This window comes from Pristis pectinata, chromosome 8 (assembly GCF_009764475.1).
Source record: "Pristis pectinata isolate sPriPec2 chromosome 8, sPriPec2.1.pri, whole genome shotgun sequence".
In the NCBI taxonomy this organism is placed as follows: Eukaryota; Metazoa; Chordata; class Chondrichthyes; order Rhinopristiformes; family Pristidae; genus Pristis; species Pristis pectinata.
The window spans coordinates 35,692,215-35,764,303 of NC_067412.1; the positions used below are offsets into that span (position 1 = coordinate 35,692,215).

General features: G+C 44.0%; 1 protein-coding gene across 3 annotated transcripts; it reads left to right on the forward strand.

The window, feature by feature from the left end:
- The first annotated feature begins 8,843 nt into the window (after positions 1 to 8,843).
- LOC127573583 (interleukin-21 receptor-like) lies at positions 8,844 to 58,691 on the forward strand. 3 transcript variants are annotated; one of them, XM_052021943.1, is made up of 9 exons: positions 8,844 to 9,068; positions 11,069 to 11,150; positions 16,585 to 16,699; positions 25,121 to 25,317; positions 25,924 to 26,075; positions 34,256 to 34,424; positions 35,403 to 35,508; positions 43,628 to 43,712; positions 57,340 to 58,691. In XM_052021943.1, the coding sequence occupies exons 2-9, from the start codon at positions 11,081 to 11,083 to the stop codon at positions 58,303 to 58,305; spliced, it is 1,860 nt and encodes a 619-aa protein (XP_051877903.1). In that variant the 5' UTR covers positions 8,844 to 9,068; positions 11,069 to 11,080; the 3' UTR covers positions 58,306 to 58,691. The 3 variants fall into 3 exon arrangements, with proteins under 3 accessions (XP_051877903.1, XP_051877905.1, XP_051877904.1); XM_052021944.1 differs by lacking the exon at positions 8,844 to 9,068 and adding an exon at positions 9,137 to 9,383 and having other exon boundaries at positions 57,340 to 58,673; XM_052021945.1 differs by lacking the exon at positions 11,069 to 11,150 and having other exon boundaries at positions 57,340 to 58,673.
- Positions 58,692 to 72,089: the final 13,398 nt, after the last annotated feature.

Sequence of the window (72,089 nt, forward strand, 5' to 3'; positions counted from 1 at the left end):
CTGAGTATTCCAGCTGTGGTCTCACAAAGTTCTCGCAACACTTCCTCACTTTTTCACTCTATCCCTCTTGCAATAAACGTCAACATGCCATTTGCCTTCCTATTTACTTACTTGCTGTACCTGATGAAGGGTCTCGACCTGAAACATCGACTGTCCATTCCCCTCCATCGATGCTACATGACCTGTTGAGTTCCTCCAGCATTTTGTGTGTTGCTCCAGATTCCAGTACCTGCAGCCTCTTATGTCTTATATCTTTTGCCAACCCATTTAAGCAAACTATATTCCTTTGTCAACTCTTTGTATCTTCCTGACAAAGTGCATTCTTTCATTTATTTTTGTGTTGTCAGCAAATGTGACTATATTAGTCACAGGGTCACCAAGCAAAGAAATGCTGTTCTCTTGAAAATTCCTACATATTCTTGCTCAGGCACTCATCTAAGTGTGAAAACTATTCCACTACACTTCCTGTTATTGGAGACTATAAATGCGACAAGTGTGGTCACATATCCTTGGAGAGGTTTTGAAAGGTCAGATGCTGAACCACTTGTTGTAGAGCGCCCAGCTTCTGACCGATCCAATAACCAGATCTTGACATGGGTAGACCATTCAGCTTTTGGTCATTTGGGGACCAGATCTTGATAATGCGGCAATTGGCAGCACTGTAATAGTTGAAGGTAACAGCAAGTGATCTTGTACGATGGGCATTGCAAGGCTCTCATGTACTGGACAGATGCATGGTTCATGGTTCTCTTGCACCTGTGTGCTTGAGCAATTGATCTCAGCCAGAGAAATGACAGGAGTGTATGAATTGCCACAGTGTCCAGAAGTACAAGGACATATAATTTTCTAGGGTTTACTGGTTACTTACTTTGGGTGACTGGAAACAAGGAGTGTGTAAACATGAAGGAGAAATGCAGTGGTATCCATTGTGATGCCCTTATGGTTCAGAGATCTATCGAGTGATTGAGGTGCTAGAGGGTGACTAAAGGGGAAATGAACCCATAATATGCCACACCTTTGTGGTGATGAGAAGGAAGAGAGCTATCACCATTATCAGATGGAGTGTCTGCTCCATTTACAGATTAACCATTTTAATTGTTTCTCATTTTGACAATCTTCCCTCATCCTGTAATCTCCTGGCTCTGATTATATCTTTCCATCTGACTTTTCAACCATAATTCTGAGACTTGTGTGGGCTTATTTTTTTATTGCTGTGGTTTTGCACAGCCGAAAGACTTCTCCAGCTATCAATTTTGAACGCCTTACATTCATGAGAAACTTGCAAAACACTGTTTTGTCTGTCTCCATGCAGAATCAGTGTTGCTGCAATTAATAAATCTTCACGATGTGGCCTGGATAACAGCAAACTGACACCTGTCCTCTTCCCTACACTCAAATAGCAGCCATTCTCAGTAACCCAGTAGTAGAACTAATGACACTCTAGTCAACACACTACCTGGTCAGTACCACTGGCCGGGGATCAAGAACAGGGGTCTTGGCTGCTTTCTCATCTACCCCTTGAGGTTTAACTCCAGCGAAGGTTTGCACTCCCTCAATTCCTCTTCCACTGAGATCAGTTGACTCACAAAGTGCTAGGGCTGCCACTCTGCAAAGTGTATCCGCTCTGGAATCTAGATTCAAACTATTTGCAAAGCCCTGTGGTGAGGAGGAAGTCATTCCAAGCCATCCTTAACTGGCTGGGCTCTGGAGTCACAGCAATATATAAGGCTTTTAACTCCTCCCTGCAATGGCTTAACAAGTCAGTTCTATTGAGAATCATTGGGAGCACCTTCACAACGTAAATTGCAGCAGTTTATGAAAGTTACTGAGCACCACCTTCTTCAGGGGCAATGTAAGATGGGACCTGGAGACTGAATAATAAAGAATCTCGAGGCAGTGCTGCAGGGCACAGGGATGTGCTCTGACCTGCCATTGCATCATTTCCAGCTATGTTTCTTTTGTCAATGTCAGCGCAGTTTGCAAAACCTGCACCATTGCTCAGTGCAGAACTCATTTCACACTTGTTTTCATCCTTGTCATAGCTCAGTGAGTAGCTCTCTCTCACCTCTGACGCAGACAGCTGTGGGTTCAGGCCCCACTCCAGAAGACTTGATCACAAAGTATTAAGGTTGAAACTACTGGTGAAGATAGTGAGATAACTGTACATTTTACTGTCAAAAGTTGACATCCTTCAAAAGGTACATGAATTGAGCTCCTCTCTGCTCACCCAGTAGACATAAAAGATATAGTTTCATTACTTTGAAGAAGAGTTGAGAAGTTATTCCTTGTGTTTTGGTCAATATTTATCATTTAGCCAGAACTAATTATTGCATTGTAGTTTATGGGAGCTTGCTCTGCACAAATTGACTACATTTCCTACAACAGTGACTAGGCAGGACAAGGATGTACTGCTGAGGCTTCATAAGCTGTTGGTCAGACTGCATTTGGAATATTGTGAGAAATTTTGAGCCCTGTATCTAAGGAAAGATGTGCTGGCCCTGGAGATGGTCCAGAGGAGGTTCACAAGAATTATCCCAGGAATGAAAAGCTTAATGTATGAGGAGCATTTGATGGCTCTGGGCCTGTACTTGATGGAGTTCAGAAAGATGAGGGGGGATCTCATTGAAACCTTCTGAATATTGAAAGGCCTGGATAGTGTTGATGTGGAGAGATTGTTTCCATTAGTAGAAGAGTCTGGAATCTCAGAATAAAGGCCTCAGAATAAAGGGATGTCCCTTTAAAACTGAGATGCGGAAGAATTTCTTCAGCCAGAGGGTGATGGATCTGTGGAATTTGTTGCCACAGAGGGCTGTGGAGGCCAATTCATTGGGTGATTTTAAGGCAGAGATTGATAGCTTCTTGATTGGTGAGGGGATTAAGGGTTATGGGGAGAAGGTGAGAGAATGGGGTTGGAAAAAAAATCAGCCATGATGAATAGCGGAGCAGACTTGATGGGCTGAATGGCCTAATTCTACTGCTCTACCTTATGGTCTTATGGACAGTGCAGCTCACTTGCTCAGTACCCAACATTCACCCCCTCCACCAACAGCACATCATGGCGGTGGTGTGCACCATATACAAAATAAACTGCAGAAGCTTGACATGGCTTCTTTGAAAGAATCTCCAAACCTCCAACCTCCACTATCCAGAAGGACAAGGGCAGTGGGCACCATGAATGCCACTACCTCCAAGGTCCTCACCAAGACACATACCACCTCAACTTGGAAACATATTGCTCTTCCTTCATTGTCGCTGGGTCAAAATCCTGGAATTGCTATTCCTGAAAACAGTAGAAGTATCCTAACCTAAGGAACTGTAACAGCTTGAGGAAATGCTGGTGTAGTAGATATTTTACTGGATAAGTAATCCAGAGGCCTGAATTAGTGTTCCTGAGACATGAGTTGAAATCCCACCAAAGTAGTTGGGGAATTTAAATTCAGTTAACCTGGAATTTAGAGAAAAGGGTACTTTCAGTATTATGACAGCAAGAGCTTTCCAGGAGGAGACAGAAAGTACTTTGAAGCCATTCACAAAGCCTCCTTGAAAAAATTCCGACTCATGGGAATCCCAGGCCTATGACTGCTTAAAATAGGGAAGGAATATCTGGGAAGACAACAGGCAACTCAGATCTCTGAGACTAGAATATGTTAAGGTCCAGTGGAAAGAGCAGGCAGCAGCAACTTACCCATTCGCCCCATCAAGCAACAGCAATCCCCACTGGTGGTGGAGTCTATGGGACCAAGAACTTATTAGAGCTGACAGAACTGGATTGGAAGCAAGTCATCCTGGACCCAAAGGGAATACCAAAAAAGAGATCATGAAACTGCCAGTTTGTCATAAAATCTACTTCACTGATGTTCTTCAGAGAAGAAAATCTGTCACTGCTAGCTGGTCCAGCCTATATATGCCTCCAGGTCCACGCGCTATGCTTAATTCTTGACTGCCCTGTGAAATGTATCAAACCTGATTTCTTAAATTACAATCCAAATGAAAGCAGACAGACCATCCAATATTAAAATAGATTCAGACGCAGTAGTATTATTCCCAACCCAGTCAATTTTGCAAAGTCCTTCTCACTCTCTTGGGGAGATAGAGTCATATGGCACAGAAACAGGCCCTTTGGCCCACCAAGTATGCAATGACCATCAAACAGCCAATTCCACTAATCCCATTTTATTCTCCCCACATTTCCATCAATTCCCCCCAGATTCTATCACTTACCTGTGCACCAGGGGCAATTTACACTGGCTAGCTAACCTACCAAACTACACACCTTGGGATGTGGGAAGAAACCAGAATACCAGACGGAAACACATAAGGTCACGGGGAGAATGTGCTGACTCCACACAGGCAGCATTGGAGGTCAGGATTGCACTTGGATCACTGAAGCTGTGAGGCAGCAACTCCACTGTCTGTGTCACTGTGCTGTCCACGGTCTCACAATCTAGTCAGTTGACAGCTTGACATGGTTGTACTCACACAATCATACCTTATAGCCAATGCCCCAAACTCCTCCATTTCAATCCCATGGTATGTCCTGTCCCACCGTCAGGATGGATCTAATGTGATGGCATAACAGTATACAGTTGGGGAAGATTGGCTCTAGTGCCTCAGCATTGACTCCAGACCCCATAACATCTCATGGCATTAGGTAAAACATGGGCAAGGAAAGCTTCCAGTGAAAACTCCTAATATCTTCTCTCAGCTGATGAATCAGTGCTCGTCCCTGTTGGACAACACTGAAAGTAGCAAGGACACAGAATCCAATGATTATCACAAGAAGCAGATCAGTAGCACTACGAGTGACTGAACTGATAAGCCCTGAACATCATGGCTGCCAGATGGGGTCTGTAGCAGATGATGCTTGAACCAAAGTTAAGATAAACCTACTTGAACTTGCCCTTACCTATTTATCTGTCACGGGGTTTTAAAGAACTATAGAATGGGAAAATGAGCAGCTTTAATTATCAAGAAATGGGAGGAATTTCCAAAATATGTTCAGGATTTCTTTGTACTGTGCTTGTTTTTCAGACTGGAGGATGACAGACAGTGGGAGTAACTCAGTGGTAGATAATCCAATCAGCAGCAAAAGGTCATAGGCTAGCAGAAAACATGACAAATGGAACTTACTGAAGAGAATTAGAAGTGATACGTTTTTGAAGAAGGGATGGGAGAGATAATATTGACAATGGCACAGTTCTAAGGAGTGTGCAGGACCAGAGAGACTGGGAGTTCATTTGGATGGATCTTTGAAGGTGGCAGTTAACAAACTGCAGTTAACAAACATTGGGAGAGAGCAGTTAAAAAACATTGGGTTCTTGGGTTTCATAAAGAGAAACATTCTGTACAAATGCAGAGAGGATATGCTGAATGTTTTACAAGGCTTAGGTTAGGCTGCAACTGGAGGATTGCATCCAGTTCTGGACATCACATTTTGGAAGGATGTGAAGGTCTTTGAGAGGGTGCAGGGGAGATTTACTAGAATGGTCCCAGGGATGAGGAATTTTAGCTGCAAGGTTATGTCAGAGAAACTGTGGATGGTGTCCATGAGGCGAAGGAGGCTGAGGAAAGATTTGACAGAAATGTCAAAGATTATGACAGATTTAGGTAAGAGATGAAAGAAAGCAGTTCCCATTAGCTGACGGTACAAGAGCTAAGGGACGGAGGTTTAAGGTTTTGAGCAAGAGGTGCAGGAGGATGTGAGGAAAATCATTTTAATGCAGTGTGTGGTAATGACCTGGAACACACTGCCTAGGAGGGTGGTAGGAGTGGAGCTGAACGGTGATCTTAAAAGGAAATTGGATAGAGACTCATAATAAACTTACAGGATTATGGGGTTAGAGTGAGGGAATGGGACTGACAGGAATGCTGTAGAGAGGGCTGGAATGGACTGGATGCCCTCCGATGCCACAGTGACACTATGAGATGGAACTGTCCAGGACAGCATTGGTAGCAGTGTCCACACAGAGTATTTAGTGTATTGCATCCAGTACTCACAATGTGGTCTCCTCTACATTGGAGAAAACAAATGCAGATTGGGTGACTACTTTGAAGAACATGTCCGTTCAGTCCACAGCGGTAACCCTGAGCTACCAGTGTTCTGTCACTTTAATTCTCTATACCATTCCCCACTCCGACCTTTCTGTCTTTCCCCTTTTATATTGCTCAAAGACGCCAGCACCTTATCTTTTGCTTGTGTATGTTACAGCCAGTGGGATTGAATATTAAATTTAACAATTTCAGATAACCAATCTTTTCTTTCTCTACAGATGTGGCTACACTTATCTGTTTCATTTTTCCTTTCTGCCTCTAGCTACCATTTTTTAAAATTATTGTTATCTTGACAACTTTGGCCTGCACCCTATATTAGACATTCATTCTGTACGCTCCTCCCCTCCCCCTTCCTGCAACATTAAACATGTTTGTTTTCTCACTTTTCTAGTTATGATGAAGAGTCCTTAACCCAAAACATTAAATCTGATTCTCTCTCTACCTGCTGAATGACCTGTTGAGTGCTTCCAATGTTTTATGTTGCTCACTGTATAGGAACTAAGGAATCCTCCAGCATGCTAAATGGGATCAATTCAGAACTGATCTGGAAGCTCAGAGCTGGGCATCCATGAAACACTGAGTCCACTGACAGCATTGGGATTACATTTGAAATGATCTGTAATCTCAGGGGCCATTATTGTCAAGCAGGGGGACCAACCATGGTTTAATGAAGAAAGCAGAAGAGTATGTCAAGAATATTACCAGGTATATCTAAAAATAAGTCATAAACTCAGGGATATTGTAAGATATGCTTGATCAACAGCAAAAGCAGCATGCAACAGACCAAGCTAAACAATCATACAACCATCAGTTCAGATGATAGGCCTGCAGTCCTGCCACATCCAGTTGTGAATGGTGGTGGACGATTAAATACATAAAGGGGGAAGTGTCTAGGAATATCTCCATCCTGAATTGCAACCGAGGTTGGGATGATTGACCTCCAACAACCACAACTATCTTCCTTTGTGTGAGGTATAACTCCAGTGAGCAGCCCATGTAAAATTCAACAATGAGAAGCAAGGGGAAATCTCTTCATTGGCTGGGACTATGCCTTGCACAAGGAAAGGTTTTTATGGTTGCCGAGATCAATCATTGCTGCAGAGGTTCCTCAGTGCAGAATCCTAGGTCCAAACAATTGCTTCATCAATGACCTTCCTTCCAACAACTGAGATAAAGTAGCCTGCTTGACTGGAATATCTTAAACATTCACTCCTACTGCTGATGCATCATGTCAAGTGTTTAGCAAGATGCACTGTGATTACTTGCCAAAACCTCTTCAATAGAATCTCTCAAATTGAGGACCTCTACCACTAAAAAGGATAAAGATAGAATTTAACTCAGGCAAATGTGAAGTGATGCATTTTGACATAAAGAGTGAAGGGCATGGCCCTGGGGATGTTGTAGAACAGAGAGACCTAGGGATACAAGAACAAAGTTTTCTGAAATTGGCAACACAGGTAGACAAGATGGCACAGACGGTGTATGGCATGCTTGCCTTCATCGGATGGGGCATTAAGTACAGCAGTTGGAATATTGTGTTCAGCTGTACAAGACATTGATGAAACTACACCTGGAATATTGTGTGAAGTTCTGGTCACCATAATATAGGAGGGATGTGATTAAGCTAGAGAGGGTGCAGAAAAGGTTCACGAGGAAGTTGCTGGGACTGGAGGGCTCGATTATAAGGAGAGACTGGATAGGCTGGGAGTGTTTTCTCTGGAGTGAAGGAGGCTGAGGGGTTGATTTTACAAATGTTTATAAAATCATAATGGTCACAGTCTTTTTCCCAGGGTAGGGGGAAATCTAAAATTAGAGGGCAAAGGTTGAAAGTGAGAGGGGAAAGATTCAAAGGGGAACTGAGGGGCAAGTTTTTCCACACAGAGGGTGGTGGGTATATGGAATGAGCTGCCAGAAGAAGTGGTAGAGGTGAGTACAATTACAATGTTTAAAAGGCATTTGGACAAGTTTATGGATAGGAAAGTTTTGGAGAGATATGGGCCAAACACAGGCAAGTGGGACCAACTCAGGAAGGCACCTTGGTTGGGATAGACGAGTTAGGCCGAAGGGCCTGTTTCCATTCTGTATAACGCAATGACTCTAAAGAGGTACGTGACATCAGGACCCTTGCAGATTCTCCTGTAAGTCACACACCATCCTGCTTGGAAATGTGTCACAGTTCCCTCACGGTCACTGGGTCTGGGTCCTGTAAGTTCCTGCCCATCAGCGGTGTGGAAGTACCTTCACCAGAATGACTGCAGTCCAAGTTGGAGTATGCCACCAACTTCTTTCTCACGAGCATCTGGGGATGGGCAGTAAATGTTGGTTTCGTCACCTAAACAAAAACACATCAGGTCTTTTCGGAATTTGCAAAAGGTGGTAGAAATGCAAATCTTTTTTTCCCGGTGTTGGCACCAATGACTGCACTAAACCAAAGAATTGGATTCATCTTGCACCCAAGACTTCAGAATGGTGAGGGGACCTGACCAGTGAGCATCCCCCACCCCCCATCCGCCCGCTACCCCAGGTGCAGGGAAGTGTTAAACCTGCGTTAATAGCGTCTATACCTCGAACACCGCCTCCGTGGGCATCAAATGAACAAAATTTCGGAATGAAGTGTGCAGCGAGCATCGCTCCCCGCCATCCCACGTTCAGCACCATCGCTTGGAGGACGAAAGTCCCTGCTTCACTCAAGTTTTTTTTAACCCCCGACCACATCCTGGCCGTTCTTAATCGCTGACAGGCTGACGTCAATGATCTGTGGCACATATCTGAAGTGCTGTGTGTGTTTCCTGGGTCCCAGAGAGTAACACCTGAACGAGGGGGGTTCAGCGCGGTCCCTCCTTCCGGCCCCGGGATCGGACCAGCCCGGCCCAACTAAGGAAAGGATGGCCACTCACTCCCAATATGCCTCCGGAGAAACACACAGGGCTCTCTGGCATTCCCGCCCGTCAGTAACCATCCCACTGCAGCTGTGAGGTGCCACCGTCCACTGTGCGAGGAGGGGGTGCAGGAAGCAGGTGAGTGAGTGTGTTGTTAGATTGGGCGGGAAGGGGCCGGTCTAATGCCACAGGGCTGTGGCTTGACTTCAATCCTTTTGTGTTGACCACAACGACCCAGCGCCGCTCTCCAGACCGCCACTCTGACTCAACTGGTGTCAAGCCTTTGATCCCGCTCGGCTTAATCACTTCTGCTGTTCCTCTTTGTGAGAGCCGCTTTGGTCCTGCGGCGGTTTAATGAAGTTAGGCGAAGTGTCTTGTCTCCGGGATCCTGCGAGGAACTCCGGCCGCCTCTAACTGGCGGCGGCGAGGCCGGGGAGAGTGACGGAGGCCCAGGTTTGTTTAGCCCGAACCTTCGTTTTCTTGGGGGGTGATGGTGCGAAGGAGCCGAGGTAGCGAACATTAAGAGGGATCTTCGCCGCTGAGTGATGGAATAAGTGGTTTCGCTGAAATCTTCACTTGTGTTTCTGTCTGGCTTGTGCTCGGGATTCCTCCCCCTCGCAGGATTATTGTTGGGATGTTACTAGAGGTCATGTGAAGTGGTTGCTTCTTTAGCCCAGGTGAGAGGCGAGCTACCGTCATATGTCGTGGAGAGACTGGTTTTTCGGGAAGGTTCTGGAAGATGGCAGGCTGACAGTCTGGGACAGGTCCCTGTGTCAGGATTAAGAACAGAATTAGAGAATTCGTAGACACATTTCCATTCCACCGTGTGCTGGTTCAACCCCAACCTCCCACCACACTCTCCCGTTTCCATTGTTGTCCAGTGACACCAACCTTGTCCTGTCCTCTGGTTCCATTGCATCTACTGTCCTCCAACCCCTCCATTTCTCACTTACAAACTGCCGCTTGAAAACATCATGTTGATTCTCAGTTCTATCTCCTCAATGTCTGTATTGACCCGTCTCCAAATCTCCCTAATATGTAAGATTACTTGTTCATTGCCCAGCAGTGAATGAGCAGAAATTTCCTCCAAGTTAATATTGGGAAGACCATAGTTATCATTTTCTATCCTCATCAAAGACTCCTTGCCCATACACTAACTCCACCATGGCCATATTTTGGAATTAGTCTTGGTTTCATGACTAACCTTGACAGGAGCTATGCACCATCAAACTGCACCAGCTGGACCATCATGGACCACCAGTTTCCATCTCCCCCCGTCAGCTCATCTGCCACTGTAAGGCCATTCCATGCCTTTGCCACCATTTGATGTGACTGCTCCATCACGATCTGACTGGTTATGTTCACCTGAGTCTCTCTAGACTTCAGGTGATCTAAAACTCTTCCAGCAGCATCTTTACACAGAACTATCATGCATCTCAACCTTCATGGGCACCTGAGTTATTCAATAATTCAGCTTTACTCTCTCGCCATTATTTTCTAATTCCTCCTGGGCTGGTCCCTCCTTGTCTGTTCCATCCAAGTGCCCTCCAAGATCTCTGTGTGACCTTCATTTTGAGCATTCCCCAAATGTAGTTGCTGCACCATGGGCATTCATACCTTCAGCTGCCAAGGCCCTAAGCTCTGCAATTCTCCCCTAAATCTTGCTCACTCACTACATCCCGTTTCAAATTGCTCCTTAAAACAAGTTCCTTTGATCAACTTATTGGTCACCTGCCCTAATATACCCACATAGGTCTGTGTCAGTTTTTTGTTTGCTAATGCTCATGCTTTGCATATTTTCAGAATAATAATAAGACTTTACGAATTTAACTTCTTGTTGTCATTGTATCTGTGTGTGAAACATAGTTCAGCAGCCCCTATGAACTCTTCTCCCCCATCCACCTCTGTAATCAGTTCCAAAATGGCTTGCCTTTGCTCCCTCAATACTTCTTGCAAACTCTTCCCTCCAACTATGCCCTCTGTCTTTTTCCAAATTCCACTTCCCCTTTGCTCCTTGTTTAGACATGTTTTCAGTACACGAGTATCATTTCGTATACATGTAAGTTTGGTTCAGTAACTAATTTGCATTTCATCAAACAAATCGCCCTGATATTAAACATAGTTCTTTTCTTCCCCAGTAAATTTCCACAATGAGGTGTCTTTGGAAGTCCCCACTGTGTACAGTTCTTCTGCTTCTACTATGTGGACAAGCACAATGCAGTAAGTTCAACCTCGTGACATGTTACGTTGGTTCAGATTCTGCTATGTAGTGGAGGCGGTGTGAGGAGGCTTTTGTGAGACAGTCATGAGCATTCAATATACCAATGGTACCTCAAAGTTTGTGTGGGGGTGTCCAATGGATAAGCAAGTAAGAAATTGGTTATGCATATCAGGCCTCTGCCATTTCCTAAAGGGCAACAAGCAACATGGTGTTAAGCCAAAACTGAGTCACCCTGATATTTAGGCTCTGACTATCTATTCTCTTTGACAGGTCAAATTATATTTCCCCCATTCTGCTGTTTTCTAATAAAACAACAAGGCTAGTCATCTACTTAAGTTTCTCAAAAAAGCCAAAAGTTACCAAAATAATAAAACTGATGTTTAAACTCCATTGAAAGCTCCTCATTGAATTAGTAAAGACACAGGCAATGTGATTGCTTTTACAGTGTACCCAGAAACTGCTAGATTGTTTTATCTTTCATCTGTTGTTTTATACATGAATGCACAATCCAACATCCTTCAATTAGATTCCAGCTGCAATTGTCTCCCAGATGTCAGTTTTTCTAGTTATTCAATTCTTAGGATGTCTGATCATCTTTCACTTGCAAGATCTGCATTTATTGCCCATCCTTAACTGCCCTTGAGAAGCAGTGCTCAGCCACTTTCTTGAGCTATTGCAATCCTGCTGGTGAAGGTGCTCCCACAGTGCTTTTGGAGAGGGAGTTCCAGGATTTAGACCCAGCAATAATAAAGGACAGGTTTTACATCTTCAAGTCAGGATGGTGTGCATTTTGGAAGGGAACCTGCAGATCATGGTGTTCCATACTCCTTCTTAGTAGTAGGATTTGTGGGTTTCGGGGTACTGTCAGAGTAGCCTGTGTGATTAACTTCAGTATGTTTAGTGGATGGTACACACTGCCACTATTGTGCATTGATGATAGAGGGAATAAATATTTACATGGTTAATGGAGTGTCAATCAGGCAGCTTACTTTGAACTTGATAATATCAAGCTTTTTGAGTGTTGGAGCTACACTCATCAAGATAAGTCACACTCTTGATGTGCCTTGTAGATTGTGGAAAAGATTTGGGGTGTCAAGAGGAGAGTCGCTCACCACAGGACACCCAGCTTCTGACCTGCTCTTGTAGCCACTGCATTTATATGGATGGTCAGTGGTGACTCCCTGGATTTTGATGGTGATTTGGTGATGCTAATACTTTCTTGAATATCAAGGATATGTTGTTAGAATCTCTTTTGTTGGAGATGGTCATTGCCTGGCATTTTTTGTGTTGTGAATATTACTTGCCACTTATTAGCCCGTGCCTGAAAGTTGTCCAGATCTTACTGCATGAAGGATTGATTTATTTGCTGAAGGGTTCGGAAAAAAATTGAACATTGTGCAATCATGTGAACATATCCCAATTCTTTCCTTATGATGAAGCAGTTGAAGACCATTCGGACAAGGAAACTGCCCCGAGGAACCAGTGTAGTGAAGTTCTGTGCCTGGTATGCCCAAACCTTTGTACTTGGTGGGCTATTGCAGAGCAGAAAATTGCAGTCCAAAATTGTTACTGGCACTTCTGGCATGTCAGGTACACAGAGGCTGCTGGGCTTGTGCAGTGACATTAGGTGGCATACCATTCTTAGTTGTGACCATCATTCGCTTCCCACTTTCTGCTGATGTACTCAGTTCTTTCCCAGTCCCCATAATTATCAGCCAGACCCATCCCCCATTATCTGTCTGACCATCCCCACCCTCCCTCAGATTTAATTGACCACCTGCATCCATGCAATGTGAGATTAGGGTCATGCACAGGCCTTGACAGGGTTAAAATGGCAGGTTCCCTCCCCTGAAGGAAATTGGTGAACCACTTGAATTTTTTCTCTGTGGTGTCATCCTTTAAATTAACTTCAATCCAAAGTCAAAAAATTGCAGATGCTGGAAATCTGAAATTAAAACATAAAATGCTGGAAAGACTCAGCAGGTCGGGCAGTATCTGTGAAGAGTGAACCAAAGTTAATGTTTCATAAGAACAAAACCTTAGCTCTATTTCTGTCTCCACAGCTGCTGCCTGTCTTGAACGGTTCTAGCATTTTCAGTTTTCTTTATATCAGCAGATTATTTGAATCGAATTTCACAATTTGTTATAGTGAGATTTGAACTTGTAACATTAGTACTCCAGGAATCTGCTGTCCTTTAAAACCATAGAACCATAGAGCACTACAGCACAGAAAACAGGCCATTTGGCCCTTCTAGTCTGTGTCAAAACTTTATTCCTCTAGTCCCATTTACCTGCACCGAGTCCATAACCCTCCAGACCTCTCCCATCCATGTATCTATCCAATTTATTCTTAAAACTTAAGAGTGAGCCCGCATTTACCACATCAGATGGCAGCTCCTTCCACACTCTCACCATTCTCTGAGTGAAGAAGTTCCCCCTAATGTTCCCCCTAAACCTTTCCCCCTTCACCCTAAAGCCGTGTCCTCTTGTACTTATCTCTCCTAATCCAGGTGGAAAGAGCCTACTCGCATTTACTCTGTCTATACCCCTCATAATTTTGTAAACCTCTATCAAATCTCCTCTCATTCTTCTACGCTCCAAGGAATAAAGTCCTAACCTGTTCAGTCTTTCCCTGTAACTCAACTCCTGAAGACCCAGCAACATTCTAGTAAATCTTCTCTGCACTCTTTCAATCTTACTGATATACTTCCTAGAGTTAGGTGACCAGAACTGCACACAATGCTCCAAATTTGGCCTCACCAATGTCTTATACAACCTCACCATAACATCCCAACTCCTATACTTAATACTTTGATTTATGAATGCCAGGATGCCAAAAGCCTTCTTTACAACCCTGTCTGCGTGTGACGCCACTTTCAGGGAATTATGTATCTGAACTCCTAGATCCCTTTGTGCCTCCACACTCCTCAGTGCCCTACCATTTACTGTGTATGGCCTACCTTGATTTGTCCTTCCAAAATGCAACACCTCACACTTGTCTGCATTAAATTCCATCTGCCAGTTTCTGGCCCATTCTTCCAGTTGGTCCAGATCTCTCTGCAAGCTTTGAAAGCGTTCCTCGCTGTCCACAACACCTCCAATCTTAGTGTCATCAGCAAACTTGCTGATCCAATTTACCACATTATCCTCTAGATCATTGACATGGAGAATTTACCACATTATTTTCTAGATCATTCCATTCATTTTTCCTCTCCTCAAATGGCTGATCTTTGAAAATGGCTATTCTGAATCCTACTGATTTGACTGAGTTTTAACGTTGATTGTTTATCTTTGCATTTGACCACTTCAGGTGGAAACAAAGATCAGGTATCTTATAAAAAGCACAGATTTAATAACATGTCTTCTTTACTACTTTAAGTCAATGGTGATGAAATTTAGTATGGGAAGGCAGTAAATGAAAGAGAGGGGCTTCCCTTGGGAAATGGAGCTGTGGTGAAAAAAAACAAGGTTTGACTGTGGAGGATTTTCTTGTTGGAACCAATGCCTCCCAAAACAGAGGCCATTCGATCCAGAGATGTAAAATGATTGCCGTTACTGGCTGTGTTAATGGTGATGGATCTATTTAAATGTTTACTTGCTCACATTCATACATCTCTCTGCAAAACTGTAATTGAAGTTTCTTCCTTAAATTCACTCTTTAGAAGTATGTGCTTCTGGCGATCAAAACCCACACCTGGAATCAGTCTGTGCTTTTGGCTGCACTTCAGGATGGTCCTGTTTTCCATTGCAAGTGTGCTGAGTTATCTGGACTTAGTAGGTCTGAGATGGGGCAGGGCCATTCAACTCCATTGCCATTGATTAAGGAGGGAGACCTGAAACAGCAGATAAAAACCGGGGCTGATCTTCTGGCTGTCCCTGGACCACACTGGTTCCCCCAGCATGGCTCCTGGTAACTTCTGTTAGGGAATTGCCTGGCAAACTTGTCGCTGTTGTTGAATAATGTGGATGTCTTTGACACTCCAGACATAATAAAAGAAAACGTTGAAATATTTCAACTGTTGTGTTTAAAGAAAAATAAAATAGTTAAAAAAACGAAGGACATACATTTTGTGTACACAGAAATGCACATACACACACTCAGAATCAGAATCAAGTTTATTATCACTGACATATGTCGTGAAGTTTGTTGTTTTGCGGCAGCAGTACGGCGTAAGACATAAAAATTACTACAAGATACAAAAATAAATAAATAGTGCAAAAGAGGAATAATGAGGTAGTGTTCACGGGTTCATGGACTGTTCAGAAGTCAGATGGCGGAGGGGAAGAAGCTGTTCCTGAAACGTTGAGCGTACACATACACATACGCATGTACACACATATACAAATCCATTGTTTTCTGTCCTGAATGTACTCCGTGATTGAATCTCCACTGCCCTCATGGATAGTGACTTCCGAAGGTCCGCTACTATCTGGGTGAAGAAATTTCTTCACATCTCAGTCCAGAGTGGCTGACCCTCTGAGATAGTGAATTCTAGTTCTAGACCCTCTGCTATGGGAAACATCATCCTACACCAACCTTGTCAAGCCCCAGAAGAATTTTATATGTCTTAATGAGGTCACCTCTCATTCTTCTAAACTCAGGTGGGTTTTGGCCCAATCTGTTTATCTCCTCCCAATATGACAAGCCTGACATCCCAGAGATCAATCTGGACATGTTATTAAATCTGTGCTTTTTATAAGATACCTGATCTTTGTTTCCACCTGAAGTGGTCAAATGCAAAGATAAACAATCAACGTTAAAACTCAGTCAAATCAGTAGGATTCAGAATGGCCATTTTCAAAGATCAGCCATTTGAGGAGAGGAAAAATGAATGGAACTGAATATCTCGTTCAGAGAACCAGCACAGATGAGATGGACTGAATGGCTGTAAAATTTGATGATGTTGTTGCTTCTACAAGAATTCACATGCACAGATGGGAATGATGAACCCAACAGGATCATAACCTGGGAATGAACCCTGTGTTCAGAACCAAAGTGTTCAACTACATTAGCAATGATTGTGAATTGTTCTGTACTTAGGGGAGTGATGTTACGTAGTGTTAACACATGAGTCCAGCATCTGGTGGATCAATATAGTTCACATGTCTCTTGAAAGAGAAGTTAATTTTTTCTAAGCAGTTCTAATTGCTGGAAACTTGGGTTTTACTCGCATGATGAGCTTTGGTCATAAAGTGTGCTTTAACCTTTAGCTCTGGCTGTGAGGTGTTGATGGTATCTGCTGTTTGGTGATGTGCAGTTTTTGAGTGCAGTAACTGAAGCAAAACCATCTTATGCACAGTAAAGTCATGGAAACAGCAGTGTGTTACTGGTATTTGTGGTATTGATTGAGGGAGGAAACTGTATGATTCAACTTATTCAGAAGGGAAATGGGAATTAAAATCCACTAACAACTTCTGTTTATGTCTTCCAAGCTACAATATGTGACAGTCTAGTTTGTGTCACCGACTACAAAGATCACATAACATGTACCTGGAGAGTTGATGCGTCACTGAAGCCTGATGTTTCATATCATCTAAATGCAGTATCGTAAGTATTGAATCACTGAAACAATCAATCTCATCTTTGTTGAAATGTCTCAGCGTGGAACAAAACCAAACTCAAGTGGGAAACAACCCATACACATCACATACCTTGCTTTTATACTACTGACTTTTACATAACTGGCTGTTACATTAATTGCTGTTACATCACTCCTGACTCTTGCTGAGATATCAGACTGTTCATTCCTTGCATCACTCGTGACATCACACATTGTAACATCACTTGTCATGACATCACTTACTGTGACATCATTCACTGAGTATTACTCACTGTTCCATCATTCATTTTTACATCACTCAGTGATGCATCATTTTACGATTACATCACTCATATTTACAGTATATCTGTAGCTGTTACAGCTTTCGACATTGTCTTGCTTGCATTTAATTCACTCACGTTTACTTCATCCATGGTTATGTCACTGCTTCACATCATTTATTCTTGTACCTGGCATTGTGAAATCACTCACCACGACTTCACTCACTGCTATATCACTGCTGTTGCATCTCCTGCTATTGAAGTAGGGATCACAGTTTTGAGGTCCTGGGAATAAGATCTTTGATTTGAGTAAGTGAGATGGAGAGGGACACCCAGTTAGAGAGATAGATCGACCAAAGAGACAAATGAAGAGGAGAAAGCTAATGGAGAAGGACTCCGAAGAGGCAATGTCCATGTACATAACAATCTTAAGGGAGCAAGCCAACCCAAGGGGAATTGGGAATTGTGCTAAACTGCATAAGGAGGTATTAGAACAGATAACCAAAGGCTTGGTCAAAGATTGAAAATCAAAACCTCTGCAGATTTTGGAAATCTGAAATAAAAACAGAGAATGCTGGAAGCACTCAGCAGATCAGGCGGCATCTGGAAAGATGAATTAATTTAATGTTTCAGGTTAAAGCCCCATGAAGGATCTGAGTCTTTATAGTTTGGTCAAAGATAAAGGATTTAAAGGCAAACCAAAGAAGAGGTCCTTGGGAGGAGGGAAGGGGTGTGGTTCCAGAGTTTTGGGCCTTGATAGCTCCTGGCATGGTCTCCAGTGGAATGACACTTAGGAGTGCTCAAGAAGCCAGAATTGGAGGAGCATTGATTTAGTGGAATGTTATAGGACTGGAGGAGACTACAGAGAAAGGGAAAGGTGAGGCTTAGAGATGCTTTGTAAAACATTAAAATGTACTTTAAAATATTGTTCTTGCTTAACTGGATGCTAGTGTAGATCAGCAAGCCCAGAGGTTCTTGTGAAACAGGTACCAGTCAGGACACTGGACACAAGTTTTGCATTACCTTATTTATGGTGACTAGGATCTTGAAGACTGTCCGAGCTGTGAAGGGTTTCAGCATTAAATGAAGTGAGCCAGGCTGGAATTGGGTGAAGCAGAAGGTGGAAATAGTAGTTTAAAACAACAATGCAAATATGAGGATGTGAAACTAAACCTGGGGTCAGACGTGACACTGAGGTTGCAAACAGTTTGGTTCAGCTTCAGTCATTTGTCAGCCAGATGATGGAGTCATTGACTGGTGAAAGCAGTTTGTGATAGGGACTGAAGATGATGGCTTCTGCAAGTCCCTGAGTACTTCAGAACAGACAGATGTTAACAAAAGCAGCTAAGGTTGAAGGGGAAGTTGAGTGGTCAGTAGTTTAATGAGAGTGGGGTCATGGGAGCAGTTGGTGGGTCCATTCAACAAGTTGGGTCTACAAGGGGCATGAGGGAAGATTAGATGGAAACTAGAGTAAGAAGTGAGATTGGGTTAGGGGGAATATAGAAAATTGTCCTAGTGAGCTGGGAAAAAGGAGGGAAGGAACAGAGGAAGCAAACCTTACTGACAAAGAATCGATGAGCTCACTGCTTCCATTATTGGAGGTAAGCTGGAGAAAATCACTGGATGGAGTTGATAAGGACGAAGAAAAGTCATGTGCTCGCTCTGCTGTTCAGCATTATCGTACATGAACATGATAGAGGTTCATAGGTGGATGGTAAGGAATGAGCAGGCTGAGAGGGGCTGTCTCAGACAAGTGGAAGGAAGGCTGAATGAACAGAGAAACAGAATCATGGACAGTGGGACAGAAGCACACAGCAATGGAAAAATATGGCTGGTCACAGAATTATACTGAAAGCAAAGACTCACAGAGAGTGTCACCACTGTGTAGTATAGTACAACACACCAGCCCAGCTGCAAATGCAGTTGTAGTCAGGTTGGTTGTTCAGAGTGGTCAATGTGGTTTCTCAGTGATCTCAAACAATGTTTTTAAGTTCATCCTGCACGAAGGTAGTAGCATGTAGTGCAGCGAGATATTACTCGAGCCTTCTCATTGCATCTGATATAAATAGATCAATAAAACCTACTCAGAAGCCACCACTGCAAATATTATAGACCCTTCAATAAGGTGACATGGTACAAATAAAGTGACATCACTAAATATTCCACTCACATTTGAGTGTGAAGTACATAATTACTCACAATCTTTTTAACCTTCTATGGCTCTGGGGAATTCCAGTCTACTGGATAACTGCTTTTAAAAATGCTTAAATTCTCGCTAATTAGATCTAATTAATTAGCAACATTTTTTTGAACATCAGGATTATTTTCACACTGAAATATTAAAACAAATAAAAAAACACCTTACATCCGTATTCCTTATGCTTGATCAGTGTCTTTTATCATTTTAGTATACTCTCATATTTTTTGAAATTTATTCCAACAGAATTCACTGCAGTGTGTTTGTGCACTCAGTAAACTAGGCTTCAGAAGGATGTACGCATCCCTCCTGAGCTAATAAGAGTCAAAGTTCTACTCCATAGTCTTGAACCTAAAAATCTGTCCAGAGCATTTTCTGGCTGCTAAAGTGTTGTTGCATGACTCCCTAACAAGGTTTAAAAAGCTCTTCAAAGATGGTGAAATTCATTAGCGCTGTTAGAAAAGTAGTGTTGTTGGGTTTCCGGGTGTAGCACCACTTTGTTCTGAAACAGCAGGTATTGCTGGTTGAATTTTCCATTGCAGTCTTTGACACAGAGCTGAGGGATCATCAATAATAACACAAGCAGACAAAACTATTTTCACTCTTCCACAGCTTTTGTATCCCCTGCCAAGTTTAGTGTTAGGTCTGGAGTGTGTTGGTTGCAGGAAAGTGTTTGATGAGGCAAGGAAGGGTCAGTGTTGAGTATGAACAATGAACTGAGAGTACGTAGAGTGGTCTAAATATGAATGTAGGTTTATTATGATTGCCCATTTAAATATTGCTCAGATTGATCCTTCAGTATTAGTCAGAGCTAGTTATTTTATGAGTGAACAACTCATGTCATTACCTAGAGATGTGTGGTTGAAAATTTTGCTGGAAACTGATTTAGAGCATTGTTGTTGTGTGGGTGGGTGGACGCTGGAAAAACAGCACAAGAGAACCAAAGATCTTGCACCAAGATGACCACATGATGCTCCCAGAAACAGGAGTAAGATTTTTAAAACCGTTTAAAAACACTGCTGGAAACAGCAATTTACAACGGAGCGCTGGAGACAGTGGCTCATTACTTGAAGAGCCAGGAAATTAAGTTTTATGGGGCGTGTAAAGCAGCAAATAAATTAATCATAATTTAATGGCGGAGGGGGATGAAAGGAAATGATGTGAGACGTTGAGAGGTGATAGGTAGAGGAGGCAAAAGGCTGAAGAAGAAGGAATCCAGTAGGAGAGGACAGCAGACCATGGAATAAAGGGAAGGAGATGGGTGAGAAGCTGAGAGGTGATTCCCCTCTCTCCTGGACATCTACTTTTTCCCTCTCACCTGGACCCTTTCATCCTCCCTCCCCCACCCACCTAGCTTTCCCCTCTCACCTGGACTCACCTATCACCTGCCAGCTTGTGCTCCTCCCCCTCCCCCTACCTTCTTATTCTGGCTTCTGCCCTCTTCCTTTCCAGTCCTCACGACCTGAAACGTCACCTGTTTATTTCCCTCCATAGATGCTGTCTGACCTGTTAGGTTCCTCCAGCATTTTGTGTGTGGTGCTCCAGATTCCAGCATCTGCAGAATCTCTTGTGTCTCTGGAGCTCCAGGAGCACATGGTCACAGGGAGAACATGCAAACACCACACAGACAGCACTGGAGGTCAGGTTTGAACCCAGATCACTGGAGCTATGAGGCAGCAACCCGACCTGCACCACTGTGCCTCCCAGAGCATAGCACTGGATTACAGCAGGATATAAGCAGCTGGTAAAATGGCAGATGAAGTTTACCGTGGAGGAATATGGTGATATATTTTAGTAGGAAGGATGAAGAGAGACAACATAGAATAAAGGTTATTATTCAATAGGGGTTTCAGGAGCAGAGGGACCTTGGGGTATGGGTACACAAACCATTGAAAGTGGCAGGGCAGGTTAGAAGGTGATCGATAGAGCATACACAATTCTGGGCTGTATTAACAGCGGTATAAAATATCAAAGCAGGGAAGTCATGCTGAACCTTTATAAAACACTGAACTGGCCTCAACTAGAGTACCATGTTAAATTCTGGTTTTCATGTTATAGAAAGGATGAGAAGGAGAGGGTCCTGAGGAGATTTATGAGAATGGTTGTTGGGATGAGGGATTGCAATTACAATGAGAGATTAGAGAGGCAGAGTCAGTTTTCTTTGGAGAAGAGAAGGAGAGATTTGACAGAAATATATAAACTGATGAGGGCTCTGGACAGAATGAATAGTGGGAGGTTCCTCCTGTAGGAGGGGGTGGAGGGGGGGGGGTTCGAGGACGAGAAGTCAGAGGAACAGAATAAAGGAGAAGGAAATAAAAGTGAAGTTTGGAAAAAAAATTTGGAATCTGGAATGCACTGACCACAGATGTGGTAGGGGTAGATTTCTCTGTGGCCTTCAAGAAGGAATTGAATAAATACCTGGTGAGGAAAATTTGCAAGGCTATGGAGAAGGAGCCAGGTTGGAAGTAGTGAGTTGCTTAGTAGAGAGCTGACACAGACATGATAGGCTGAATGGCCTCCTCTGTTTAGAAGAATGAGGGGTGACCTTATTAAGATATATAAATTTCTAAGAGGGCTGGACAGGGTAGAAGTTGAAATGTTTCTACTTGTGGGAGAGTCACGAACAAGGGAATATCACTACAAGATAAGTGGCCGGTCATTTAAAACTGAAGTACATAGAAACTTCCTCTTTCAGAGGGTAGTGATTCTTAGGAATTCTCTGCCCCAGAGGGTGGTGAAGGCCAGATCATTAGAAATATTTAAAGTGGAGATTGATAATTATTTGAAAGATTGAGGAATTGAGGGTTCTGAGGAACTGGCAAAGAAGAGGAAATGAGGCCAGCATAGATTAGCCATGATCATATTGAATGGCAGGGCAAAGTTGAGGGGCCTGGTGACCTACCCCTGCTGCTATTTTCTTGTGTTCTTATGCCGTAACCATTGTAAGATACTAGGTGGAAATTCCAGGATGCCTGTGTCCTGGGCAAACACAGGGAGACGATATAGATTGTGAATAGCTGAGGCCCAAGCACCAGTTCCTGTGGTACCCCACACTCCCAGCCTGCCAACCCGAAAACAATCTATTTACTTTCAATCTTCACTTTCTGACTGACACCCAATTCTCAATCCATGTCAATATGATACCTCTGTTCTCTGTGCCTTAACCTTGTTGACCAATCTCCTGTTAGAAGCATTATTGAACACCTTCTGAAGATCCAAATGCACCACATCCACCAGTTCCCTCTTATCTATTCTACTAATCACATTCTCAGAGAACTCCAGCGGATTAACCAAACGTGATTTTCCTTTCACAAATTCTTGCTAACTCTTCTCAATCTTATTATTCTTTTCAAGATGTTCTGTTATTACGTTCATCTTTGTAAGTTCCAGCATCTTCCCTAATACTGACACTGGGCAGCAGGGTGGTAGTTGCTTGTTCTCCCTCTCCCTCCTTTCTTAAATCATGAGGTCATATTCGCTACCTTCCAATCCATAGGAACAATTACAGAATCTATCGAACTTTGGAAGATGATAATATCTCTGAAGCCACCTCTTTCAAAATTCCAGGATGTAATTCATTGGGTTTTATCAGCCTTCATGCTCACCAATTTCTCCAGCACTTTTTTTTTTAATACTTAGTTTGTTCAGTTCCTCATTCTCACTCTTCATTCTTAAATAAGTCCAACAGGTGTTGTGTATCCTTTTCCATGAAGTCAGATGTAATGTAATTGTTTAATTCCTCTGCCATTTCCTTATTCCCCATGACCAAGATGAAGGATCTCGACCCAAAACATGGACTGTCCATTGTCTTCCACAGGTGCTGCCTGACTTGCTGAGTTCTTCCAGCAGTTTGGTTTTTTTCATGACATCAAATAGTTCTCTTTTATCCTCCCTGTGTTACATCCTCAAAGAACTCTACCAGATTGGTCATACATGATTTACCTTTCATAAAACCCATTTTGATCATGCTTGATCACCTTACGAATTTCTAATTGACTTGCTGTAACCTCCTTAATGTGGGCAGTCCCTGGGTTACGTAAGGGTTCCGGTGCTTGGAACTGTCCGTAAGCTGATTTCTGTGTGTCAGAAACGTCCGTCTTCTATAGTAGCGCATATTGTATCACTCTACATAATTCTTTCATTTCGTGAACATTTACCCTAACACTACCCATAATTAAACTAATGGAACATATACTGTATTCAATTATTAATAAATATCACAAAACATTTTATTTTTATTATTGCAATCTTGAAAAATGCTTTAAAAATGCTTGGGAGAATTTGTATAAAGTCTGATTTCCATAAGTCAGGTCATCCCTAACCTGGCAAGCTCCTGTAATAGATTCCAGATGACAGACATCAAACCATCTGGTCTATACTTTTCCCAATTTCTATCATTCTTCTTTCTTGAATGCCAGAACAGTTATTCAAGCCATACCTAGAGTCCTGCCTACAGATCTGGTCTCCACATTATGGGAAGGATGGGATTGCATTGGAGAGTGAGCAGAGAACATTTACGAGGATAACTCCAGAACGAGAAAACTGTAGCTATGAGGAAAGTTTGAACAGGCAGAGGTTTTTTAGAGGAACGAAGAAGGCTGAAAGGATTGAGGTGTACAAAATTATGAAGGACCTACAAATAGTAAATAAGAAGTACCTATTTCCATTAGCAGAGGGGTCAAAAAATGGGGGCGTGGATTTAAAGCAATGATGGAAAGATTAGTGGGGCATGAGGTAATTTTTTTCTTATTTGGAAGGTGGTTAAGGGTCTGGAACTTGCTGGTGCAAAGGGTGGGAGAGGCAGAAATGCTCACCACGATTAAACAGAATCTGGACGTAGACTTGCAGAGCCTTGAACTGCAGAGCTCTGCATGTCTCGTGGGATGAGGCTGGTTAGCTCCGACCCAGGAAAAAGGGACAGAAAGACTTCCAATGTTGTAAAATTTTCAGTGATTCCATGATATTGATTGGTTAGCATGGTGCTACCGGGCTATTCAACTTTATAAATGTCTGTCTTTCCAGTTTTGTGAAAAAGAAATACTAGGTCATGATCTGTATTGAGGGAGTGCTGCACCCTCAGAGGGACAGTACTGAGGGAGAGCTGCACCGTCAGAGTGGCAGTACTGAGGGAGAGCTGCACCGTCAGAGTGGCAGTACTGAGGGAGAGCTGCACCGTCAGAGGGGCAGTACTGAGGGAGTGCTGCACCGTCAGAGGGGCAGTACTGAGGGAGTGCTGCACCGTCAGAGGGGCAGTATTGAGGGAGTGCTGCACCGTCAGAGGGGCAGTACTGAGGGAGTGCTGCACCGTCAGAGGGGCAGTACTGAGACAATGCTGTGGCTGCATCAAAACAGCAAAATACTGTAATCTTGAAAGGGCAGTAATAAGGGACTGCTGTGGCTGCATCTATTGATAAGATGAAGAACCTTTGCATTGTCTGCTCCTCAAACAGGCTTAAAAGGTATAATGGTACTATTTTAAAGAATGCAAAATTGATGTTTTTGATCTCTCATACATCACTAAACTTGATTATTGACTCATTGCTGCTTGTGGGCTCTTATTGTGCCAGAAATGGTTACCATGAAATCTGCATTGCAAAAGTGAACAGATTTTAAAAGTAAATGGTTCTCTGTGAAGCTATTTGAGACAGAGTGAAAGAAGCAATGGAAAACTCCCTTTACCAGCCTTTATTTGTGTGTGTGTATTTTATAGTGAGTGCTGGAGATAAGCACATCCAACAGAAAACATTGGATGGTGAACTGGAGCCAATACCTTGAGGATTCCTTTCCCCCTCCTGGAAGCCAGTTCAGGCATTGTTACTACTTGTTACTTGAGATACCTCTAGAATGGGGAATGTACTTTACAGTACAGAAATGGACTCATTATCAGGTACCCCTGGAGTTTCTCTACCAGACCTTAAACCATGTGATATTTTCCCCATTTTCCATTTTAGGTTTTGGAGTAATTTATCTTGCAGTTTGACTGCAGCAACATGTTCTGATGAGGGCAAAGGTTTCGCTGTGTGCAGCTGTCAACTCTACCAAGATACAGGGATTACAACGGAAAACTACAACATGACCATCATGACAAAGAGCCATGGAGTCGAGACCAGCAGTGCAATGTGCTCTAACTTTTCCACAGCAGAAAACAGTGAGTATGAAAGTGCAATGGCAGAAGAGTCAGACGATGGAAGGGAAGTTGGTAGCCTGCCCCATCTAAGACAGGGATACCATGGGTTAAATATAGACTAAGGTTCCTCTTATATGGTCCCAACAAACAGTTTTCTCTGTCTGTGTTGCTTGCCACTCTCTCCTTTCTTTCTCTTCCCCTTTACCTCTTCGCTCTATTCTCCCCATATATGTTGAACTCTATTCTTATTTCCACACTCATTCTCTCTCTGTCTGCCTGTCTCTTACCCTCTCTTTTTCCATCTCAGTTTCTCTCTTGGAAAGCATGCTATCGAGTTCTGGTTCCATTTCAATTTGCCTTAAGATTCTACCCTACAATGTAATTCCTGAAATTTTGGGGAAAAGGCTCTATGCAATTTCCTTCCTTTTCTTCTTTTCAACTTGACACCCTGGATTTTGCATAACCAACATCAGCCTTGGCAACTTACTTCATTCCACTCAACTTCATCCACATCCATTTTCCCATAGCCACTGCACACCTGTGACTTCAGTAGACCTTGTGAGCTTGAATATTGTTGTCTATGTATTTCATAGTTCAAACTTCTAAATGAAATCTTTTTCTCCCCAGTTAAACTCATTGCACCATTCAATTTCACCGTCTCAACCATAGATCCATGTGAGGCGTACAACTTCACATGGCAAATAGTCTATGGTGAAATGGATTACATTAACGAAATTGAGTATGAGCTAAGATACAAGAGGATGCAAGATAACTGGGAGGTAGGACTGCAGTCTAATTTTTTTCTGATACTTAATGATATGGTTCAGTCTTCCATAGCTGCTGTCCATTATACCAGTGCAACTGCTTTCCCTATTCTACTCAAATGTACTGAATCTCACAGACATGGGTTCCACAAGCAATAGCTTTTAAAAGGGGACTGTTCAATGGACACACTACAAACAATGATTCTTGCTGGAGTATAGTTAGACAGATATAATTCTCCCCAGAATGAGGATTACATGCACACTGACAATCACTGCAGCAGAATTCTACAGCCACTCGCTAGGAAACAAGTTCCATAGACAGTGATTCTAACCAGAGTACGGTTGCACAGATGGTGACTCTCATTGGGATACAGTTCCACAGACAGTGCAGAACAGACCAATAGACATTAATTCCCATAAAATAATGGATTACATACACTGGAGTACTAGAGTACAGTTCCAGAGTGACTTTCACTGGGACATGTTTCCACAGACACTGACTCTCACTGGGTGGGAAAGGACTGGGGAGTGAGGAGAGAATGGGATGAAATTTACTTTGTTCAGTTGCAGTATGTGGTTATTGACCATTCCTATTTGGCTTTGAGAAGCTGGTGGTTAGGCATCTTGATCTGCTGCAGCCTGTGTCCTGAAGGTACTCCTAGGTACCTGGGTGGGAAATTCCAGGAATTAGACCAATGATGAAGGAATGGTGATACATTTCATAAATCAGCATGGTGTGTAGCTTGAAGGGGAACCTGCAGGTGGTGATGTTTCATCTACTTGCAGTCCTTATCTCCCCTGATGATCAAGGTCAAAGGTTTGGGAGGTGCTGTCAGCATCGCCCAGGAGAGTAAGTTATTATTGAACACACTATAGAGCCAAAGGGCAATAATGGTGGAGAGATGCATCTTTAAGATGGTGGATAGTGCCAATCAAGCAGGCTGCATTATCCTGGTTGTTGTTGAGTGTTGTCAGAGCTGCACTTAGTCAAGTGGAGACTATTCCATTGTGCTCCTGAGTTCTACCTCAGTCGGTGAAAAGTCTTTAGGTATCAATATGTGAGTCACTCATGGCTGGATATCCAGCCTTTGACCTGCTCCTGTAACTAGAGTATTAATGCCCAGTTCAGTTTCTAGTTGAGGGTGCCCCTGAGCATATTGATGGTGGGGGACTCAGTGACGGTGGTGCCATTGAATATGGTAGGTGATTAGATGGGGAACCAAACCATATTTTGTTGGCAAAATGCTGGAGTCAATAATCAAAGAGAAATAAACTACTCATATAGGAAAGCGGAATATAATCAAACCTAGTCAACATGGTTTTGCGAAATGTAAATCATGTTTGACAAATTTTCTTGAATTCTTTGAGGATGTCACAGAGAGGGTTGATAGAGGAACCTGAAGATGTGCATTTAGATGTCCAAAAGAAATTTGATAAAGTGCCACATAAGAGGCTGTTGCATAAATTAAGAGGCCAAGGTTTTGGAGGAAGTTGTGTTAGCATGGAGTGAAAACTGGCTGTCATATCGAAAACAGAGTTGGAATAAATGGGTCCTTTTCAGGCTGGAACAAATTAACTAGTGGAGTACCCCAGTGATTGGTTCCTGGCACTGAGTTGGCACTCAGAGGCAATGAAAAGTAAGGGTTCGTAAGTTTGCCGATGAAATGAAAGTAGGTGAAAGGGCGTGTTGTGATAAGAACATTGTGATCCTGCAACAAGCATAGATTGAGTGATTGGGTGAAAACCTGTCAAATGGAGTTTAATGTGGCAAAGTGTGAAGTCATGCACTTTGGCAAGAGGAATCAAAAGGTGGATTATTATCTAAATAGAGAGAGAGACTGCAAATAAGGATTAAACAGTTGGATGTCAGTATATCTGGGAGGGTAAGGAGAATCGACTTACAAAAACAAGATACTGATGATATCAGAAATCTGAAATTAAACAAAGTGGGAGACTCTGAAGGAAATATTTCATAATTCTCAATAGATATATTCAATTAAGAAATAAAAACTCGTAAGAGAAGGATGATGCATCCGTGGCTAACTTAGAATGTTAAGGATGGCATCAAATTAAAAGAAAATGCACGGAATGTTGTGAAGATTGGGAAAACATTAGAAATGAACAAAAGATGGCTAAAAAAGCGAAGAGAGGGGCAATAGGTTGTGAGAGTAAGCCAGATGACAGGTAGAGCTTCTGTGAGCATTTCTGGGGAGTTAATAATGGGAAATAAGGAAATAGCAGAGATTTTGAACAAATACATTGTCGTAGAGTTATAGACCATGGAAACAGGCTCTTCGGCCTAACTTATCCATGTTGACCAAGTTATCTACTTGAGCCAGTCCTGTTTCCCTGCATTTGGCACATATCCCTCTAAACCCTTCCTATCCATGTACCTGTCTGTATATCTTTTCATGGTGGAAGATATTAGACTAATGAGGGAGGGACTTAACACAATCACCATCACCAGAGAAAATTAAAAGAGATGGCTACAGAGATAAGAGGTGCATTAATTAGGATCTTCCAAAGTTCCCCTGATTCTGGAATGTTCCCAATGGACTGTAAAACTGGGCACGTAATGCCCCTTCTGAAGAAAGGAGGGACACAGGAAACTGTAGGGTAGTTAGTGTGACATCTGCCATTGGGAAAATGTTGGAACACATTATCAAGAAAGCAGAATGCAGGCATAGTAAGCAACTAACAAGGCAAATGGAATATTGGCCTTTATTGCAAAGAGGATGGAGCTTAGAAGTAGGCAAGTCCTGCTACAATTGTGCCGGGCATTGGCAAGAACACACCTAGCATATTGTGCATAGTTTTTGTCTCCTTATACAAAAAGGGGTAGAAGGTGGTATTGGAGGCAGAGCAGAGAAGGTCTCAAGGTTGACGCCTAAGATGGAGGTGTTGCTTTTTGAAGAAAGGTTGGGCATGTTGAGCTTATGCACATTCCCATCCAGAAGAATGGGAGGTGATCTTATTAAAACACGTACGATTCTGAGGGGGCTCGACAGGGTAGATGGTGGGGGAAGCTCAGTGAGGGCGGTACCATTGAGTCTTCTCTTGGGGTCATCTACATTCTGGGGAAAATTTTTACAGATAAGAGGTCACCCACTTAAGAGGAGATAAGAATTTTTTCTTTAGAGGGATAGTGAATCTCTGGAACTTTCTACCTAGAGCACTGTGGAGGTGGAGTCATGTAGTATATTCAATATTGAGATATTTGCTTCATAGGGGATTTGAGGTGAACCGGCAAGGAAGTAGACCTGAGGACATAGATCAACCATGGTCTTATTGAATGGTGGAATAGGCTTGAGGGGCCATAAGGCCTTCTGTCACTATTCCTTATCCTCCTGTGTTCTTATGCTGGAAACACTCAGTGGGTCAGGCAGCATCTGTAAAGACAGAGAGTAAACATTTCGGATCAGTGACCTTTCATCAGACTGGATAGCCTATTAACAGGACATGGGGAAAGAGCAGGACATTGGGATGAGTGTGGACCGGCCATGCATGTGCTGGAACATCTGGTGATCCCAGGTGCATGGTGTTGAAGAGCTACAAGTGTGACTGTCAACCTGCAGCTCCCTCCAGTGGTAGCTTCAGGTATTCCACATTTTGCCCTGGGGTTAGAGCCACATGGAGGTGTTACCATTGCTCTCCTTCCCTCTGTAAGATGGCAGCTAAAAGGAAGACCAAAGTGGTATGAATATGGAAATAGGACTTAAGATACTAAGGGGAACTCTGACTGGAACAGAAGATGATAGGGCGACTTGGGTTCAATTCCCGCCTCTATCTGTAAGGAGTTTGTACGTTCTCCCCCTGTCTATGTGGGTTTCCTCTGGGTGCTCCGCTTTCCTCCCACATTCCAAAGACGTACAGGTTAGGAAGTTGTGGGCAAGCTATGTTGGCGCCGGCAGCGTGGCAACACTTGCGGGCTGCCCCCCACAACACTCTACGTAAAAGATGCATTTCACTATGTGTTTCTATGTACATGTGACTAATAAACATATCTATCTATCTACTGGACTGAGTGTTGAAAGATCCCCCTGTGGTTCTAATTTAGGCACTTCCTCCTGGCCAAGGGTCTTGAAGCAAGCAACAGAGGACTAACTAGTTCCTGCTAGGTCTACAGCCTCAGAACTGGGTTCGAAGATGATATGCTGGCCTAAAAGCAAGTTGTGGATGATTTGGAGTTAGATATTAGACATCTCATCTGAAAGACAGCTCCTCAGTATCGCCTTGCTGACAGCACAACGCTAGCTCAGTAATACAAAAACAAAATGCTGCAGATGCTGGATATCTGTAAAACAAAACCTGAAAGTGCTAGAAATACTCAGCAGTCAGGGACCTAAAGCTTCAGGTGGATGAGAACTAGGAGTAGTTAGAGGCCAAACAAGTTTAAGGTTGCAGAGAAAGGTTGGGGGAGAGACAAGAGAACAAAAGGAAAGGTGTGGAGGTCAGGAGAGACTGCATGACACAGGTGGTGATGGTGCTGGCTGAGGGATGGTGGTGAAGGTGTGTAGGGGGGAGGCGGACATAGGAGGAGACAAATAGAATCTGAACCTGCCAGCTGAGGAGATAGACCCCATTATAGAATGGGGCACTGTTCTTCTAGTTTACATTGAGCCTCGTGGAAACAGTGTAACAGGCCAAAGAAGAGAGGTCAGTGTGGGAGTTGGATGGCAAATTAAAGTGACAGGCAGCTGGAAGCTCAGGGTCATCCTTGTGGACTGAACAGAGGTGTTCTGCAAAGTGGGCGACTAATCTGTTCTTGGTTTCCTTGATGTAGCGGAGACCATACTGTGACCATCGATTGCAGTACACTAAATTGGAAGGGAAAAGGCAAAGGAGCAGGTTTTGCATCTCCTATGGCTGTATGGGAAGGTGCTGTGAGAAAGGTGGTGGGTGCTGTGGAGGTGGATGAATTGTCCAGAGTGTCCTGGCCGGATCGGTCCTTCCTGGAGAGATTGGTTACTTCCTGGAGGGATTAGTCCCTTTGGGATGCTGGAAGGGGAACAGGGGGGAAGATGCCCCCTCTAATGGTTGCTTCAGGTACTGCCCCAGTCCTCACATTGAATCTGTGACTATGCTCCCTGTATTTTGTACTATTATGCATCTCAATAGAAGAGAGGCAACAAAATGAAAACCATAACAGAGTGAATTTGGACCAGGGACTGAGGATGCCTCTAACAGCACTACCTCTTTAGTGTGGCACCTCCTACAGTTCCATCCTCATTTGTACTGCCCACTGAGAGTGCACTGCTTCCACATTACTCTGATTCCAACAGCACCACTCTCCCACAGTGCTACCTCTTAACAGTGCAGCACATCCTCAATGCTGTGCCTTGCAGTGCTCCCTTGGTTCTGCCCCTCTGACAGTACGACAATCATTCAGTATGACCCACCTGACTATCCAGCCTGTCCAGGTACACAGTGCTCCTTCGATCCTGCCCTCTCGGTATTGCATTGCTTTCTCAGTACTGCCCCTTAGGCTATGTTATATTTCCTTACAATTGTCCAATGATACAGTGCCACCTCAGTGCTGTCCCTCAAAGAGTGACGCGCTCTACTAATACTGCCTGAATGAAAAAGCAGTGCTCCGTCAGTATTTACTCTCTGACAGTGCAATGCCCTCTCATTACATAACCTCTACAATGCAGTAATCTCTCTATTCTGCCCTTCCAACAGCGCAGCAATCCCTAAGTACTGAGCCCTGACAGTTCTGCATTCTGTCATTGCTACCCACCAAATAGTCCAGCACTCCTTCAGTATTGCTCATCCAACAGTTCAAAACCTTTGACATTCAATGACAATACCATCGCTGAGTCCCCCGGGATCAATATACTTAGGGACAGTATTGATCAGAAACTCAATTGGACCAGCCAGATGGATAGTGTGGTTATAAGACAGGTCAAAGGCTGAACATCCTATGGCAAGTGCTTCATCTAACGCCCAGAGCCTTTCCTTTATCTACAAGGCACATGATGGAACACTCTCCACTTGCCTTGATGAGTGCGACTCCACCCACTTGAAGAAGCTCAACACCATCCAAGACAAAGCAGCCAGCTTGATTGGCACTTCATCAATCAGTCATTCCCACCACCAACAGTGCACAGTGACTGTAGTGTGTACCATTCACAAATTACATGACAATTACTTGCCCAGGCTACTCCAGTGGAATCTCCCAATCCCAATCCCAATCTCAATCCCAATCCCACTATGAATGACAAGGGCAGCAGGTACATGGGGACCACCAGATGCAGCTCCCCCTCTGAGTCACACACTGACCTGAACAGGAAATATATCTCACTGGTCCTTCATCATCATGGGGTCTAAATCCTTCCCATTAACACCATGGAAGTACCTTCACCTGAAGGAGTGCAGTGGTTCAAGAAGAGAGTTCACCTTCTCAAGGGCAATTAGGGATGAGCAATAAATGCTGGCCTTGCCAGTGATGCCCAGATTCTCAAAATTTATTTTAAAAATTCCCTCAGTACTGTCCCTTTTAAAGTACTCTGCCTTCATAGTACTACCCATCTGACAGATCCGCACTGTCCCTCAAGCTACGTAGCACTCCATCACCATTGCCTTTCTGGCAGTGCAGCACTCCCTCAGTACTGCCCCTCTGGCAGTGCAGCACTCCCTGAGTACTGCCCCTCTGACGGTGCAGCACTCCCTCAGTACTGCCCCTCTGACGGTGCAGCACTCCCTCAGTACTGCCCCTCTGACGGTGCAGCACTCCCTGAGTACTGCCCCACTGACGGTGCAGCACTCCCTGAGTACTGCCCCGCTGATGGTGCAGCACTCCCTCAGTACTGCCCCTCTGACGGTGCAGCTGTGATGATATTGAGTGTACCTGTTCTAGAGTGCTAAACTTAAGCCAAGACCTTAATTCTTATAGGTGTCTATCAGCACCCTCACTTTAGGGAGATTATACTATATCAACCGACAAGGCTTAGACTAATTTACTTCACTAGTTTAGCCTCTGTACTGAAGGGATTTAGCTGTCAATAATCACTATTTCGAGCCGTGGGTCCCCCCCCCCCCCCACCACCAACGAAGGAGGAGATGCTTGCAGCTAACATAGCTGATTAAACACAGTTAGTTCCATTTAAAAGAAGCACATATACTTTGAGGAGTAATTTCTAACAGAGATTGTAATTCTACAAAGGATTTCCAAACACAAGTACAGTTCATACAAACTAGAAAAACATACCAAGAGTTGCAGACAAACATGTCGTCTGTTGCAGAAAGAAGGCTCTGGGAAGAGATCCTTCTTGGGTCAAGGCTGAAGTGTGGACTCTATGTCTTCATCTCTGTAACTCCTCCCCGCCCTCACTGCATTTGAATATTTATACCTTTTTTTGCCAGTCATCCAGTGACGACCTCATCTGCATGTGATGTTTTCACAACTGCATCGATCAGGTCAAATGGCTGGAGCCTTAGGTTGACATAGACAATGTTGTTTCTTCTGATTAGGTTGCAGTCTCAATTAAGTCGACAATAGGCTTTCTGAGCCTGGACAGTATTGTTTCTCAAGAAGTAAAGAGTTCTAGTTAAAGATTAACAACAAACATCTTGAACCTTTGACAATTTCTTCAAAGCTGAGTTTAGCAAAAAGCCTCCTGACCCTGGATAGTGAATATCCATCACATGCACTCCCTCAGTACTGCCCCTCTGACAGTGCTGCACTCCCTCAGTACTGCCCCTCTGACAGTGCAGCACTGCCTCAGTACTGCCCGCCTGACAGTGCAGCACTCCCTCAGTACTGCCCCTCTGACAGTGTAGCACTCCCTCAGTACTGCCCCTCTGACAGTGCAGCACTCCCTTAGTACTGCCCCTCTGATGGTGCAGAACTCCCTCAGTACTGACCCTCTGACGGTGTAGCACTCCCTCAGTACTGCCCCTCTGGCAGTGCAGCACTCCCTTAGTACTGCCCCTCTGACGGTGCAGCACTCCCTCAGTACTGACCCTCTGACGGTGTAGCACTCCCTCAGTACTGCCCCTCTGGCAGTGCAGCACTCCCTCAGTTTTACACTGCAGTGTCAGCTTGGAATTTTTGCTCAAATCCCTTTGACTCTGGGCTGATGGGGCTTCCCACATCCAGCATTGACTGTTCAGAAGCTGCCCAATTCTGAATGAGATGAAGTAAACCAGCAAAGTGATGAATAATGAATTGAACTATTCTGTTCAATCTGCAGCTCCAGATATCCAAATATGATCAAAGTAACCGGGGGCTTCTCCAGCTGGTTGCCTCGGAGCTCGCGGAAGACACGGAACACGTGGCACAGATCCGCAGCCGGCCTGCCGTGAACTCCGGGTATAAGGGGATCTGGAGTGACTGGAGTCCCCCGGTGAAGTGGAAAACAGGTCAGAGGCCATGCAAGATCAGGGGAGGGGGCACTTGATGTCTCCATTGTGCATCTGAACTGCCAAAGGCAGACTGCTAGGGACAGAGAGAAGGGTGGGGAGGGAAGAGGAAGCAGTGGGTGTGGGGAGGGGGCTGAAAGAGGATGATGGGGTGGGGTGGAAGGTGAGGGAGTGGGGTTGTGGATGCGGAAGAGGAATAAGGGAGGACGAGGAGTTTGAGAAGACGTGAAGGAACATTGGTATAAAGTAGGGAATGTGAGGTGGTAGACGGCAGGAAGAGGTTAGAGCCGGGGGGGGGGGGGGGGGGGGGGTGGCGGTGGTGTAGGGTGAGAAGGTCTGGTGGGGTCTGCTTTAGTGAATGTGGAATGGGATAGGCAGGGAAACTCCTCACGTTCTTCTCCCTTGATGTGAAGATAACACTGTAGTGATTGTGGGAATTTTACTTTAGCCACATAGCTGATAGGTTTCCTCCCTGACTTCCCAGTTCCCTTCTATTCCTAAGTTTTACCTCCTTGACCCATGACCTACTTGCATTGACTCCTCCACTGACTCCTTTACTGGTCAGTGTTCTCCGATTGCCAACAAGCTCAGAGGTCGCTGAGTTCAGCCATACTCAAGAGCCTCACTCTAACCACAGCTGTTCAGCTGTACCTCCAGTCGGCTCTGAGTCTCACTTGGATTCAGGTCTTCAAAAGTCAATCCCTTATCCAACCAGGCATTCTTCACGTGTGAACCCAAGCAATGAATGTCTGCTGCCTGTTTGACAATAGGCATCACTGCTGAGCCCACTTCTATGTTTGTGCGTCCCTTCCTGCCTTCTGTGTCTGCATTCCCCAGCCAAATACTTTGATTGTCCCAGGACAGTGGTGGTTATCCATTACTGAACAAGTCTGGGTAGCACTTCGGCTTAGAAAACAACATTAAAAATGAAAATAGCAATAACATCACAAGAAACTTGTCTTTTTTTGTACCCTCCAGATTTGTGTAAAACCAATACTGGCCAGGTGTCTTTGATAATGATTGTGTGTGGGGTAGTATCTGTGATCTTCGTTTTCATTGCCGTGATGACCAATAAACCCGAAAGGTAAGAGAACCATACATCTCCTTCACCTTTGACTCTGGCAGACCATTCACCATCATCAGAGGGTAGAAGGTGAAGTGACGCGATATTACTTACTGTTCTATTCATCATAAACTTCGGAATACCTCCCTGTATGTCTATTGCCTGTGACTGCAAAAACACCTACCAAAGCAAACATTCACCAAACCAACTCACATTTGGATCTTCTCTCTTCCACATTCACTCTCTTCGACACCCTCTCCAAGTCTCCTGCATGTTCTTCTGCTCACTCTCCAACATCTCTCTCTCTCCTCAAACCCTCTCTCTCCCCTGAACATTTCCTCACTCTTTTTGATGCCCTCTCCTACCCTCTCTCCCTTATACTGCCAGTCTCCCTCCTATCACTTCTTCTGCAACCTTGCACCCTCTCAAATTCTCTCTTTTCTCCTCTACTTGCATGCTTTCCTATTCTCCCTCTCTCCAAATTCCTGTCTTCCCAACGTTCCCTCTATCCCAGTCTCTATCCTCTCCACTCTATTCCACAGTCTTCCATTTTTCCTTCTTTGCCCACCCCTGATCTCCTGCACACTTTCTCAGTCCCATTTAAACTCCCTCACCCATTTTATCTTCACCCTTTCCAGCTCCCACCCTCCTTCTCTCTCTTCAACACCTTCTCCTCTCTGTTCCTCTGAAGATTCTCTCTAAGTCTGCGTGTCTCGTTGAAGACGCTGTCGGCATGGGATGAGATTGGGTGGAAACTCATCCATTGTCATATCTGCTGCAGTGTTGCAGAAATAACTGGAGGTGATGGTATTCAACAAAGGAGAAGGTGTAATTAGTAATCTTAAATAGAGATTAATTCTGGAGAAGTTTCTTTCAGGAATGTTAGCAATTTGTAGATTCTTAACCTCCATGACCCATTCTATTTTATTAATGTTACTGGTCTGTTGAAATTTTATTGTAAATTTAATTCTTGAATCTGAAATATTTTGCATTCCATCTTTATTCAATTGTCTCTATTACTTCTTTCAATTTATGCATTTAACGACTGTAACATTTTGGTGGTATTGAAAAGCATCAACGTTCTGAGTAAAAGGAGTTGAGCTGTTGACTCCTAGATTGCTTTCCGTACAGCATGTCTTGCCTCATTCCATCTCTGTAATCTCACTCAGGCCTACAAACCCTTCAACACTTTGCATTCATCCACCTCCTTGTCTGTTACCTATTCCCTTGGCTGAACCTCTGGGGTCTAAGCTTTCAGCTGTCCTGTCTGCAAGCTCCATTCTCCTCTTTTCCTTTAAGACACTTGTTCAAGCCTAACTCGTTTAGATGAAGATGTTAGTTTATCCCTCTTAATGGATTCTTCTTTTGGCTCCAGTTTTGTTTCATTACGCTGCTGTGAAGAGCCTTGGCATGCCTTTCCACTTCCAAAGCACAGTGTATTGCAGACTTCCATAGGTGAACACCAGGTACAAATTGGCACTGCTCTGTCTGGGGATGAAAACTTGCAGAGCAGCTATTGCCAGCTTCTTCCTCTGGGATTACGGAGCTTGTGATAATAAGGTTAGAGAATGAAGAGAAAATCAGGCTGGATCTTGTTGTAGGAGATTCTCCTCCCTTCTCCAGAGTAATTCATCTCCAGTCGGCAAGGGAAATTTCGTGGTGTAGTTTGTAGCACTCACTTTATTAGTAACTGGTTTCAGAGAGGAAGACTGGCTGTTCAACTTCCATTTCTGACTTCTGATTTAAGATGTGTTGGCTCAAGATTTTGCCTTAGCTGCTTGCCAGCTAGAGTCACTAGTTAGCTTGCTGCTGAACTTGCTGTCATCAGGAGCAGATCCTGCTGCACAAACCTCTGCTAAGGTTGCAGCTTCAAGCTGATCGGTGAAGCCCAGAGCAGCACAAGTCTCATTGATTATAACTCCCAGCAACAGCTGGTGAAGGCACAAAGCCCGGGTTGATCTGGCTGTCGTTTCCATCAAGATGTTCGGACATTTGTCAATGTCTCGTTGTCACATTGTAAGGACTTGGCTGCTTTAAAACATTGAGAGAAGGAGAAATTTCATAACTTATACAGAGTCTTGCTGGTCACACCTTCACTCTTGTCTGCAGTTTTGGTCTCCTTATTTGAGGAAGGATGACCTTGCTATGGAGGGAGTGCAGCCAAGATTCTCCAGACTGATCCCTGGGATATCAAGAGTGACATATGAAGAGAGATTGGAATGATTGGGCTTATATTCACTGGAGTTTGGAAGAATGAGAGGGGACCTCATTGAACCTTATAAAATCCTAATAGGATGGACTAGATGTAGAAAGGACGTCCAGAACCGGGGATCACCGCCTAAGGAAATGGGATAAGCCACTTAGGACTGAGATGAGGGGAGATTTCTTCACCCAGAAGATGGTGAACCTATGGAATTCTCTACTGCAGAATGCAGCTGAGGCCAAGTAATTAAATATATTCAAGAAGGAGTTAAATTTAGTTCTAAAGGCTAAAAAGATCAAGGAATATGGGGAGGAAGCAGGAATAAGGTACAGAATTTGGATAATCAGCCAATTGTCATATTGAATGGTGGAGCAGGTTTGAAGAGCTGAATGGCCAACCCTTGCTCCTGTTTTCTGTGTTTGTATGTAACTCAATGGGTCATGAATCTTTGGAACGCTGCGCCCCAGAACCTTGTGCATGCTCATTCCTTAAATTTATTCAAGGCAGAGATGGGTAGAATTTTGGAACAGGGAATAGTGTGGGATGGGATCTTACTGAATGGTTGAAGAACTGAATGAGCTATTCATGATCTTCTTTCTTATGTTCTGATATTACGCCTGTGGGCTTTTCTTCCACAAGCTCTTTTTAACATCAGAAGCCAAGCTATATTCTCCTCTCTTAACATTGCAGAGCCATCCAGTTTATGTTAGAAAGTCTGTTGTTCCATCATTTAATGAGGTTTGGCTGTTAATTCCATAATTGCCCTCAGTGTTCACAAGGTTCTTGGTCCTGATCACCTAGCATCTCCCATCCCCCCACTTCCATTGGAAAGTTTGTGCACATCTGTGAGGACCCTGTAACACTGCATGAGCTCATCTGATCTTGGATGAAATAGATCACTTTCCATTCATTGCAGAAAACAAAAACATCTCAAGTATCATTGTGAAGAGCCCTAATAATCCAACCACTCTTCATGTATCGCATTGTACAGAACCCTAATAAACCCCAATAAACTGTCCTTCCCATTCACCTCCACTGCATTGAATCCTTGTAAGCTAACTCCTTGCCAATCACTCCCATTGCACAGAATCCAACAAGATCATAAGATCACAAGACAAAGGAGCAGAAGTAGGCCATTCAGCCCATCGAGTCTGCTCCATGAGCTAAATTAATACTATTCCTATCTAGCCCCAATTTCTGGCCTTATCCCCATATTCCTTGATACCTTGACTAATTAGATACCTATCAATCTCCCCCTTAAACGCCTCCAATCATCAGGCCTCCACCTCTGTACGTGGCAAAGAATTCCATAATTTCACTACCCTCTGGCTAAAGAAATTTCTCCTCATCTCTGTCTTAAACAGGTACCTTCTAATTCTAAGATTGTCCCCTCTAGTCCTGGACTCACCCACCAAGGGAAACAGCTTAGCCACATCTACTCTGTCCAGTCTTTTCAACATTCTAAATGTTTCTATGAGGTCCCCTCTCATTCTTCTGTACTCCAGTGAGTACAGTCCAAGAGCCGACCAATGCTCATCATATGTAAGCCAACCTCCTCTCCATTCACTCCTATTGCACAGAATCCCAATACACCCACCCCCTTCCCATTCATTCCCATTGTACCGAATCCAACTAAACCAACCCCTTCCCTTTCACTCCCATTATACAAAATCCCAAACAAACTCTCCCTCCCATTCACTCCCATTCCTTAGAATCCCATTAAACCAATCCCCTTCCTACTCACTCCAACTACATAATATACTAACAAACAAATTACTTTGCATTCATTCCCATTGCACAGAATCCCAATAACATAATTCCTTCCCATTCACTCCCGATATGGATAATCCCAGGAATTCACTCTTCTTGTATTGAATTCCAATGGATCAAGCTTTCCTTCTCCTCTGTGAATTCAACAGTGCTGTTGATGTGGTATTTTACTATGGGGACCTCACAGCTCAGAACAATACTACTCTCAAATGAGAACCACACATTAATTTCCAAGTGGGAGAAGTGGAGCAGTCCAGATCAGAAGCTGGAAATGATATTCCTTGCTGAACCCAGTGGAACTAAAGCCAATGTTATTGCCCTTGACTCCACTGCATACGTGTGCTGCTACTTGGGGATTTAAGGGATATGTGTGTTGGTGTGTCGCACACCAACCACAGAAGCATTTAGGGGAAGTAAAGTTCTAAACTTGAGCTGTGGCAACAGGATGGATGATGTAGAGCGGAAAAATAGAGCCTGCTATAGCATTTCTATTAAAGAGACCTGCTGGATTCTCCCTCCCCACACCCTTTCGCTTTTGCTCAATCACATTTCCACAGGAAGATTTTCATGACTTAATGTAAAAAAACAGAATTACGAGCAGAGCATATAGATTCTAAAAATAATGTTTTGCAGCTGTGGCACCAACCTCAAAGAAACAGCAAGTCACATCTGCTCAATCCCCCAGGTCCCACAGTAGCTTACTGTAATTCAGTACAGAAATACCAACGGTAAATAAAAGTAAAAAAAAACTGCATTCTGGAAAATTGAAATAAAAACAGAAATGTAGTTCCGATCTACTGAAGGATCTTTACCGAAACATTAATTCCTTTTCTCTATCCACAGATGCTGCCTGTTTTGATTTCAGAGATACCAACAAGATGTTTAGCCCTATCCATTTTGCTGATTTTTTTTCATTCCCCACTGGAGCACTGTGCTAATCCCACCGACTCAACCTGTTTCATTGTTTTTTATATCCACTTCCAATAGCCATCTCTTTAACTTGCTCCCAAGGTCTCAGCCTCAGCCATCTCTGGGTCTGAATTCCACAACCTCACTACCCTCTTGTAAAGGACAGGAAAGTGAAGTTGACGCCAAAGATCAGATCAGCTATGTCCTTACTAAAAGGTGTTGGATGGTCTACTCCTTCCTGTACTCTCAGTTACGCCTGACAAAACTGACCTAATTCTTTTCAGAGTTAACAAAGTTAGTGGACAGGAGTGCCTAGGATCTTTCTTATATGGACTTCTGGAAGGCATTTTGCAACTTTCCATGACAGGCAAAGCTGAAGCTCATGGTAGCGAAGGCCAGTTACTGGCCTGACTGGGGAATTGGCCAAGCAGCAGGACACAGAGTGGTATAAACGGCTGGTTCCCAAGTTATCAGGGTACAAGTGAAGGTGTTTGCAATCATTCACCATATTTATTATTGACATAATAGAGAACCAAATATCCAATGAAGTGAATGATGAAGCTCTTCATTTGTCATTTCCAATCTGTCACAAGTTATTTTGCAGATTTCCTCCAATAAGTACCTTACATGGGGGTGGCGTGGGGGAAGCTGGGGTAAGACTTCAGCAACTTTGCTCTTCTGTGTTGGATTTGCTGAGAGTCCAACATCAGGTGCCAAACTGCAAGATGATTGTGAGTGGCAAACCATGCAGGGATTATCAGCGGTTAAAATGCGGAATTGACAACATTTCTCAGCATGATCCGTGCTAAGAATGAGAATGAGCTTGGGTTACACGAGGATAGGAGTTCTTCAACCAGTCAGTGAATTTTTTTAAGCGGTAATAGAGAACGTAGACAAGAGCAATGCAAATGGAATTATCTCTACATTTCCAAAAAGTGCCAAGTAAAAGGTGAATAAACTGGTTGGAGGATTGGGGACTAGAACTAAAGGATACAAAATAGAAGAGGTGAAAATTAGACTGCAGAGTAGCAGAAGTTGGAAAGTGAGTTCCCACAGGGATCAATGCTGGGACCATTGTTACTCACAATCTAATAAATTAGATCTTGGAATCATAAGTACCATTTCTAAAATCGCAGATGCTACTAACTTGGAGGATTGGGGTGAGGATGTGGAAGGTAGATAGTCAGTATTGAGGAGGGCTGCAACAGTTTAGAAGTCTGCAGGAATAAACTTGCAGCATGGGCCTACAGCTGGAAACAGGTAAGTGGGAGGTAGTGGGTAAGTTGTGCTGGCTGTGGCTGGCAACACTGAAGGAAGCTGGAGAAACAAAGGACTGCAGATGCTGGAATCTAGATGAAAAACACGATGATGCTGGAGGAACTCAGCAGGCCAGGCAGCATCTGTGGAGAAAAGCAGGCGGTCAACATCTCTGGTCAGGAGAAGAGGGTCCTGACCCGAAATGTTGACCGCCTGCTTTTCTCCACGGATGTGTTCAGCCATTCACACAGGGGTCCTGGGCTTGCACACGTGTTCTACGGGTCTGAGACTTACTGATGACACCACATCTACGCTCAATGGCTGGGATTCCTCAGCATTATCTGGGAATCGCCTTGCCAATCCTAACCAGTCAATCTTGGTGCAGGATGTGGGACACCTGTGGAATAGCAGGTAAAAGGAAAGACACATTTAATTATTCCTGAACATTTTTAATTCATTTAACTTTTTATTTGTAGAAGGATTTAGCATAATTCTTTTATGTAAAAATTATTTACATCAATTTTAATAGTCTTTAAATGACTCTGAATGCCAGAGACTAGTAAAAACTATTAGTCACTTGCCACCGTAACAGAAGCAAAGCTAGTCAGGGACGGTCCAGTGATGGAGTCTCTGCGTTACTCTGCTCAAGGCTAGACCTGATCTAGACTCTGCTACCTGCTTCAAGGCTGTAGAGGCTTCCTGCATCTGGCCCAGCTATGTGCCAGCATGTGGGGATTGTGGGCAGCAGTGCCAAACAGCAGGTTGGCTCTGTCACTTTAGATGTCTGGGAAAGAAAAAAAGGTTGAAAAATTAGGATTAAAATGGCAGAAAAGAGCAAAGGAATCGGGGAATTCAAATACGCAAATCGCTAAAAGTACTTTGTAAGTTAACAAGGATATAAAAATAAAACAGATACCAGGATCTAATTCTAGAATTAAAAAGTAGAGGTTAGTTTAAACTTGTATGACAACTTGGTTATACCTTATGGAATTTTATGACCTATTCTAGCTGCTATGTTATAAGAGGGTTACCGAGGCACTAGAGAAGGTTCAAAAGTATTTACCAAATGGTATCGAGTGGAAAGGATGAACATACTGTCTCCCTTCTGTTCAAAAGTAATGGCTGTTATGAAAGGCTTTTAATTGACACAGGCCATGCGTTCACTTGTTGGTGTGAGCAAGGCAAGGAGCTGCCAGTGTAAGACAATCACAAGAAAACCAGTGGATAATTCAGAAGAAACCTTGTTATCCAGAGGATGCTCAGAACGTGGAAGAGATGGATTTAAGGGGATGTTGGGTAAACATAAGGACGAAAAGAATGGAATAGATGGCGATGGGTGAGGAGGATGGAATGAGAGGACGCTTCACAGGAGCATAAACATCTACATGGAATATTTGGCTCAATGACCTCTTTCTGTGCTGGTGATTCTATGTAACATTCGGCATCTCACTACCTTAATAGAGGACAACTGAAAAATCTGGCACACAGGTCAGCTCTGGAATTCCAGAGTCCTGAAGGGTCTACAAGGGAGGAAAGATCTGCAGTGCTGTCTCTGCGGAGTTTCTCTCACTGTGTGTAAATTGCACCTGGTGTGCAGATGAGTGGTAGAGTATAGTAGGAGAAATTGATGGGAATGTGGGGAGAAATGGGTTATAGTAGGATTAATGTAAAATGGGATACCTGACGGTTGGCACAGACTCGGCAGGTTTCTGTGCTGTATCTCTATTTGACTCTATTTCTGCAGCCATCTGACCTCTCACTCCCTCATCCCACCACCAATGACTTTTCCAGGGCTTTGTCCTGTCTGATGGGTTTCAATAGGTGCCCAATGAAAGAGTTTATTCCTTCTGTTATTTCCTGATTTACAGTTTGCTGTCAACCATTGAGTATGTGTTTGCTTGCGTGGCTTACGTTAGAAAGTAGTTAATTGTGTGCTGCATGTAAAATAGAAATACATTCTTTGTGTGTGCCTTTCTCTCACTCAGTCATCTCCTTTTATAGACTATGGAAGAAACTGTGGGTGATTACTCCTGACCCAGCTCCATTCTTCAAGCCGTTGTTTGTGGAACATGGAGGAAATTTCACGGTAATCATCCACCATACATTTAAAGGGGGGTTTCAGAAGATGGGATTCTACAATATGAAGGCAGGGGCACAAAACCTGACGTTTCATTGAACCTGCTGCAACACAGGAAGGATTGCTCCAAAAACTCAGGGATAGCTATTTGCCAGACTCATTTTGAGTGTAAAATGTCTTCTTTCTCTCTAAAAGCAAACCCTGCTTTTGCTGTCATAAAAGTAGAAAGTGCTGGAGATGCTCAACAGATCGGGCAGCATCCATGGAGAGAGAAACAGACGCTGCCTGACTTGCTGAGTGCTTCCAGCAATATCTGGTGTTATTTCAGGTTTCCAGCACCCACAAATTTTTGATTTTCAGCTGCTGTTGTTGTTCTTATTTGAAGGGCTTTGATGGTCAGGTATTATTGAATGGGGTAATATCCCTATACTCACGTCACAGTAGAATCCAGTGGGGATTTCTCATTTTGACTGGTAGTAACTAGTCTCAGCAGTGAGTTTGTCAGTGATTATTCCTCACAGTTTGCAACTGATGTTCTACCACTCTATTTTACTGACTGCACAATGGTTGGAACCCTCTTCTAAATATTTATTCCAGGGTCCAGTGTGTTCACCCTATAATCTCCCTGCTCTTTGCATCTCAGTTTTTCAATTAACGTTCATCAAAATCATGGCAATCCTTCCACCTTGGTCACACCTCCTCCACAATCTGCAACCTTTAATCATCAAGCATAGATGAAGGCATCTCCATTTCACCTCTCTCCAACCATTGAAATACTGGTCTGTTCTCACCTTTAGCTTCCGATAACCTGGCCCTTCATCGCACCCAACACATTCCCACTAGTTGTATTTTGCTGGTTTAATATCTGTCCATTATTCCTAAATTCTGTCTCCTGCTATTCAGTCAATTTCTTAACTGACTTCAGTTCCATCTGCTTTGCTTACCTATTGTTTGTTCCTTTTTACAACAACATAGAAGGAGGCCATTTGGGCCATCAAGTCCATGCCGGCTCCTCATAGAACAATCCCATCAGCTCCATCACCCTTCTTCTCACTTCCCTGTACCACTGCACCTTATTTTTCCCACATGCCCATCCACTCCCCTTTTACCACATCTGCACAAAGGGGTTTATTTTTTTCAGTAGCTGGTTAACCCACAGAAGGTCTGTGGGATGTGGGAGGAAACCAGAACACCTATCAGAAACACAAGCAGGAACAGGGAGTAGACGCAAATTCCACACAGCAGTTGAGGTCAGGATTGAACCCATGTCCCTGGAGATGTGTGTGGCAGCAGTGCTAACTTTTGCACCACTGAGTCACCCATATGAAGGGCTTAATCAAGTCCATATTGTTATATCTATTGATTTTCCCTCGTTCCCTATTTTAAAACAGAATCCAGATCCTCTGACTGCTGGACAAGTTTTGTGCTATCTTCAGCTACCTGCAGTATTCAGTCCCACCAGCAGATGGCAGGTTTGCCACAACTATCACCTGCCACAAATTTAGTGCAAATTACATCTTGTGAGTTACATTATGAGGCCATTTAGTTCCTCCAGCCCATTCATTGAGATCATGGCTTTGTACACTCCGCCTTAATTCATTTTGCCACCAAAAAGAATCTTACCAGGACACCAACGTCCCATAAATGAAAACAAGCAATTCTAAAATTAGTAACTGATCTGGCATCAGTTATGATTTGTGGAAGAAAGTTCCAGATCTTCTTTTGTTTGTTTATAGGGTGTTCCATAACTTCATTCCTGAAAGACCTGGAACTATTTTTGTATACAGTGCTCCCTATAATAACTAGAGTAAGTGACACCTGTCAATCTTATCAGTCCTCCATAATGCCCTTAAATATCTGTTGCTCCGTCCTTTACCTATAACCCCTATTTCTGTAATCTCACCTTGCACTGTAACCCTTGGAATGCTGCAGTTATCAGGGTTAATCTCTCCAGCTCCCACGTTCTCCACCAAGTAGGTCAGTTAAAAAAACTTAACACATTGATTAACCCCGATAACCCCGACCAATGTATTCTTCCTAAAGTGTGGTGCTCAGTACTCAGTACTGCAAGCTGGGCAGGTTTTGGGTAGTTGCAGCATACCTTCTAACCACCCACCCTCCGCCCCCGTATGAGAGTCTGTCAGCTATAGTCAGAAAACCAGTAGCCTTTCTGATCGCTTTTTGTTCTGTCCAGGACCTGATAACATGGATTCCTAAGTCTCCTCCACTGTTTATAGCTTTTCAGTCCTCTGTTCAATGATTTTCAGATCCAAACTAGATGGCTCAATGTTTGACTATATTTAGATCTACATTCCATGGTTTTGTTCACTCACATAATTGATTAACATCTCTTTGTAACCTAATGTACATCCAGAGACGTGGTTTATAATGCCACGTCGCTTGTGTATTTAGCAAACCCTTCATCTACCTTGTTTACGAATGAGTGCACAATGCCAGTGGACACTTACGCCCTTATCCTAACTGGTCAAGGACTTTCCATTAATTTCATGAACTTCGTCTTTAGAAACTTTCTTCATCAAATGCCCTTGGAAGTTCAAACAAATAGAACTCAAAGGTATTCTCTGGTACAATACTTTGTCAACTTTTCACAAAATCTGACCACATCTGGCAGATGTGATTCATCCATTATGAATCTGTGCTGCCTCTCCTTGATCAGGTAAAGTTTCCTAGTTCATATCTCACTCTGGAGACTTGAAAATCTACTCCAGCACCGAAAGAGGTAGTGTCTTTCCGATGAAGTTAAACGGCAACCCTGTCTGTTCACACAAATGACCGCAGGGCCTTCTTTGGAAGAAAGATCAGAGAATTCCACCTGAAATCCTAAACAATATTGATCACTCAATCAACATTTCTAAAATATCACATTGTTGTGTGTGAGAGCATTGTGCACAAATTGGCTGCTGCATTTCCTGCACTGAACCAGTGGCCATACTTCAGAAGTACCTCATTGCTGTAAAATGCCTTGGGAGGTTTTGGAAAAACATCCCACAGTCTGACTGCAGGTCAGTTAGAACCCATTCCAATGCCACAATTCCTTCCTCTCCCAGAAACCAGACAAATGAAATAGATCCTCTCTTTCCCACTCATTTCTAATCAAAGGATCATAGAGTCATACAGCACAGAAATAGGCTCTTCGGCTCACTGTGCCCATTGTAACCATTAAGTCTTATCTACACTAATGGAGACGCAGAGACTGCAGATGCTGGAATCTGGAATAAACTGGAGAATGCTGGAGGAACTCAGTGGGTCAGGCAGCGTATGTGGAGGGAAATGGACAGCCAACATTTCGGGTCGAGACCCTTCATCTGATCCAGATGGACCAAGTGGACAGTTGATGTCTCGACCTGAAACATCGACTGTTCATTTCCCTCCACATACGCTGCCTGACCCACTGAGTTCCTCCAGCATCCTCCAGTTTGCTCCAGATTCCAGCATCTGCAGTCTCTGTGTCTCCATTAGTGTAGATAAGACTTGATGGTTGCAATGGACACATTCTGTTTTTTGTTCATCTATACCAATCCCATTTACGAGTACTTGATCTGTAGCCTTCAATGCCTTGGCAATTCAAGTGCTTATCCAGATAGTTTTTAAATGATGTGAGAGTATCTGCTTCCATCACCTTATCAGGCAGTGTGTTCCACATTGCAGTCACTCTCTGGGTGAAAGAAAATTTCCTGAGACCTCTTCTAGCCTTCTTACTCCGCGCCTTATACCTATTGCCCTCTGGATTTAGGTGTCTCCAATATTGGGAAACATTTCTCACCATTAACCCTTACCTATGCCCCTCATAATTTTTTATTCCTCTATCAGATAGTCCCTCAGCCTCCTCTACTCCAAGGAAAACAAGCCCAGCCCATCCAGTGTCTCCTCATAACTGAAACATTCCATCCCAGGCAACATCCCGGTAAATCTCCTCAGCACTCTCTCCAGTGTAATCACATCCTTCCTATAGTGTGGTGACCAGAGAGCACACAAATATTCCAGCTTAAACAAAGTCTTATAAAGTTATACCATGACCAGTATGCTCTTATCTTTGCCCCGATTAATGAAGGCCAGTGTTCTGTATACCACCTTCACCACCTTACCTACCTGTGCTACTGTCTTTAGAGAGCTATGGACTTGTACACCAAGGTCCCTCAGTCCCTCAGTACTCCCTGCACCCTACTATTCATGATATATTTCCTACCCTTATTAGACCTCCCAAAATGCGTCACTTCAAACTTAATTGCATTAAGTTCCATCTGCCATTGTTCCGCCCAACTTACTGGCTAATCAATATTGTTCTCTGACCTAAGAATGTCCTCCGCACTAGCAATGAACCACCAATTTTCGTGTTATCCGCAAACATAATGTATAATTTGACATTTTCTGAAGATTGTATATGATATCCTTTCCTCAGTTGGGTGCTACAGTGGCACTGCAGGTAGTACAGTTGTCTCACTACTGCCACTCGGATTCGATCCTGACTCTGGTGTTGTCTGTGTGGAGTTTGCAGCTCTCCTTGTGTTGGTGTGCGTTTCCACTGGGTGTTCCAGTTTCCTCTGACATCCCAAGTTCATGCTGGTGTTAGGTTAATATGTTATTGTAAATTTCTACTGGTTTAGGTGGCTGCTGGGAAAGTCAGATTGTGTATTACTGGGTATATGTTAGAGAAAAGGTCATGGGGAAAAAAGTGAGGGAATGAGATTTCTCTGAGAGTTGGCATAGGCTTGATGGGCCAAATGGCCTCATATGTCATAAGGGAATATGAAAATATGAGAAATAGCCATGTATCTCAATCTAGTTCACTGGTCATTAACTCCCCTTCCGCTCTGCCCCTACCGTTCCAGCCTGCAATAATAGTTACTGCTGAGAGCAGAGAGATTCACGCAATTGTGTGTATCAGGTTGAATCTTCAGAGGACTGATGGTTCCTCCTTGCTGTGGAGCATCGCTCAATGCTGGCTGCACACTGAAGGCGATGCTCAAAGACGTTCTTGATGTCCAAGGTTCTAGTTGCTGACCTTATCAGACAAGTTGCAACATCTCCCATGATGGGGAGTGGCGGGAAGCTCAGTCAGATCTGGGTTGTGGGACAAACTGATGATAATCTCAGAAAGTTGATAAGGAGATAGACTTCCCATCACCTTGAACGTTACACTTATCAAGATTTGCAGCTGTCTCTTTTACAACTATTGGGTCTTGCTGCTTGCATACCTCTTACGTTAGATGGATAAGATCCCAAATGGTGAATGAATACTGGATTCGTTGGGAATCTTAGTTATGGAAGCACCTTCCCATTCAGCCCAATTGTACGGAATTAAATTCCTTCCCTTTCTCTTCCATTGTAGAGAACCCCAACAGACTAAATCATTCCCATTGTGGAGAGAAGGGGATCCTTAACCAAACGAGAACATCTTTAGAACAGAGGCGTGTACCCCATTGAGAGTCAACACCTTCAGCAGAGGAGAAAGTCCAGCAGTGGGAATCAGCACCTTAGTAGCGAAGATTCATAGTTGAGCGACAGGAGAGAGGATCTCCACTGTGAAGCAGTATCTTAAGGAGATGAAGGAATCTGGACTAGAGTGAGAGTCAGTACTTTCAGGAGAAGGGACCCAGTGAGAGGCAGTGCCCTCAGGAGAGGAATGAATTGGTTCCAAGTGTAACAACAGTAAGCAAACCAGATCAGATACTCTCATTGAGTCCAAGCATTGTTGAAGTTCTTTTGAGTTTCGCAGGTCTTGGAGCCTTCCGTAACTCTTTAAGGAAACGGGCAGTCATTGAGTTAATGCTGTGTAACTCAGTGAGCTGCAAAGCTTATGATAGAGCCTTCTCGCTTTCGATTGGCTGAGCTTGTTGCCACGCAGAGATGACTGTAGTGTGTATAATCTAGAAAATGCATTGCAGTTACTTCACGGGGTATTCCAACAGCACCTCCGAAACCCATGAGCTCTACCACCAAGAAGGACAAGAGCAACAGGTGCATGGGAACACCAGCAGTAGGTCCCCTCCAAGTCACACACCATCCTGACTTGGAACTATATCACTGGTCCTTCATAGAGTCATAGGGAGATACAGCATGGAAACAGGCCCTTCAACCCCACCCAAGTCCGTGCCAACCACCAACCACCCATGTTACACTAATCCTACTTAAATCCCATTTTTTATTTTCACATTCTCATTAACTCCCCCCAGATTCTACCACTCACCTGCATTCTAGGGGCAATTTACAGTGGCCTATTAGCCTACCAACCCACAGTCTTTGGGATGTGGGAGGAAACCAGAGCATTGGCGAAACCCACAGTCGCAGGAAGAACGTGCAAACTCCACATGGACAGCACCTGAGGTCAGGATTGAACCCAGGTCTCTGACGCTGTGAGGCAGCGGCTGTACTAGCTGCGCCACTGTGACGCCCTCAAGATCAGTGGGTGTAAATCCTGGAACTCCTCACCCAATGCCACTGTGTGAGCACCTTCACCAAAAGGACTGCAGCAGTTCAAGAAGTTGACTCACCATAACCTTCTCAAGGGCAGGTAGGGAAGGGCAATGATGCCCAGAACCCAAAAAAGTGAATTAAGAAATTCATTCAAAGAGATCATAGCTGATCCGTGACAATATACTCCACTTTTCCCTATATCCTGAATATCTTTAACTGCTCAATCTTAGATTTGAAATCAATAATTCACTCAGCATTGTTAGCCAGTTGGGAAGGAGAGAGAGAGAAAAGTGTTTGCTAACTATATTCCTGAAGGTCTATTTCTAATTTTATACCTGTTGTTCTTAATCCTTGGAAATGTATTCTCTTACAAACCCTGTAAGATCTTAGAAAAAGCAGTCAACTTACATCTTATCCTTCTAAATTTCCGGGAATACAGCCCTACTTTCAGTAATCCATTCTCATAATGAATCCATTTAAATATATGCTTCACTACCTGCAAGGCCGACACCCTGGATTTGTAGGACAGTGCTTCCAGTGTAACAATGTCAGAACTTCTGCAGCAAGTTGGCTATTTTTGTACATGTGTGCTGGTTCATGCAAACCCCAAACCTGCTGATACCTGCTCCACCCATTCTGTCTGTGTTCAGACATTGGATTCCTCATGGAGTCCAGTTTAGGAACACAAAATTGTGGAGCTTCCTCACCACAAAAATCTGCTTGAACAAGTTCTTTTGTGGTTTCCATGGAGGAAAATGGTAAGTGTTAGTGTTATTACATTTTTCTAGTTGACTGAGTTTATTTAGATGTTTTAAGTGATATAGATTTAGCAAAATAATAGTTAATATTTTTAATAGTTAGGATTTATCCCTGTCAGTGTTTTTCAGCAGTTTTGTGTGTGGGGCATGTTCTGCCCCTTCCCCTACCGGACATCACAGAAGGCCTTGCCTCTGAGCTGTGTCTCACTGCTGAGTGATGTAGCAGAACCTCTCACAGTCATCCAGGTCAGGTCTGACCAGAGTTTTGTACACCTAGAGCACAACTTCAACCCCCTTGCATTCCAGCCGTCCAGCCAACATTCCATGAATCCTTTTGATGTACATCACTTTGGTTGCTCCCTTCAAATTAGAGTATGTGTTCTAAGGCCTTCCATTGTTGGCCATTCCTGGAAGAAGTAGACCTTACTAGTTCAGCACCACTCTGGGACTCCACTAAAGAAATGCCTAACACTTGCCTTCCAGCCTATGGACCTTTTCCCCTCCTTAGTTGGTTCCCCATCACCCACCAATCTCACCACCCTCATGCACAGCCCAGCCAAAACCACCCAAGGTTCTATTCCTGATCTCTAAATTCTTAGATATCCCAACCCTCTGATCCCCTTATGCAGGTAACCCACTGTCACAAGCCAGCTCCAAGTACTGGTCTGTTCTGTGATAGCTACACAGAACCAGATAGGTTAGGAGTACTGGAGTGCTCAGTGGGGCAACAATCCCATTCTGCACTGTTACCTACTGAATCCTTTAGGAGGTGCGGACACTTGCATTGGGTAAGAACAGAACTGAAATGCTCTTCTGTAGTCAAATAGCCAACAGACAGTCAGTCTATGGGATCTCAGATAGGCAGTATCAGGGAAGGTTTCCACAAATGGTTACTGATCTGGTGGGACTCTGCTGAAGGAGGAAGGAGTTCGAAGAAAACAGTTCTGGCTGTCTGGTTTTGCTAGTTACTTTGCAACGCAAGCTGAGATGAGGTGGAGGAAACTGATAATTCTCAGATTTTTAAATGGATTAGCTTATTGAAACATTTGAGCTGGATGCACACACGGGTACATATGTGCACACACACACATAAACTTACAGATGCATGCATGTGCTCGAATTTAAGCACATATGTGTATGTATACACGTACACACAAGCTCACACATGCACGCACACGTGTTCACACATACTCACACACACCATTCAGTTCATGATCTGAGGTGTTATACATGCTTTTTCCTGTCTGATGATCCTTTTGAGATAAAACAATTGATCAATATCAGAGCTGTTAAAATAACAATAACAAGTGAGAAAACCTCAAGTGGGTTTGGAACTTTTACAGGAGAGGGACCCGCAATAATTTTCACTTGAGGGCAAAGCAGTACAGTTTGTACCAGGAAAGTACAGGCCTTGTGTATGGGACACGTTGACACTGTGGTGTTTCTGTTAATTTATGGGTTGTCCATTTCACATCAGCAGACTCCTGCTTTCATCTAATTTAGAGCCGTCTCAGAAAGCTACGGCAGAGGAAGGGGCTGGGTCTGTGTTAACTCTTTGGTCTAGTTATCTAATGAGTGCACTGCCCTTTTCCTTACTCCATCTGCCACAGTTCTTCAAATCTTGTCCTTTCAATTTTTATCCATTTTTGGATGTTATTGTAGGATTTGTTTCCACCTTCCTTTCGACAGCACATTCCAGGTTTAAGCAGCTCGCTACATTAGCTTGTGAAAATAAAAACAACTGCAGATGCTGGAAATCTAAAGGAAGAACAGAAAATGCTGGAAGTGCTCAGCTGCTCAGGCAGTGTCTGTGGGAAGAGAAACAGAGGGTGACCATGGGGATAAACTATAAACAAGGTTATCTGGTCAATGGGTGAATGGGAGCAGTTAGAGAGTGAAAAATTTGCTCTTTTATCTCCTTTCCACTATTTGGCAGTCTATAACGTACATCCTCTCTATGACATAGAGAGTTTCACATTGGCCCACCTATCCCTTGGATCACCAGATCCCATAAGGTCCCTGTGCTCCTATACTGCCTTTAACATTATCCTCTGATCTCCTGGACAACTCCTGCTCAGTTTCTGTTTCCTGAGTAGAAGAGACCAGGGGTGCAACTCCCTGATCACTGTCACCCTCCTTTAAGATGGGCAGGAATAACATCTGAACATCCTTGTTACAAGAATTTAAAACAACATAGACAGGGTGCAAAGTCAGTCAAGCAATATCACTTAAGGAAATGGTTACAACTGTGAGGAGTACTGTGAAGAATAGAACTGTGAACTGTAATACCAATAAACAAGGCCATATCAATAGAAGTGAGAAACAAAGAGAGACAACACATTGTTGCAAATGTCCAGTAAAGCCCTAACAGAGAGAAATAGAAATGCAAATATGTAGCCAGATTACAGATGTCCAAAAATAACTACGTAACATTAGCAGAGACAGACCAAAGGGTAGAGAAGGAGCAATATTCTTGAGGTGCAGTCAAGAGAACATTTTTTTAACCAGCATGTAGCAAACCCAACAAGAGAGGGCAGTTTCAGACTTAGTTTTAGGGAATGGACTTGGGTCAAGTGGGAAAGATGGCTTTGGGGAGTATATTGGGGGCAGCAATTAAAGTTAAGTTAGATTTAACATTCTTAGTGACTACTACCCTTTATGGTTGCACTAGGAGTAGAAGTTTTAAACTGGGGTGTAGGTTGAGATGATTTCACAAATGTAGATTGAAAATAGCTACAAAGTTACCATATCAATGCTGAGGGACATTAAGGAGGAATTAGTGAGAGTTTGGAACAAGTTTTTTGCCATTAAATGAAGAGGATGAGTTCCTACTTCTAGATCCCTATGGACATCAAGGATAAAGCAAAAAAGGGAAGATTTTAATAAATTCAGGGAGCTCAACTCTATAGAAACCCTGGAGGAATATAGCAGCTGCACGGGTGAAACTAAAAAAGAAGTTTGGAAGATAAGGAGACCGATAGATAAAATCAAAGAAAACTTTAAAATGTTGTACAAGTAGATGAAGGGAAAGATAACGAGAAAGAAATGAGTATTCCTTTCAGGGAACTAAAAAATAGCAGCCTAAGTGTGGAGGAAGAAGATGTGTAAAGTTCTGAATGAATACTTCGCACCTCTATTCCTGAAAGAGAGTGATGGTATTCCAAGGGAAAGTGACAAGTTGGAATATAAATGATCTCACTGACAGAAAGCAAAGGGTAGTAGTCACTAAGAATTTTAATAATTAGTAGGCTGCATGCAGTGGGGTTCTGGAAGGCTCAGTTGTAAAATGCTGGCTTTTTGTGGTATACATAAATGACTTGGACTCTCAAGAAGTTAGTGATGAAACTAAAACTGGCAGATGAGTTGGCAGTGTAGAAGGACACTGGGCCAAAAGAGCCATGGCATTGGAAGGTGCAGGAGGGTCAATGAGCTAGATATTGCAGCAGGACGAGTAACAAAAAAATGATTGCAAACAATGATTGACCAAGGGAAAATGACTGGGAAAAGTATTTAATCATTGGAATTTTGGGTTATCAGATCAAAACATCAAAGTCAGAATGGACATCCTTTAATTAATGTCTCATGGGGGATTTTGGTACCTTTTTTATGTGACTAACGTGAGAAAATGGTGTCAAAGTACCATTTTCAACCAGAAGAGGATCAAATCTATTGCGATGATGTGACATCATTTCAACGGGCTTCTGACACTGCATAGTGGTCGGACATGTGTCTTGGAACACGACCAGAAGTAGGTGGTTCAATTTCAGAGTGTAGCTGGAAATGATCGTAAGAACATAAGAAAATAGGAGCAGGAGCAGGCCATCAGACCCCTCAAGCCTGCCCCACCATTCAATATAATCATGGCTGATCTGCTCTAGGCCTCATATCCTCTTCTGCCATCAATTCCCTGACCTTTCAAAAGTTTATCTCCTTCCTCTTAAGTATTCCCAAACTGGATTGCATAACCCTTCGGGGTAGTAAATTCCAGAGATTCACCGCCCTCTGTAAGAAGATGTGATCTAATCTATGTAAATTTGATTCTTGCATGTTTAACACCTAAACAATTGGTTCTCATTGATGCAGTTTCCAAGTTAATGCCTCACACTTCCAGGTTAAACTTCCTAATGTTGATGTGCTTACAATAGCTTAATCAGCACTCTAATTCTCAACCAACGTTCTTCCAAACGTTAGCTACATTTGTAGAATGTGATGAGCAAATGCAAGTGTAATGGAAACAAAAGATGTTAAGTCTTATCAATAAGTGTCATTTGAAAGAGATATGGTTGATCCTGATCACTGAGCTGAAGGTTTTAGAGAATATCTAGTGCACTTCAATTGCACAAGTGTCTGTTATGGAACTGAGGTGGCCACCAGCTCATATCTGTGAAAAATATGACCTATTTGTAATTTTGTTTTTCCTTCCAAGGCAGATAAACTTTCTTGATAAAGTACAGCAGACCCTTGCTTGTGTTTACTTTGTTTTTACTCACCAAAGTGCCGAGCAGGTACATTGGGACTCTGTTTCCCACTCATGGCCTAATGCATTATTTTTGGTGAATATTGGAGGTGCTTTAACGTGGACCACAGATTTCAACCCATTCTGTCCATTCCCAGGAATTTTTGATGGGGTAGTGGAGAGTGAGCTTTAGTTGGTGATGGTATATCTGCCCTGGGAGTGTTTGATTGAACACTGTAAAGGAAATGTAGAGTATGCTTTACTTTGAATCTTAGCTATGCTATACCCGCCCTGGAAATGTTTGATTGATCACAATCTAGGGAATGTAGAGGATGCTTTATTGTATATCTCTCTTGTACTGTACAATTCCAATATAAATTACAATACAAGGGTACTTGTCGATGCAGTGTTGGGGGAGTTTTACATTTTTACTTATTCTTCTGCTTCTCTTTCTCTACTATCTTGGGGCTCAATGTTATTGAAGCAGGTTCGCTGTTTTCCAATTTTATTTCTACTGAGTTCCAAGTGTCCTGATGCTTTGCTCCAGAGGTATCAAGTCTGATCAGTCTCCACCTCTGGCTGATTCTCCCACAGAATCTAAATCCTGAGAAACTCCCTACTGCCCTGAGGCTTCTGTTCCATAATCAACAGCTTTTAAAATTGTGCAATAGGTGACCATCACCCCTTTGTTCTCCTCACAATCTGTCATTCCTTTCGATCATTACAATGAAGCACTTTGGGACATACTGCTGTTGAGAAAGATCCTCTAGAAATAAGAATTCTTTCTTTTTCCATATATTCCTTTTGACTGGCACCATTCCTTCCCCCAGGTTTCTCGTATTTATTGGTATTGGTATTGGTTTATTATTGTCACTTGTACCAAGGTACAGTGAAAAACTTGTCTTACAAACTAATCTTACAGGTCAATTCATTACACAGTGCAGTTACATTAAGTTAGTATGGAGTGCATTGATGTAGTACAGGTAAAAAAAACAATAACAGTACAAAGTGTCACAGCTACAGAGAAAGTGCAGTGCAATAAGGTGCAAGGTCACAACAAGGTAGATCGTGAGGTCATAGGTCATAGTCCATATCATTGTATAAGGGAACTGTTCAATAGTCTTATCACTGTGGGGTAGAAGCTGTCCTTAAGTCTGGTGGTTCATGCCCTCAGGCTCCTGTATCTTCTACCCGATGGAAGAGGAGAGAAGAGAGAATGTCCTGCGTGGGTGGGGTCTTTGACTATGCTGGCTGCTACACTAAGATAACGAGAGGTAAAGACAGAGCCCAAGGAGGGGAGACTGGTGTCCGTAATGCGCTGGGCTGTGTCCGCAACTCTCTGCAGCTTCTTGCGGTCTTGGGCAGAGCGGTTGCTATACCAAGCCGTGATACATCCTGATAGGATGCTTTCTATGGTGCATCGGTAAAAGTTGGTGAGAGTCAAAGGGGACAAACCAAATTTCTTTAGCCTCCTGAGGAAGTAGAGGCGTTGGTGAGCTTTCTTGGCCATGGCATCCACGTGGTTTGTCCGGGACAGGTTGTTGGTGATATTCACTCCCAGGAACTTGAAGCTGTCAACCCTCTCTCGACCACAGCACCACTGATGTAGACAGGTGCATGAACACCGAATTAAGACGGGGCAGACATGATCACCACACCTTTCTTCAAGAAGTCTTACTATTATTGTACTTATTTCCCTTGTTTTCATACAGCCCAGCAGAATAATGTGATGCATAATTCATCAAGCAATGCCATTGAACATGCGGCACCAACTAATTGACAATATTGATTGATCAGTATTTAAATTGGCTTTAATTTGTGACCCTTTGGAAGAGGATGGTCATATTACTGAATCAAATTGGTGCATGACAAATCATTATTCAGATATCTGAACTTCATAACAGGTTTACTTGTGAAATAATGAAACACAAATCAGCAACATATTATCAGCAGCAGTTTTTGACCTGCTGTCTCTTTCTTGTTTCAGAAGTGGGTCAATGCTCGATATCCAGATGCATTGTATGAAATCAGTGAGAAGAATGCAATGGTGTTGGAGAAGGGTGACACAGTACAGGTATACGACGGACCTATTGCTCTCGACAAAACGTTGATGATGGGATTGAAACCCTGGGAAAAGCAGTCTGACATTCATTCCTCGTGGCAAGCCTTATGTGACCCAAGTACCTGTACCTCAGCTCACTCCAGGGGCCAGTTTGGGAACAACATCCAACAATGGAAGGATAAGTCCTATGGCCGGGTATCAATTGATACCGTGACAGTGACTGACGAGTCCAGTTGCTCTCATTGCAAATACAAATCCAAGCCAATCAGACCACCCTACATGACTCAATGTAACAGTAATCCTGCAAGAGAGAATTCCAATGTGCAAAATTATCCCCCCAGTAGCCAATTTTTCACTCATCTGAATCCACTTACATCAGGAGCCCCTCAGCCCTGCAACAACACCACACCACTGAATGGCATGATGTCCCTGTTGCAATCCTCTGGTGGTCTGGATGGAACAGATGGAAATATTCTAGATCTTCAGTGCCTCAACATAGGTGACTGGGACCCAGAAAATGAAACTTTCTCTTTAAATGATGAAGATGCCTCTTGGGCTGATAGAAATGTTAGTGAGGGTGGTTCGTGGAGTGACGGAAGCCTTGATGCCATCTCCTCGTGCAGCAGGCTGGAACCAGACCTTGGTTATCCAAAGGTATCACTGGATTTAGATACTGTTGATAGTGGATTCACTGAAACGGATCCCTATTTTATGACTGCTGTTGATTTGGGATGTAATAATAATATGGGCACTGATGGAGCTGCATACGGAAAAGAGCCAAATGATAACAGCCTTGCCAATTCAGAGGAGCAAAAGCAGTATTACAGGAGCTACGTGAAGCAATGGGTGAAGTCCCCATCCACTAGTGCGGACTGCAATGCTCAAGGTTAGCCCTGGCCGGCTCCTAACTTTTGGCACGTGCAAGTCTGTCAGAATGCCATCCCTACATAGGTAAAAATGACAGCACTATGGGGGATCGAATCACCTATAAAGATGGTTGTCCTGGGTTTTTTCTATTAATTGATTTTGAATGCTGTAAAGGGAAGTGTGTTCCAGACATGTCTTCCTATGCTGATTTGTTAAGACAACCCAAGCCTCAGCAAGCGTTCCTGCTGTTTGTCCCCAACAGTGTGATCTTTGACTTGGATTCCCTACCTGTGTGCTACTTGGAAATTTTTCTAATTATCCCAATCTTCAAAGCCTCTAATATACCTCATCCCCACTGTTATCAGTAGATTTTTAGCCAACGAAGGAAATAAATAAACTCATCCTTAAGCAACAATGACCAGCTCACATTTCTTTCAGTTAAATGATTCACATTTCTATCTCCTCAGATGGCTCTTGGAAGCTGGAGCCACTACACAACTGGATCTATCATTGTGAACTGGAACTCTTGACTTGCCCACAGGCAGTTTCTGGGGCAACTGTCAGCTCTTATCCACTTAATAGGTTAGAAGTTGGCCACGTCAGCAGAGGTGGTATGGGTGTTGGTTTATTATTGTCACTTGTACCAAGGTACAGTGAAAAACTTGTCTTGCATACCACTCATACAGGTCAATTCATTACATAGTGCAGATACATTGAGTTAGTACAGAGTGCATTGATGTAGTACAGGTAAAAACAATAACAGAGTAAAGTGTCACAGCTACAGGAAGTGCATTGCAGGTGTTTGACACTCGTCTGGGCAATCACCTACCAACCAGCCCTGGCGAGAGACCAGACCTTGCCATGCCTCTAGAGTGAGGTATCAACCAGCCTTTGTATCAGAAGGTGACCTCTGCTGGCAACAAACCAGGATCCAGCAAGATTACTTTTACCCGGACTGTTGAGTGGCAGGAAGTCTCTGGCTGAGAGGTATAGAACTCTAGAAGTTCTATGGAAGTGTAGAGTGGTCTGCTTAATGTCCTTTACTGAAGGTCTTCAGCACCCAATTAGCAACAGGGACTGGTACAACAGTGTATCAAAATTCATATCACATGGTATTATAGTTCTTAGCAGGACATAGTCATGACAAAGCCAGAGGAAATCTTCATCAATGAAGCAGGTGTTTGGGCATGAGGGCCCAATTGCATCAGTGCTTCCCCCAGAGGCCCACCTCAAATGCTGAGAGGCTTGTTTGATGCATATCGTTGCTGCTCCCATCTCTAACGTCAAGCAGAGTCAAGTTTATTGTCATGTGCACAAGTATGGTGAGGAGTAGGTACAGTGAAAAACTTGCAGCAGCTTCACAGGCACGTAGGTGCCGATAACACACAAAACATAAATTATTCATAAATTATATAAGATAGTGAAGAGAAAAAAGACTGCAAAATAAGACATTAGTGCAAAAAAACCACAATCAGAGACATGTCCATGGTAGTACAAGAGGTGGTCTGTAGTGTTCTGTTGCTGAGGTAGGGTTAAGGTTGTGCAGGTCAGTTCAAGAACCCGACGGTTGTAGGAAAGTAGCTGTTCCTGAACCTGGTGGTGTGGGACTTCAGGCTTTTGTACCTCTTGCCTGATGTTAACAGCGAGAAGAGGGCATTGGTCCAGATGGTGGGGGTCCTTGATGAAAGATGCCACCTTCTTGGGGCAGCACCTCCAGTAGGTGCTGTCAGTGGTGGGGAGTCTGTGCCTGTGATAGACCGGGCTGTGTCCACTATTCTCTGCAGCCTCTTGGAATTGCCGTACCAGGCCATGATGCAAAGAGTCAAGGCCAATCTCAACAGTGCAATGGTAGAAGTTCATTAGAGTACTTTGTGCATCCCTGGTTCAGACATTTCTATTCAGAAGCAGTTCCCATTGGGAGGGGCAGGTGATTTTGCAGATAAATTTGCTCTAGTGCAATTTGAAATTATACGGGATTAACATGAGTTGTTGCGCTGAAGCTCCAGGAATCACGCAGTTTATGCACACAATTCCTTGCTTGTTGGGTGCCTCGGAAAATTACTTCCCTGCAGCCCCATGTGAAACTGGTGCTTGCCCAATGCACCTTGTCATTTTAGCCTCCTTCTCCAAATGTAGTATCACTTCTGGCCCATTGTGCTCGTCCAGGTAGAGCATCTGCCTCACAGAACTCCTGACCTTGGGTGCCTTTGGTGTGGAGTTTGCATGTTCTCCATGTGACAGCATGGGTTTCCTCTGGATGCTCCAGTTTCTATGCATGAAGCTCAATCACTTCATGACGGTGACGATGCATTAACAGCAGTAGTACAGGGTGGAAATGTATTTAAACAAAACATTGGCTAATGGATGATTTCTTGTATTGCTTGCTACTTTACATCTTTTAACAAACACACAGACTTCCCTGCTGCCCCCATTTGGTGATTCATCACATAAATAAATGTGAAATTGCTGAGGCAAATACTAATTTGCTGGTGTTGCATGTGTATCAAAGATCCACCTGAGTTCTGATACAGGATTTTGACCCAAAACATCACCCATTTCTTCCCCCATGTTGCTCAACCAGCTGAGTATATCCAGCTGATTGCTCGTTGCTAAAGATTCACCTTAACTCTTCAATGGTATGTTCTACAGTTGTTCAAGTACTCATGTGTCTGACTTTAATCCATTCTGAGTGCAGAATGAGCACAAGGAAGTGATTGTTCCACTTTTGACAAAACTCACATGGACTCATTGAAATGATTGGGTCAGCCATTTCCATGTTGGTTTTGGTATCTTAGTTGGAATTGCTCAATATTGCTGGCAAACTGTACTTGTCAATAGCTCTAACTCACTGTCAATGATCAGCCAATACACAAAACTTCTGGCAATGACTTTCATATTGACAATTCCAATGTGTTTGGCATATAGCTCCTCTCCTTCTCCTGAGAACACTTGGGATGTCTTTCAACATCCTTGTTTGGTTGATAATTCAAACCTGCTATTAGGGAACAGCTGCAAAGCTTCATTTGAACACATCTAGGCTCGCCCATTTTCTCATAGACTTGTTCTAGACCTATAACCTGCTGGGATGCCTCAGTAATTTGAGTGGCTGTTACTGGGGAGTCTTTATAAGTTGCAGTGTGAAAATTGAACCTTCACGCCAAACATCAGATGATTCATGCATTAATCTGGACTGAGCATCAAGCTGAGCAGCAAACACATCTGCCCAATGAATTTGGGCTGGACTCACCTATCACTTGCCAGCCTGTGCTCCTCCCCCTCCCCTGACTTTCTTATTCTGGCTTCTGCCCGCTTCCTTTCCAGTCCTGATGAAGGGTCTCGACCTGAAACGTCAACTGTTTCTTTCCCTCCATAGATGCTGCCTGACCTGCTGAGTTGCTCCAGCATTTTGTGTGTGTTGCTCCAGATTCCAGCATCTCTTGTATGCCCAATGAATTTCCAATCTTGTTAACCAATCTTTGCCCATTATAGCTGGTTGCTCAATGTAGTTCACTGTAACCAATGGGACACTAGCCTTTATAGCATGCATGTCCCAAGAATTTCAAAACTTGTCCTGATTAACTCTTAAGACTGACCTTGTTTCTTACTAAGGGTAGACAACTGAACTGCTTCCCCAGAATGGAACAGTCTGCAATTGTGCTAGCCATGTCTCTAATGACTTCCTGCCAATCAGGACTGTGGCCTTAACACTCTGCTGTCTCCCACTACAGTGGATTGCAGAACAGATGCATACAAGGTAAACTCTGCATCACCTATAGTGGCTGTAATATTGTGTAGATTACTTTATTGTGATTTCTGGAGATAAACTCTTTTGCTCTGTGCTGATGCCATATTTGAGATTGCTACATGTCCTTTCCTTCTGAGAGGAGTAATACTTACACTCTTAACAATATGGAATTTCTGACCAACTACATAACTATCTGTAAATACATCAGATTAATTTATTCTGTCAGAGAGGCAGTACTGAGGGAGTGCTGCACCGTCAGAGGGGCAGTACTGAGGGAGTGCTGCACTGTCAGAGAGGCAGTACTGAGGGAGTGCCTGAGAGAGGGCAGAACTGAGGCAGTGTTCTATTGATAAATGGAGCAACATTGAGGGAATGTTGTACTTTTAATCAGAGAGTCATAGAGTAATGGAAACAGGCCCTTCAGTCCAACTTGTCCATGCTGACCATGGTGCCCACCAAACTAGTCCCATTTGCCTGCATTTGGCCCATATCCCTTTAAACCCCCCTATGCATATACTTATCCAAATGTCTTTTGAATGTTGTAACTGTACCTGCCTCAACCACTTTCTCTGGCAGCTCATTCTATATATGCACCAACCTCTGTGTGAAGAAGTTGCCCCTCAAGTCCCCTTTAAATCTTTCACCTCTCACCTTAAACCTATGCCCTCTAGTTTCCCTTACCTAGGAAAAAGACCATGTGTGTTCACCCTATCTATGCCCCTCATTATTTTACACTTCTATAACGTCACCCCTCAATCTCCTACACTCCAAAGAATAAATTACTATCCTGCCCAACCCCTCCCTATAACTTCGGACCTCGAGTCCTGGCAACATCCTCGTAAATCTTCTCTGCAGTTTAATGATGTCTTTCCTATAGCAGGGCAATCAAAACTGAACACAATACTGCAAGTACACAATACTTTTGCAGGGCGTTACTGAACAAGAACTGCACTGTTGGAGTGGGAGAACTGAGGGAGTCCCCACTGTGTACGGGTCAGTATCAAGTTAGTGCCATCCCTACCTGTTGGAGTGAAGTCAAAGCAAAGCCCCATCTGCACTCTCAGGAGGATGGAAAGGATATGAACAGACCTACGGTGGTATCGAATGAAGAGTTCTCCAAGTGTTGGGTCATCAGTCATTCAACTGAATGTTTGTGACATCGTGCTGTGCACAATTGGATGTCCTATTTCTCTGGAATATAACATCATCCCAGAAGAACTTATCAAGCGTGAAGGATTTGGTGTGAGCCTGGCCCCAGCATCTGGTTACCACTCCTGACTAGTCCACCAACAGCGCCAAAGACACAATTCAAGCCCTGCCTCTTCACCTCCACCCCTTGCGCCTCCTTCCCCCACACCCTTTGGACTTCACACCCTTTGAAGCACTGAAGATATAAAAGATGCAATATAAATACTTCCTACACACGCTGAAGTCAGAGTCAATATCTGTGCAAAGATGCAACAACCTACAGCTCATCCCTCCCTCAGTCAGTATACAGACTCACTCTCCCCATGGGTCAGTTGCACTAATGGTCAATGAATCAGCATTATCTGTGGGACTGTGGATCTGTACACAGTCTGCTGAAGAGTACAGATACACGACCCATAGATAATGCTGATTCACTGACCGTCAGTCACAGTAGACACAGGACAAAAGACACAACATCCTGGTTTGGGAACACACTGCTGTTCTTTCAACATCACTGGGTCTGAATCCTGGAGCTCCCTCCCAAATCACGCTGCAGGAGTATCTATAGCAGAAGGATGCAATTGTTCAAGAAGGTAGCTCACCACCACCTTCTCAAGGACAAATAAGGATGTAAGAGATGTCTACCTTCTGCAATTGGATTAAAATAAAATTAGGTTTAGATATCTGAGATCACTTAGAAGAGGCTGAAAAAACTTTATCCAACTATGAATCTTTTCTCACTATTCTGTTCTAGTCACTAAACAGTCAAAAGGAAAGTTTTCTTCGTCAGTCTACTACAGCTTATCTTTTCAGTAAACAGTAAATCTTTTCTACCCATGACTCACTTTTAACAGTCCTCATCTTGCATTTGAGAGGCAGCCTCAGAAATGATGTGTTTGAGGGCAGGCATGGAAATGAGAGCTAAAGCTCTTTTTCCTCAAGACTGTGCTGAATGTGTCCACTGCCAACATTGGGTGCCTGACCTTCCTCGAAGGAGATGGTCTTAGTTATGAATCTGCAGTGAAGAGGTAGCCCTGGTGGTGAATCATGCACAAAGAATCCTGATTATTTGATCTCTGTAGCCATATTATTCCAGTGGGAAGAGGGTCCTGCAAGTGGGTGAGGAGACACCATTTGCATGGATTTGTAATGTATGTGAATATATGGACAAACTTGGGTTGTTTTCTCTGGAGCGGTGAAGGCTGAGGGGAGACCTGATAGAAGTTTATAAAATTATGAGAGGCATAAATAGAGTAGATAGCTCGTATCTTTTTCCTAGGATTGAAACGTCTAATACGAGTGGGTATGTATTTAAGATGAGAAGGGGAAAGTTCAAAGGAGATGTGCGGGTCAAGTTTTTTTACACAGAGTGTGGTGGGTGCTTGGAATGTGCTGCCAGGGGTGATGGTGGAGGCAGTTATGATACTGGTGTTTAGATAGGCACATGAACGTGCAGAGAATGGAAGGATATGGACATTGTGTAGGCAAAAGGGATTAGTTTAGTTAGGTGTCATTAGCTTAATTAGTTCGACACAATATTGTGGGTTGAAGGGCCTGTTCCTGTGTTGTACTGTTCTATGTTCTATTAATATTATGCAAATGGAGAGCTTTAGTTAACTCTGTTGTGATGATGCCTGAGACTACTTCAACATTTATTTAATTGTTATTGTGCTAGCTGTGAAGAAGTATGCCAGAGTGAAGCCTCCCTGTCCTTAAAATGAGTTCAAAGCTCAGGGCCCCTATTTGATCTTGTATACCCTGGTGAAGTGGGAGGCAGTGTGGCTCCACTACAGGTGAACTGTGCAGACAATGGTAGCGGTGCTATCCTTACAGCTGACATGGACTTACCTGGCATTGTGATGAAAACAAATAGACTTGGCACTGTGTTTTAATGAGGTGTCATCACTCTCCTTGTTGCAGGGCTTGGTCTGAGCAGTTAGATCTGAGTAAGGGCTTACTTCAAAATGCATTAGTCAATCAGTACTAAGTACCTCCATTCAATGTTCTGCAGAGTGTTTCCGTTCACGTGGAATATAACTTGAAATTTAAAGAAACTAAATTTACACATGTCCAGATGTAAAATGGGAACTATATCATGGTAAATTCCATTTATAACTAAAACGTTGCATGATCATGCATCTTCGCTCCGTCTGCCACAACAGCCAGGATCTCTCAGTGGCCAGTCACCTTAATTCCACATCCCATTCCCATACTGATGTGTTTGTCCATGGCCTCCCCTACTGCCACGTTGAAGCCAGACACAGGTTGGAGGAGCAACACCTCATATTCCGCCTTGGTAGTCTCCAACCTACCGACATCAACGTCGAGTTCCCTAACTTCTGGTAACCCCTCACCTCTGTTTTTCCCCCCTTTTTTCCTCCCTTCCCCCCTTTGTTTTTTGCTCATTCCTGTGGCCCCCTCACCCTTTCTCCCCTTCTCTTTCCCCTGCCCCGCCCTCATGACCTGCCCACCACCTCCCTCCTATTCCCCACCTCCTTCCCTTTATTCCGTGGTCTACTGTCCTCTCCTACTGGATTCCTCCTTCTTCAGCCCTTTGCCTCCTCCACCTATCACCTCTCAGCTTCTTACATCATTCCCTTGCATCACCCCTCCCCCACCCACCTACCTTCCCCCTCTCACCTGGACACCTGTCACCTGCCAGCTTGTGCTCCTCCTCCTCCCCCTCCCTTTTTATTCTGGCTTCTGCCCTCTTCCTTTCCAGTCCAGATGAAGGATCTCGACCTGAAACATCGACTGTTTATTTCCCTCCATAGACGCCACCTGACCTGCTGAGTTCCTCCAGTATTTTGTGTGTGTTGCTCCAGGTTCCAGCATCTGCAGAATCTCTTGTGTCTCTGTCATCATCGTGCTTATTGTATTCCTTCCTCATAGTGCTAGCCTTCCACATGGGCCTAATGGTCTTACCGCTACATTGTGGTGCTTTCCTTGTGACTGCCAGCAGTCTGTTGGAAGGCTGAACCCTTCCCATGTAGGAAGAAGCAGCTCTGCATGGGCTTCTTCCCTAGTGAGGCTGACTGCTGACTGCCAGGTGAGTCAGTGTCTAGCTTTATGGGCAAGACTGTGGTTGTTAGTTCCACAGTGTTCACCTCTGCTGGTGGCTCACTGTCTCCCATCTCATGAAGGTGCAGAAGTATAAACAGAGGTCCCGAACGGAGGTGTCTGTTTACAATGGACCCAGAGGTTTCAACTATATGCATGGATACTGAGGTAGATTCAGGTGAGGACAGAGCCGGAGACCCAGAGATGGGAGGAGATACTCGGACACCCTTTGTGAGGATGGCATTCTCCAACTCCGCAGTGTCACTGGGACTCGGGCACAGTGTGACCCAGGCCACACGGCAGTGGAGAAATCCTGCAGACCCCTGCCCACCCCGGTGAACCCTTCCCACAGAACATCTGTCTGCTTCCTGATGGCTGAAGTGAGGTTCACTGTGTCACCTCTCTGTCCCACTGAGCAGCTCCCTGCTGGTCCAGGAGAGTAGTCTGCTGCTGGCTCATGGTCAGCAGAGCTCCGAGAGAACAGGCCTGAGACTCCACAGTGACATGAAGCCTTTGAGTGGTTTGTCCACCATGTCCGTGGTAACAGAAACCTAATCTGTCCCAATCTGTCATGCCAACATGTCAACTGTGGTGACTCAGAAGTGTGCATCACTTCCAGAGAAGTGATGACGTCAGATTCCATACAACCTTGTCTGAGATTTGTGAGCTAGGCTACGTCTTGCCCCTCGTCATTGGGTTCACTCTGTCCCGATGGGTTGAGGAATGCATTGGCATTTCACCATACTGCTTCTGAATACTTCTCTCTCACGGACCTCCTTTGATGCCTCAAGGGGAGTATTTCTGTGAAGACACACCCTCTGGATAGCTGGGGCACTCATTTTCCATTGCCTGTTGCCTGACTAGTGCCAGGTGTCTCCCCTTGTGCGGTGCACCCTCCAAGTATCGCTTAGTGTTTGGGAACCTCCAATAATCCCGCACCCTTGGGACCTTGGTAATGCTGGACTGGTAGATTTTCCAGTCTAATGAATGCTACTCCTTATTAGTACCCCAGCCCCCTTTTAGTTCACTTTTTTGCACAGTAGCATAATAAATTTTTCAGTGAACCAGGTGAGTGTAAAGGGAATGTGGGAAACAGGACCCTTGTGAGTTTAAAGGGAGTGTAGGAAACAGGGCCAGGGTGAGTTTTGAAGTGAGTGTGGTAAACATCCAGTGAGCTAGATGCCAAACCATAGGACTTCTGAATGATCAGATAACGGATTATCAGTGTTTTCTTGTAGTTGTATTTCACCCTTCTTAGTGTGTGAAACAAGTACTGAGGCCAATAGGAATCTATGCAAAATAATGTGAAATAGTGCAAAAATGTGTCAGAAGGTAATGCAGTGGGGGAATGCATCCTGAATCATGGGTTAAAACAGGAGTTGCAACATGCTCCATTTAAAGCCACTTCAGACCCCTTGTCGCACAGCACATCTAAATTGGTAAATTAGTTTATTATTGCCACATGTATCAAGGTAGAGTGAAAAACTTTGTTTTGCATGCCGTCCATACGGATCATTTCATCACATCAGTACATCAAGGTAGTACAAGGGAAAAGCAATGACTGCAGAATGCAGAATATAGTGTGTGAGCTCTTAAAGGCACAGTCCCCAGGGCAGCTACAGATGGCAACTTACACTATGTTTGCCATGGAGGAGAGAAAGGCTGAAACAGAGAGGGAGAGACCCCCTAGTTTTAGTGAGAGAGAACTGGACGTCCCCATCAGTGAGAAGAATGTCAGGAGGGAGGTCCTGTATATGAGGGGGTGAAGGGAGCTGCAAGAGTCACGATAGGAAGATCCTGGCAGGTGTCTCCTCCAGCTGTGAGGATCCCCTCTCGTCCCTGCAGCATGGAAAAACAGTTCCATGTCCTCACAAGGTGCGTCGGGGTGAGCAGCCCTCCACTGACAATTGTTGGGATGAGTCACTTAAGTAAGTGGATGAGCGATTTGTTCTTTGATGTGTTCTGATCAGTGCAGGTGGTTCTGCAATGGCAGGTGTGGGGGATTATTACGTGTTGTCTGGGCTGTATTGGTGAACTGTGCTGGAGCTGAGGGTTGAACTGCGGAGAGAGTCATTTAGTCTAGATCAGGGACTGTGAGCAGGCATCTTCTGAAATGCGCCCAGTAGTGAGTCTCTTACAGCCCATGTGGTCGATGCCTCACTCCTGCGTTCTGCTGGGAGATGAGAGTGCTGGGACTAGCCCCGTAGCCTTCCTAATCCTCCCCTTACTCTTCTTTCTTCTGATATTCTTCACCTCCCCCAGGATCTGGTTCTGGGCACCTCTCCTCCAGTGCTGGCTGCTGTCAGCAGTTTGCTGAGGATGTGAAGAAGGCAGCACACCAGAATGGGCGTGAGCTGCAGGGCATCCCCTGACTGAGACAGGCACCGGGATCTCGTTTCCAGAGGAGCAGTGGCATTTTCCACAATGATTCTGGTACTTGTGTGGGTCTCAATGTTACCCAACTGTTGTGGTAGGATTGTGAATTAGTGTGAGGAGCCAGTTACTATTATTGTTAGAACACATAACATTACAGCACAGTACAGGCCCTTCAGCCCACAATGTTGTGCCGACATTTTATCCTGCTCTAAGATCTACCTAACCCTTCCCTCCCACATAGCCCCTCATTTCTCTATCATTCATGTGTCTATCTAATAGTCTCTTAAATGTCCCTAATGTATCTGCCCCCACAACCTCTGCTGGCAGTGCGTTCCATGCACCCGTCACTCTCTGTGTAAAAAACTTACAAGATAAGAGATAAGATTTCTTTATTAGTCACATGTACATCGAAACACACTGAAATGCATCTTCTGCGTATAATGTTCTGGGGGCAGCCCGCAAGTCTCCTTTGACTCTCACCAACTTTTACAGATGCACCATAGAAAGCATCCTATCTGGATGTATCACGGCTTGGTACTTAGTGGAACGAGAGTCAGTGTGGCTGGGTGCTGCTTGGCTGTTACATCAACCACATGCTCATTATCTGGGGTCCCCCTCTTCCAGGGCCTGGACTTCTGGGGTTGGTGGTGGTCTTCTTCCTGGTGACCCTTAATGATAAGGGTGTAACAATGCTTGTAGAAAATTTCCAGCTTACCTTTTAGACAGTGAGGTTCTCTCATTATGCAATTCATTAAGCCATGTGAAATGAGTATAAATGAGACACATGAATGATAGAGAAATGGGGGGCTATGTGGGAGGGAAGGGTTAGGTAGATCTTAGAGCAGGATAAAATGTCAGCACAACATTGTGGACCAAAGGGCCTGTACTGTGCTGTAATGTTCTATGTTCACTATGTTCTAAAATACTTGCCAATCACTGTGCACCAACTCTGCTTAACTTAGGACATGGAGCTTGTTGATAAACTTAGAAATATTACATTCAGTCCCCTTAAATAAATGTTTGATATATAATGTAAACGGCTGGGGCCCAAGCACTGACCTCTGTGGTACTCCGCTGGTTACCGCCTGTCATCCAATAAAGGTCCACACTGTTACTTGTCTATCAGCCAAATTTTAATCCATGTCAGGATATTATCCCCAATACCGTGTGCTTTAATTCTGCACACTAACCTCTTGGGTGGAACCTTATCAAAGCCCTTCTTAAAGTCCAAAGACAACATGTTCACTATTCTCTCAGTTAAATTCTCAAAAAAATCCAGTTTGTTTGTCAGACACAATTCCCTTTTCATAAATCCATGTCAACCTTGTCTAATCCCATTGATATTTTCTAGATGTCCTGTTCATAATAGGTTTGGATCCATTAGGAGATTTGGGTTGCTGTGAAAGGAGGGAAGTCTGTAAAGAAATATGCTTACATTTTAGAAAATGTTGCACCTGCACCAAAATGACTCCATTGAAAATGATTGCAATCTTAGATAATTTACTCAAATCTCGTATAGATATGAGAAGTAACAATATGTTCCTTTGAATTTCAAGCAGCTGCTGGCTGTTCTCCAGACACCAAGTGGGGGCAGGACCTTAGCTCTTAAAGGGACACATACCATGGCAACCCAGCAGCCTCAGATATCATAGGAGCCACAGAGTAAAGAAGGACAGGAGGAAGAGAGCTAACCCATGTTCACAGGCCAAAATATAGAACTCCTGGTAGGTGAAATTAGCAAGGAGCACTGGCCCAGGGAGAGCCCTGCCCCAGGAGAGTGGAGCTTTACCCCTGGGGTAAAGGGCACTCCCTTGGTGGAAGGAGCTCTTTCGCTGGAGATAGGAGTTCTGCTCCAGGAAGCCTCACAGGTTGTGATGGTCAACAAGGCTTGTTAGATTCTGCATTGATCCCGACCTCCAGGAGCAGAGAGGAGTGTCCTGACTTAACCAGATGGTCAAGGTGAGAGTTACAGCACTAAAAACTCCTTCTGCCTCCCTCCCCATGCTCACTGACACTCAGACACTCATACTTCCCTCCCTCCTCTAGACTCACAGGCTGTCAGACAGTGACACACATTCTAGTCCTTCCTCCCTTCCTGTATCTCTGGCTACAGCACTTGTACACTCCAACCCCTCTCCATAGACTAATGGCCACTCTTTCCCCTATTCTCTGCTCCTACTCTCTCCCCCCCAACTCTTTCCCCCACACTCTCCCCGACACTCACCCATTCTTCCCCACACTCTCTAATCTCATTCTCCTCCACACTCCCACCCGATACTCACCCACTCTCCTTCCCCACACTCACCTATATTCTCCCCCACACTCACCCCCACACTCTTGCCCACATACCCAATACTTACACACCACCATAACTCTACCCCACAACCTCACACCCTATCACACCACTAAACCCTTCCACACAACCTCACACACCGCACCCCTCAAACTTCCCTACTCTCCCCCACAGCCTCCTCATCTTCAAATCACCCCTTCACACTCACCCTCCCCCCACCCTCCCTATGCAACTCTCACACCCCTCATCCCTCTAACACATTGCTACGTTCTCCTGCAACCTCCACGCTCCTCCAACACATGATCCACGCACACATTCACATACTTCACTCACTTCTATTCCCATCCCCATTAACCAACCATTAGTTCAGCCACTAAACTTTGGATATCATTGCTCGACAATTCTCTCTGTGTTTCAGGCGAAGTGTCAACCAATGTGTTGGGGGCAGAGCACTCAATTTGCCAACAGGCGGGGGTGGGGGGGGGGGGTGATGAGACAGCCTCATTGTTTAGCAAGAAGATTCTTCTCCTCATAGGCCAATGAGTGGCAGTTCCAAAAGGATAATCCTGTCAACCTCTGTGGAAAACAGGGATCTTTGATCCACTTGTATTCAATCCATCCCCTCTGATGTCTCTGATAAATGTACCTCAACCCGCACCTGGGCTGGTCCATTCCCTGAAACACCATGCATGTAGCTTGTTGGTGACCTTGAGTGAGGCTTATCATTGTAGGAGATCCTGAGACACCGCCAGTGCCCAATCCCCTCACCTCAACCACAGCACAGCAGAGGAGGTTGATCGGGAGCACAGCAGTGAGGGTAGGAGATGATGATGATGGCGTAGAGCTCATTGCTTCATTGAATCTAACACTGCCAGAATCTTGAGGGAAGGAGGGAGTAGGTTAGAGGGGCATATGGCAGAGGGAGATACTCCTGACACATCTGGGTTGCCACCAGACAGGAGAGGCAGGGAGTCTGGTGTGGCATCTCACCGGAGGGAGAGTTCACACATCAGTCCTACCCCAGCAGAACCAGATGAGAACCACAACAAGGTGTCATTTCTGGGAAGGCTGATGCATTCTGGTGTGTTGTCAGGGCTGTCAAGGAGTGCAGACCCGGAAAGGCTCAGGTGGAGGCCATCTTAAGCC

Bases quoted from the DNA above. Each gene is read 5' to 3' on its own strand.
- LOC127573583 (XM_052021943.1), top strand. From the start codon at position 11,081: ATGAGGTGTCTTTGGAAGTCCCCACTGTGTACAGTTCTTCTGCTTCTA. The intron at 25,318-25,923 runs GTGAGTATGAAA...TTTTCTCCCCAG, and splicing joins CTTTTCCACAGCAGAAAACA to TTAAACTCATTGCACCATTC. The intron at 35,509-43,627 runs GTAAGAGAACCA...CTCCTTTTATAG, and splicing joins ATGACCAATAAACCCGAAAG to ACTATGGAAGAAACTGTGGG.